The sequence below is a fragment of the Phragmites australis genome, chromosome 22, assembly GCF_958298935.1.
Source record: "Phragmites australis chromosome 22, lpPhrAust1.1, whole genome shotgun sequence".
Classification (NCBI taxonomy): Eukaryota; Viridiplantae; Streptophyta; class Magnoliopsida; order Poales; family Poaceae; genus Phragmites; species Phragmites australis.
This window is the reverse complement of record NC_084942.1, coordinates 22,260,238-22,329,973: the sequence shown is the minus strand read 5'-3', so window position 1 is coordinate 22,329,973 and position 69,736 is coordinate 22,260,238. Positions and strand designations below refer to the sequence as shown.

General features: G+C 43.6%; 5 protein-coding genes and 1 long non-coding RNA gene across 13 annotated transcripts in view; 2 read left to right on the top strand and 4 right to left on the bottom strand.

The window, feature by feature from the left end:
* Positions 1–14,434: 14,434 nt before the first annotated feature.
* LOC133904273 (uncharacterized) lies at positions 14,435–14,874 on the bottom strand. The gene is made up of 2 exons (XR_009907445.1): positions 14,820–14,874; positions 14,435–14,712 (listed from the first exon to the last, which is right to left on the bottom strand). It is a non-coding gene; the product is annotated as an uncharacterized LOC133904273 (long non-coding RNA).
* A 3,687-nt stretch (positions 14,875–18,561) lies between these two features.
* LOC133905312 (26S proteasome non-ATPase regulatory subunit 11 homolog) lies at positions 18,562–21,860 on the top strand. Of its 2 annotated transcripts, none has more exons than XM_062347071.1 (2): positions 18,562–18,770; positions 20,357–21,860. In XM_062347071.1, exon 2 carries the CDS (start codon positions 20,366–20,368, stop codon positions 21,644–21,646), a length of 1,281 nt encoding a protein of 426 aa, XP_062203055.1. In that variant the 5' UTR covers positions 18,562–18,770; positions 20,357–20,365; the 3' UTR covers positions 21,647–21,860. The 2 variants fall into 2 exon arrangements, with proteins under 2 accessions (XP_062203055.1, XP_062203054.1); XM_062347070.1 differs by having other exon boundaries at positions 18,563–18,770; positions 20,354–21,860.
* A 434-nt stretch (positions 21,861–22,294) lies between these two features.
* Positions 22,295–26,381, bottom strand: LOC133905313 (homocysteine S-methyltransferase 3-like). Of its 3 annotated transcripts, none has more exons than XM_062347073.1 (8): positions 26,044–26,381; positions 24,452–24,508; positions 24,153–24,358; positions 23,948–24,077; positions 23,652–23,855; positions 23,385–23,456; positions 22,664–22,877; positions 22,295–22,530 (listed from the first exon to the last, which is right to left on the bottom strand). In XM_062347073.1, exons 1-7 carry the CDS (start codon positions 26,218–26,220, stop codon positions 22,710–22,712), a joined length of 1,014 nt encoding a protein of 337 aa, XP_062203057.1. In that variant the 5' UTR covers positions 26,221–26,381; the 3' UTR covers positions 22,295–22,530; positions 22,664–22,709. The 3 variants fall into 3 exon arrangements, with proteins under 3 accessions (XP_062203057.1, XP_062203058.1, XP_062203056.1); XM_062347074.1 differs by having other exon boundaries at positions 22,295–22,520; XM_062347072.1 differs by having other exon boundaries at positions 22,295–22,877.
* A 10,667-nt stretch (positions 26,382–37,048) lies between these two features.
* Positions 37,049–45,087, bottom strand: LOC133904923 (ubiquitin-like-specific protease 1C). 3 transcript variants are annotated; one of them, XM_062346571.1, is made up of 14 exons: positions 44,692–45,087; positions 44,423–44,480; positions 43,985–44,073; positions 43,695–43,903; positions 42,859–42,901; positions 41,035–41,111; positions 40,909–40,938; positions 40,723–40,836; positions 40,187–40,289; positions 39,515–39,597; positions 38,887–39,009; positions 38,559–38,670; positions 38,293–38,400; positions 37,049–38,181 (listed from the first exon to the last, which is right to left on the bottom strand). In XM_062346571.1, the coding sequence occupies exons 1-14, from the start codon at positions 44,944–44,946 to the stop codon at positions 37,531–37,533; spliced, it is 2,055 nt and encodes a 684-aa protein (XP_062202555.1). In that variant the 5' UTR covers positions 44,947–45,087; the 3' UTR covers positions 37,049–37,530. The 3 variants fall into 3 exon arrangements, with proteins under 3 accessions (XP_062202555.1, XP_062202556.1, XP_062202557.1); XM_062346572.1 differs by having other exon boundaries at positions 40,723–40,818; XM_062346573.1 differs by lacking the exons at positions 44,423–44,480; positions 44,692–45,087 and having other exon boundaries at positions 43,695–43,899.
* A 927-nt stretch (positions 45,088–46,014) lies between these two features.
* Positions 46,015–60,603, bottom strand: LOC133904690 (methylcrotonoyl-CoA carboxylase subunit alpha, mitochondrial). 2 transcript variants are annotated; one of them, XM_062346174.1, is made up of 17 exons: positions 60,117–60,603; positions 59,548–59,669; positions 59,317–59,464; positions 58,879–59,016; positions 58,684–58,779; positions 58,542–58,601; positions 58,048–58,140; positions 55,415–55,526; positions 55,230–55,334; positions 55,013–55,149; positions 54,310–54,535; positions 54,056–54,222; positions 53,237–53,350; positions 52,903–53,145; positions 52,723–52,818; positions 46,570–51,567; positions 46,015–46,423 (listed from the first exon to the last, which is right to left on the bottom strand). In XM_062346174.1, the coding sequence occupies exons 1-16, from the start codon at positions 60,504–60,506 to the stop codon at positions 51,550–51,552; spliced, it is 2,265 nt and encodes a 754-aa protein (XP_062202158.1). In that variant the 5' UTR covers positions 60,507–60,603; the 3' UTR covers positions 46,015–46,423; positions 46,570–51,549. The 2 variants fall into 2 exon arrangements, with proteins under 2 accessions (XP_062202158.1, XP_062202159.1); XM_062346175.1 differs by having other exon boundaries at positions 46,684–51,567.
* Positions 60,604–64,499: 3,896 nt separating this feature from the next.
* The window catches only part of LOC133904689 (protein tesmin/TSO1-like CXC 2), a 7,176-nt gene continuing 1,939 nt past the window's right edge, over positions 64,500–69,736 (top strand). The window contains exons 1-7 of one of the 2 annotated variants that reach the window (XM_062346173.1): positions 64,500–64,845; positions 66,029–66,198; positions 66,290–66,989; positions 67,404–67,801; positions 67,880–67,951; positions 69,413–69,593; positions 69,666–69,736. The exon at positions 69,666–69,736 is cut by the window's right edge and continues 25 nt beyond it. In XM_062346173.1, coding sequence (XP_062202157.1) covers positions 64,798–64,845; positions 66,029–66,198; positions 66,290–66,989; positions 67,404–67,801; positions 67,880–67,951; positions 69,413–69,593; positions 69,666–69,736 — 1,640 coding nt within the window. In that variant the 5' untranslated portion in view covers positions 64,500–64,797. The remainder of the gene's footprint in view (positions 64,846–66,028; positions 66,199–66,289; positions 66,990–67,403; positions 67,802–67,879; positions 67,952–69,412; positions 69,594–69,665) is intronic. The other variant, XM_062346172.1, reaches the window with a different exon arrangement.

The following is a 69,736-nucleotide window of genomic DNA, read 5'->3' as shown; positions in this document are numbered from 1 at the left end:
GAAAGTGGCTCAACTACAGATGCATGAGAAGCATCTGAAGAAGGACGAGGATAGAAAGGACGAGACTCATCGAAGGTAACATCCCGAGAGATCCTCATCCGATGTCCAACAGGATCCCAACAACGATACCCCTTATGTTCGGCACTATATCCCAGAAAGACACACTCAACAGACTGAGCGGTCAGCTTGGTGCGCTCTCGGGGTGTAAGGAGCACATAGCACACACAACCAAAAAGACGAAGGCTGGAGTAGTCAGGCGTCTTCCCACAAAGACGCTCATATGGAATCCCACCATGCAGAGCTGATGAAGGCTGGATGTTAATCAAATAAGTGGCAGTAGAGACAGCATCAGCCCAAAAATGAGGTGGAACAGAAGAGGCAATCATAAGAGCACGAGCAGTCTCAAGAAGATGACGATGCTTACGCTCAGCAACACCGTTCTGAGCATGGGCACCAGGACAAGAGAATTGGGTAAGAGTGCCCTGCTCCGAAAGAAACTGGTGAAGGGCTCCAGAAAGGTACTCCCCGGCCGAATCAGCACAAAAAATTCTAATAGCAGTGTCAAACTGAGTACGAATCATGGTGGCAAAAGCCTTATAGATAGATAAAGCCTCATTACGATGTGTCATGAAATAAACCCATATGTGGCGAGAAAAATCATCTATAAAAAGAATATAATATCGATGGCCCCCTTTCGAAATGAAGGGAGCCGGACCCCATAAATCAGAATGAACAAGATCAAAAGGACGCTTGGACACTGACTCACTAGAAGGATAGGGAAGCTGAATCTGCTTACCTAGCCTACATCCCTGACACTGATCCAACGATACATCACCAGAGACGGATCCCAAAAGACCACGACAAACTAATGTGGACAGACGCAAACGACAAAGATGGCCCAAACGATGATGCCACTGAGCAAAGGACGATGAAGATGAAACAGCAGAAGCAGAGCCAACGAGACTGGCAGAGGCAGCGGAAGGAAGACGAAGCCAGTCAAGCTCCCAAAGGCGCTGAGAATCACGTCGACGAGGGCCAGTACCAACCAGGAGACCCGTGCTGCGTTCCTGAACACAACAAGAGTCAGAGTCGAGAATGATACGACAACCATGATCAGTGAGTTGGCCAGCTGAGATAAGCTGCATGGTTAGTTTGGGAACATAAGAAACAGTAGGAACATGAAAAGAGTCAGACAAAATAGTGCCTCGCCCTACAACAGAAAGGGGTGATCCATCTACGGTATGAACAGTGATAGGAATAGATGGAGTACTAATGGAAGAAAGATTGGTACGATCATGAGTCATATGAAAAGATGCACCAGAATCAAGAATCCATGGAAAAGTACATGGGGCAGAAGTGGAAAGTGGTCCCTCAGTGGAAGGCGGGGAAGCAGCAGTAGCAGGATGTGACGGTGCAGAGGCCGGAGTAACAGAACCAACAGCTCCAGGAGGTGCAGAGGTAGCAAGGTGACGAAGCAACTTGAGAATCTCCTGTGTCTCAGAACTAGCAAAACCCCTCTAAGAACCTCCAGTACCAGGACTACGAGCACTACTTCCACCCTGTGAAGTACGACCACCACGACGACCCTGAGCCTTCTTCTTCCTGTAACAATAATCCTCCACATGTCCATCCTTATCACAATACTTGCAATGAAGACCGCCACTCCCTCCAACCCTAGAAGAGGGCGCCACTGAAGAAGGCGTCGCGGGCGAAGGAGGAGGCGAATGAACAGCCAAGGCAGAAGGAGACTGTAGCAGGCCTGCATTACGAAGACGTGTCTCTTCATTACGAATAGCAGCAAGAGCATCCATCAGAGACACACAAGGCTGACGAGCAAGTAGCTGAGCACGAAGCGGCTCAAACTCAGCACGAAGACGGGTCAAGAAGTCATATGTACGCCGTACCAACAAAGCATTCTTCTGACCCCTGTAGGACTCACAAGTGGCAACTGACAACTGAGGACTAAGAGAATCAAGCTGACGCCATACAACAGACATCTGTGCATAGAACTCCTCAACTGTGGCATCGCCCTGCTGTAACAGCTGCTCCTGGCGTAAGGCATCAATATACAATGACTGACCAGATGGCTCATAAAGATCACGAAGAGAAGTCCACATCTGATGTGAAAAGTCAAAGTAAACAATGTCCGCAGCAAGACGCTCTTCCATACTGGCAACAAGAATAGAGGCAACACGAGCATCCTCATCCAACCAAGTCCGGTATGCAACAAAATCTGTGTCATAAGCTGACAGATTATCATCATAAGAGGCAAGCAGCTTCGCCTTGTCATCCTCTGAAGCATTCTCAGGAATCACTGGCGGAATAGGGCATACAGGCTTGGCTGGACATAGCAGATCACCAGTAAGAAAATCCCAAAGACGAAGACCCTTCATGTGCCACGTCATCCGTGGCACCTAGTCACGATAATTAGTGCCATTAAAAATCACCGGACATCGCGGAACCTGGAGACCACCTGACGAAGGAGTTGAGGACGACATCCTGAAGCAAAACACTTGGTGACAGCAAGTGGGCAGAACAGAAGCGGCGGCGGCAGCACCCCTGTTTTTTTTTTGCTCTCTCTTTTTTTTTTACTTCTTCCTCCTTCTGGTGCGCTCGGCTCTGTTGAACAGCGCTAAACACCGGCAGCGCAAGAGAGAGAGGAGCAGAGGCACGGCGCCAGCAGGGGAGGGCGATGGAGTCCGGTGGCGGCAGAGTCCGGTGAGTGGCGGCGAAGGACGAGTTCCCGACGGTGGAAACCAAGGCACGACGGACCTCGACGCAGTGGCGAGAGACTGGCGGCGGAGGGCGAGGAGAGGACGGCGGTGCGGTACTGGAGAGGTCGGGCGGCGGCGGTGCTGGAGAGGTCGGCGGCGCGCGTTCGGTGGCGGCGGGATGGAGCGAAGCGAGGTCGGCGGCGCGCGTTCGGTGGCGGCAACGGAGCGAAGCTACGCAAACGGGCGTCCAGCAGCGACGACATCCAGCGGCGGCGATGTCCAGCAACGACGCAAACGGGCGGCGGCGGGACTGTGGAGTCTAGCGGCGGCGCAATTGCAGCAACGGCGAGACGGATGCCGACGGCAACGACGAGATCCGAGCCGGCGGAATAGTAGCACGCAAGTGCAACATGCGAGAGAAAAAAAACCGGCTAGGGAGAGAGAGAACAAACCCTAACCCTAATTTTTGGCTCTAATACCATGTTATGAATAGCACTTGTATTCATCATAGGGGCTCTGGGCCCAAATATATACATGTACAGGTTTATGCAAATATGCAGGAAACCCCTTATACAATGGGGAAAAATACAAATATACATATATATCTAACAGGAACAACATACGGAAACAAGCCACAACTTTAACTACATGACCGAACCATGCGTGCGCAACCTCTCCATAAGGACGGCCAGGTTCTTGACCCGCAACGCACCAGCTTGCCGCCTCATCCTCAATCAAAGCCACCAACCAATCCGAGGAGGCGCGTTTGCCGTTAAAGTCGATGTCATTACGCGACAACCAAATCCACCTAGAGGTGAGCATAGTAGAGAGTCTAAGCTTTTCCGAAAAACACCGGCCGCCCTATACCTAATAAACAGCCACCAACCAAGAAAGTGTAGCTCTCCTGCCTGGACTTAGGTACCAAAACCCGCCATCAAATCTCCCTAGCTAGGACATAATGAATGAGTAAATGATCAATTGTATTCGGATGTTGAGAGCAGTGCGAGCACATATCGTCCGATTGCAAACCATGTTTTTCCTTCGTACCGCCGTCCACAAGCAGTCATGCACAAGCAGTCATGAAAGACTAACCAGATGAAGAACTTATCTTTGTATGGCGCCCTTGTTTTCCGCAGAAATTTCTCCCTCTATTGTCTCTCTGAAAAGTATGTCCAGGAGCCACATGTCAGTGAGACATTGCGTGTCAAGTTCTGGACTGCCATACGAATTGAGTGTCCGATTCTCATTAGCCCCAGTCCGCACAGAGCTCATGGATGCAGGTAATAAAGCATCAGGGCAGGAAAATTGTATGTTTGCAAGTTATGTTCGTCTATCTCTATTATATAAAACATAAATCACATCTTCTCTTAATCTCCTCTCATCTAATAAAATTCTTTAAAATTTAAATAATTTATCTACTTTTGCAATCCACACTCATCGTTAGCGTCCCATCTCATTACCGGTTATAAATGTAGAACTTTTTTTTACTAATAAACATAAATAAAAAAAATTACAGGAAAATTAGCGGACGGTGTGACCTGCTGCCTTGCGTTGCTCAGTTCTTGCAAGACAGAGGGACTTGTCACCTCTGTCAGTCTGTGGTGGTGTGTGCAGGTGCAGAATTCTCTTCGGAGCGTCTTCAGATCAAGAAACATCTAAAAATTGTTAACATAGATGACTTCTTCAGAGTCAGCAGTCAGCACAGTGGAGGGAAGGACAAGCTCGTTCAGAGTTCTGGTGGATTCGTTTAGAGGTAATTTTTCAGAAGAGTGCTTCGACTTCTGCGCCAACAAGCATGGCTCACCGGTAAGGCATAAGGACGTGTCTTCATCGGTCCGGGGTTCAAACCTCAGGTTTACACCTCGGTTAAAAGGTCTTCAAAGAAGACCCAGGGTAAGGAGATACAGTGCTAAAAAAACTTTTCTGCTTAAGATTATGTCTCAATTAAGTAGCAGTCTCAGCAGATGTATGTTGTGGGGTTTGGACCATGTCAAATGTAATTTGGATTTATAATCCATATTTGCTGGCCTGCTTTGGCTTAGATCAAGTCTATTATTACCTGCTCCTGCCACCGTCGCTTTATTAATCCCATTTTCATCCAGAATTTTCCCGGGATGACATAACGGATGATGACAGTGTAGGCTCCTGTCAAGTTCAGGCAGATGCAGGATGGGTCAGGACTGGAGAAATGGCAGTGCAGATACCGGAGCACGCACGCTGTCACAAACCTCGTCGCTCCTCCGATCAAGGTACCGAGAAGCAATCGGGAGGAATCGGCGAGATATGCAGTCAGCAGAGGGAGAGATTCAGAGTTTCAGAGAAGAGAGGGACAGAGTTTCAGGCCGAGTGGACTCCGTCTCATTTGGATTTCATCATCATTGTTCGACTTCTGCAGTATTCAAAGGTTCTATTTATACATCAACTGGACCATCTGGCCCCACAGGAACACACACGCGACTCCCACTTAGCGCTGCAGCTTCATCGTGCTGTTGCAAGCCTGTTGTAAGCAATTGAGCCAACTTTAGCTTCCACGGGAAATAGTCCATAGTAACGAAAAGACAACTTCTGATTTGCCATGGGAGCAACAGATGACTGAATATATGGTTGCAATTTCAGATAAACACGATCACCAACCTAAAATGAGCGATTTGTGCGGCGTTTATCAGCATGTTGCTTCATGTAGTTCTGAGCCCGATTCAGGTGCAAACAAAGATGCTGGTGCATCATGTCCCTCTCTTTGATCCATGTTGCTAGATCATGTACTTTGCAATCATCCAATTGAAGTACTCCAAAATCCCGAGGTGGGTGACCATATAAAACTTTAAATAGAGTAATAACCAAGGATGTATGATATGATATAGTATTATACCAATATTCAGCTAAAGAAATCCAGTGAAACCAATTATGAGGGCAAGAATGTACCGCACATCAAAGATATGTCTCCAAACATTGGTTGATCCATTCGGTTTGGTTGCCCGTTTGAGAGTGATACGAAGAACTGAGACGAAGTTCAGTGTGAGTAACCGTCTAATTTATATTCGAATTAATTAATTGAACGATTATTTAATAAGATGAGAGGTAGCACACGTTTGTCTCTCGACATGCCACGTGCTAACCCGCATCTCATGACAACAATCGCAGCCACCAATGATTAAGACGAATCCAATCATGATAGTTCGGAGCAACTAACAGAATCCGGAGTTTCCGGACTAACCCGGAGACTCTAGGCTCAGACAACTCTGCCATTTTTCCCGATGTCCGTGAGTGATTGTGTCTCTCAAAGATTAGTTTTAACAAGATACTTTGAACACTGAGACACTAGCAAGACTACCAAAAAGCATCCCTCGTACGACATTTCTAAACTCAAATTCAAAATTAAAATAAATTGAACCCTATGAGTTTCTTCATACCGCTTCTCTTTTCTTTTTGAAAGACGTCGACTTCTTTTAACCTTTTTTAATGGGACTAAAACCTGTTCATAAACTCGATAAACTCATTAGTCCTTTAATTATTTGTCATCAATTAGCCAAAACCCACATAGGGTCTAGATGCACTTTCACACCTCTGAATCGATATCGGCCTCAACCGCTTCAACCGTCGATGTGTCACTCTCTATTCAATGGAAGAACGCATCAAATGAATAAAGAACAAATAAAAATGTATGTTTATGATGCATAATCATGAACGAGATGCAATGTGACATGTTGTAAAAATATTTACAAAAGAACACTTAAACGATTGGATTAGAAGAGATTTAAACCTCGCATGAGACAACATAAGGTTACTATTTTCTGAGTGGTTGGTGGTCAGATCGGCCCAGGTAGCAATCAAGCCGTGGGTGTCAAATAGAGAAAGATCAGTATTGAGTAGCTATAGCGGTCAGACCGGTCCAAGTGACGGTCAGACTCTTGACTGTGGAGTCTAAACTCGATTCTAACTGGCCAAGTTCCAACCCGACGTCTAGACAGCCCAAGTGGTGATCAGACCGGCACAAGTGGTGGTCAGACTCCTGACTATGGAGTTTGATCGTGAGTCTAACTGGCCAAGTTACCTCCTGGCTGTCAACCGCTAGGCTTGACTGGTAGCACCTCGGTGAGGTCACCGACGAAGGCTCTGGTGATGCCTTCAATCAAGAGTGGTACTAAAATACTCTACAAGACTAGGGAAGTATATTTTGGTCGGTTTGGGTGACATGTATCGGGCCAAACTCGAGGACCCCATGGATGGCGTCTATGGCTAAGGGTGGAGCTCGGATCTAAACTAATGGGGATCGATTTGAGCTCGAGGATGACGGGGAAGTGGTTGGGGAAGTCTCACCTTGGTGTGAAGAAGCTTTCTAGGGCGTTGGTCAACTCCAGGGAAGTCTTGATTTGGAGATCGAGCTTTGGAGTGGTGTTTGTCCTTGAGGTGGAAGAAAACTTGGGGAAGCTTCTCTGACGAGGAAGATTGGGAATGTGGGGAATGTGCTGAAATGGGTAATCAGGAGAGGGATGTGATAGGTGACAATCTTATGTCCATTTCCAAAGTAGTTGTTAATGGGACAAATGGGGCTAGAACAGTTCGGCTCTTGGGCATGATCGATGATCAAGAGATACTGATATTGGTAGATTCTAGAAGCTCTTATAGCTTTATCTACTCCTCTACTGCAGCTAAAATCCGACAGGAGCAGCTAGTTATTCCAGAAATGAAAGTGAAGATTGCGAATGGGGACTATATGCAGTGCACAAGGATGTTACCTCAGTGTGCTTGGTGGACACAAGGGCATTCATTCATAACAGATTTGAGAGTATTGCCACTTAGCTATTATGTTGTGATTATCAGGATGGACAGGTTAGAAGCAAACAGTCCCATGGTGAATCAATGGGACCGAAAGAGTATGACATTCCATCATCAAGGAAAATTGATTTCATTGCAAGGTATTGTACCCAAATTAGACACTTGTACATCCTTGTTAGCTATACAACTGTAGCAGCTTCTGAAAAGTAATGCGTGGAACACTTGGTGTACTTGTTTGAAAATGAACCAAAAGTTCACTCTTTTGCCATTCTAGATGCAGTAAAGCAACTACTTCACTGTTTTGCCAATCTATTCGAGGAACCAAAGGCCTTACCCCCTCACAGGCATTGGGATCACCACATTCCACTGTTGTCAGTAACCAAGTCTGTGAGCATTTGTCCATATCTCTATACACCTGAACAGAAAGAGGAGATTGAACAACAAGTATCTGAAATGCTGCAAAGTGCGATTATTAGACCGAGCATTAGTCCTTTCTCTTCGCCCGTCTTCTTAGTGAAGAAGAAGGAAGTTATGTGGCGATTTTGCATAGATTTTCATCATTTAAATGCCATTACTATGAAAAATAAATACCCTCTTCCAATCATCGATGAATTACTGGATGAACTTGTTGATGCATTGTGGTTTTCCAAATTGGATTTGCGCACGGGTTACCACCAATTCTGATTATGTGAAGATGATGAAGCAAAGATGACATTTCAAACACACCACGAGCATTTTGAATTTCAGGTCATGCCCTATGGCATGTGCAATTCCCCCAACAAAAGAGCGCGATGAACAACATAGTGGCATCAATATTGCGCAAAGGAGCTCTAGTTTTTATAGATGACATTTTTATCTACAGTGCTACCTTTGAAGATCATCTGACTCTATTGGAGAAGGTGTTCAGTATTCTCAGAACCCATGGTCTTAAGGTCAAGCCGCCTAAATGCACATTTGCTCAACAATTCATCTCATACTTGGGATAAAGCTGCGAGGGCTACTTTGGAAATGGACATAAGACTGTCACTATCATATCTCTCGTCCTGATTACCCATTTCAGCACCTTCCCGATCTTGTAACAGCTCCTACAATTCCCCCACCACATGAAGCTGTATTTTAGAGGCACAACAATGGTTTTGGTTCCATTTCTCACCACATTTGAAACATAAGCCATGTGCTCTCTGGTATGGCCGTAAGGCTAGCAGTTTATCCTTTGGCTACCGCTTGTCAGCAGCCCTTGCACTCTCGACAGCGCTGCGATCAGATGCACCATCTCATGAGTTGCCAATGTGTGCAATGGGATTAGGAATACCAGGTAGCCATGAGAGTCCCTGATTGGCCATTGATCCATCCATTGAGCGATCCACCACATTGCGAACACGCTGTGGAGCACACACACATTGTTGTAGAGAAGCCAGTGCATAGGCGGTGTCCAAGTCCTTGGGATGATGTAAAATAATCATGGATCATATATCATCCCACAAACCATCGATGAAACATGTGGTGAAGAAAACTGGATCAAAGGCAAGGTTATGAGCAATGATTGAATGCATTATTGGTTCAAACCTCATCATGTACTCCTCTGCTGAATTGCCTTGCTTCATGTCGAACAGTTGTCGGATGAGGTCTTGGTACTACTTGCGCCCAAAGCGATCACACAACTTTGAACAAAACTCTCCCCAATTTTCCATGAACTCTTGCGCCTGCAATCATATGGCTGTGTTGCCAGTGAAGTGATAGGTCACCACCTGCACCCCCATCTCCGGTGGAATAGCGTACACCACGGAGTAGTCCTCGCACCTCTGTGTCTAGAATTGTGGGTTCTTTCCCTCAAAACATGGGAAATCCAATTTGAAATGATTACTAAACTGTGATATCATGCTGAGGTGTGATGGTGATCGAATGAAGCATTCGGAGTTAGAGTAGGGAGTCGGGAACACAACAGTATTTGCGTGCGATGTACCTATGGCCGGGGTGGGTGTGAGAGTGGTAACGCTCCCCGACGTCGCTCCCCGGCAATCATAGACCTCGCCAGGACCAACTGGCCCAAGACGCAATTCCGGTGGAATCGCTCCCAACAAAGACTCCTGATCGCATGGTTGGCTTCCAGACTGTGGATATATGAAAATGATGTTTTGCACCATGTAAGAGCTAATACATACAAGTTCAAACATAAGGATAGAAAATTTAAATTGACATGTATGAATCTTGCTGAAATTTTGTAAGATGAACTAAAAAGGATAAAGATTAAATATAATGAGATATCTAGTAATAAGGAGAATATCCCCGATGTTGCAATTAAATCCAAGTTGTTGTAAAAAGAGCTGAAAATAAATGCATGTGATGATTTTCTTTGCAAAGAACAAAATGAAGTACAACCATCTATTGCTTTGCCTCTTGTTGGAAATAATATTTTGCAGAATGAAAACAAGAACAAGAGGAGGCCACCTTGCTGAAATTTTCATCTCCATGCGCTGAAAAAGAGTTTGTGAAATGTACACAAAAAGAAGAAAAACTTATTCAAATTTCTATAGGAAAAGATACATTGAAGGAGTCAAAAAGACATAACAGAGAGAATTTATATGGTGCAAACAATGAGCAACAAATTGAAAAGATATTACTTTTGAATCGCAATGAGATGGGTAATGTTTCTTTTCAGAATATTGTCTATTCAAATTCTTTTGGCACACCCGTATTGCTTAGTGATGTGCAATATCAGATCACGCACAATAAGTTGTTTCATGCTATCATCGATAAGAAACCGTGTGTTCACATACATATATATCTTTTGGTGAAAAGAGAGGTACGGGCCGAGGTCTATGTGGCAAATGTGTTGATGTGTTGTTTTGCAGATGGACTTCAAGAACAATCGATGTCGAGGAAAGCTTTTTGTCAAAAAAGGGGGATGATGTGACCATGTACATTATGCATACAACCACAACACATAAAAATATTCATGTGAGCTCATTCCTAAGTTTAAATAATAAATTTAGTGAGAATTTATTGCTACCTAATGCTATTAATTTACTTGTGCGTAGGAAACATGGTGAGGACGATGCATACATGAAGAGGGTGTATTCTACAACCTCAATGTCATCCTCTAAAACATATTGGATGTGGATGCACCAGGCCCAACAACAAACTCGGAGTACAAGGCAGCACATATCAAAAAATCAATTCGGAGACAACCTAATAGCGCGTTCGAAAGGCCATAATTCCTTCGTTCGGGGTCCGATGGAGGCATATGAGTACTTGATGGAAAACTTATTTAAAGACCATTACAATGGATCAAGTCTCACATCCAAATTAATCAAGAAAGGCCTCCAAATCGGTGCTCTAAGTCGATGCTGTTTCTGTGAGCAATGTGATGTTCATCTTCAACAACCTGATGACCGCACTACCGAGAGTAGAAGGGAGAGAGGGGGGAGATGGATGGGTTCATACCTGAGACTCCAGTGGTTGGAGTAGGGTTGCTAGAACCCGCCATCTCTGCTTCGTCGGTGGAGCTCTGCGCTAGGGCAGCGACGGTCGGGGCAGAAGGGCTCGCCGGCGTCCGACGATGGTGACGTAGGCGCACGTAGTCCAGGGCGTGACGCAGAGGGCCAGGTGGAGCTTCCCGTCGGCACAGCGCCCTCTCCTCTAGATCGGTTAGGGTTTAGGTGTCGGTGGGGTGACTAGCGGCGCGGTGAACCTCGTGCCGAGCGCCCCGGCCCCCACCTCTTTTTATAGCGCTGGCGACAGGGGCCCACCAGCCAAAATGGGCTGGACGCCCCCGATCAGGGCGCGGGTCAAGGTTCTAATTAAGTCGTTGGGCTTAATTAGTGAGAGATCAGTCTAACATTCTCCCCCTTGATCTCACTCTACACTTTTACTTTTAAACTTTTACTTTTATCCCATTCCATCACAGATAGTTGCATAGAGCATACTTCATCGTCACGGTCAATCGCCGATAGATTTGGTAGCTACAAGCACGTCTCTGTTTTGAAACAGATTCTTTGACTTTTGGGCCCTAGTAGTCCAGGAATCACAGGCTATCCCTTAACCCCATGCCGGCTACATGTTCCTTGAACACGTTGGGTGGTAAGCCTTTCGTTAGCGGATCCGCGAGCATCCTTGCTGTACTTATATGCTCGAGACTTATGATTTGATCCCAGACTTTATCCTTCACAATGTAATACTTTATGTCAATGTGTTTGGCAGCACCACTTGACTTATTGTTGTGAGCGTACTGTACTGCCGGATAATTATCGCAGTATAACTTTAGTGGTCTATAGATGTCGTCAACCACCTTTAAACCGGGTACGAACTTCTTTAGCCAGTTCACCTGCCCCGTTGCCTCGTAACATGCTACAAACTCGGCATACATTGTGGACGATGTAGTGACGGTTTGTTTGGAGCTTTTCCATGATATTGCTCCTCCTGCGAGAGTAAACACGTACCCTGACGTGGACTTTCTATCATCTCCCGCATAATCAGAATCCGAGTACCCTACTATGTGCAAGGAATCTGATTTTCTGTACGTTAGCATGAGGCCTTTTGTGCCTTGCAAATAACGCAAGACCTTCTTTACCAATTTCCAGTGTTCTGGTCCTGGATTACTTTGAAATCTGCCAAGTAACCCGGTGACAAAAGCTATGTCAGGGCGTGTACAAACTTGCGCATACTGTAAGCTCCCGACAGCTGAAGCATATGGTACCACTTTCATTTGATCGATCTCGTATTGATTCTTTGGGCATTGAAAATCCCCATATCTATCGCCCTTGACTATGGGTGCAGGTGAGGCACTACACTTATGCATACTGAACTTTTTCAAGACCTTTTCTATGTATGCCTTTTGTGACAGTCCTAATACCCCTTTGCTTCTATCTCGGTGTATCTCAATTCCCAGAACATATGTAGCTTCACCGAGATCTTTCATATCAAAGTTCGAGGACAAGAACTTCTTTGTTTCTTTCATTAGGCTGACATCACTACTCGCAAGCAAGATGTCATCCACATATAAGATCAGAAAGATATACTTTCCACTTTTAAACTTTGAATATATACAATTGTCCTCTACATTTTCTTTGAACCCAAACTGTCTTATTGTCTTATCAAACTTCAAGTACCACTGCCTTGAAGCCTGTTTCAACCCATAAATGGATTTCTTTAAGCGGCATCCCAGACGTTCTTTTCCTTTTACGACAAAGCCTTTCGGTTGTGCCATATAGACACTCTAGTCTAAATCCCCGTTAAGGAATGCTGTCTTTACATCCATTTGATGCAAGTCTAAATCATAGTGGGCTACCAGCGCCATTATGATTCTGAAGGAATCTTTACATGAGACTGGAGAAAAGGTCTCATTGTAATCAATCCCTTCTCTTTGCGTAAAGCCTTTTGCCACAAGTCGCGCTTTATACTTTTCTATATTCCCTTGGGAGTCATATTTTATTTTGTAGACCCATTTGCAGCCCACTGTTTTGGCTCCTTTAGGAATTACCTCTAAGTCCCAAACCTTGTTGGCACTCATTGATCTTATCTCATCTTCCATGGCCTCAAGCCACTTGGATGAGTGTTCGCTTCTCATGGCTTCTTCAAACGAGGTAGGATCACCTTCCATTTGAAACTCTTCGATGTTATACACTTTATAATCGTCAGGGATAGCTGATCTTCTCACTCTTTGAGACCTTCTAGGAGCCTCCACATTTGGAACATTTTCAAGTTGAGGCTGTTGTTGCTCCCCTTGATCTGTGGCAATAGCTTCCATGGGTTCCTGAAGCACAGGTTCCACATCTTCATTCGTTGTTGCCACAGGAGGGACAACCACAGGTGCTTGCATCACAGTGTCTTCCACTGTCGGTGCAGCTACAACGGGTAGTGAGAAGAATGGCTCATGAGTCAACGGAGTGGGCACATATTCCCGCTTCTCCTTAAGGTCAAACTCTCGAGCTACCACGCTCCCCCTCATCATCTCATCTTCTAGGAAGATTGCGTGTCTCGTTTCCACAAACTTTGTATGTCTATCAGGGCAGTAGAAACGATAACCTTTCGATCTTTCAGGATAGCCAATGAAATGGCAACTAACTGTTTTGGGATCTAGCTTCCCAATGTTTGGGTTAAACACCTTGGCCTCAGCTGGGCTCCCCCACACACGTAAATGCTTTAGTGAGGGTACTCTCCCTGTCCACAACTCATACGGTGTCTTGGGCACCGATTTACTTGGTACTCTATTGAGAATATGGATTGCTGTCTTTAATGCTTCTATCCATAGACCCAATGGTAGGGATGAGTAACTCATCATACTACGCACCATATCCATCAGGGTACGGTTACGCCTTTCAGCTACTCCATTTTGCTGAGGCTCGCCCGGTGTCGAATACTGGGCTACTATTCCATTTTCTTGTAAGAACCTTGCAAAAGGTCCAGGAATCTGTCCATACGGGGTATGACGACCGTAGTACTCCCCTCCACGGTCAGATCTGACTATCTTAATCTTTAAACTGTGTTGGTTCTCAACTTCTGCTTTGAATATCTTAAATTTATCCAATGCTTCTGTTCTTTCTTTAATTGGATAAATATAGCCAAAACGGGAGTAATCATCTGTGAATGTTATGAACGAGTCAAAACCATCCACACTTTTCACAGGAAATGGACCACATATGTCTGTGTGGATTATTTCTAATATTCCTGTGCTTCGTTTGGTATTTTTCTTAATTTTCTTTACATATTTTCCTTTTATGCAATCTCTGCATTGCTCTAAGTCTGCGAACTCTAATGGAGGAAGAATATCATTCTTTACTAGTCTCTCTATTCTCCCCCTCGAAATATGGCCTAAACGACAGTGCCATAATTTCGACGACGCATCTTGAGTTCGCTTTCGTTTTCTGTTTACATCCGCAGACGAGGATACGTTTTCACTATCACATATAACATTTACTTCATCACGTAGTGATAACAAATATAACTCATTTTGTAAGATAGCAATCCCAACACATGCATTATTGAATGTTATCTTACATTTGCCATTTCCAAAATGGCAATCATATCCATCATTGTCCAAACATGAAACACTAATCAAATTCCTCTGTAAAGAGGGAACATAAAGCACATCTCTAAGAATTAATGTGAATCCATCAGCAAGCTCCAGAGGAAGGTCGCCAACGGCTTCAACATCTGCTTGGACTCCATTTGCGACTTTAACGTGTCTTTCGCTTCTTTGCGTAGTCCTCGTCGAACGGAATCCCTGTAATGAGTTTGCAACATGAACAGTTGCTCCTGAGTCAATCCACCATGTAGATTTCGAATAACTCACATACAGGATTTCATTTATGAACGTAATAATGTTCTCACCTTTCTTTGCCATTATCATTTTCAAGAATTCGGGACAGTCTTTCTTGTAATGCCCCGTTTTCTTGCAATGAAGACACTGATCTTTCTCCACTGTGAATTTCTTTTGTTGATGCTGCATGGGGCCTTTGCCCTTGCCCTTTGGAGAGTTGGCATCGAAATTCTTTTCCTTGTTATTCTCTTTCACATAGTTGATGGAACCACCATGTGAAGCTTTTATCCTTTCCTCTTCTTGCACACACATAGCAATGAGCTTCTCTAAATCCCACTTCTCGGGCTGTATGTTGTAGTTCACAACAAATGTATCAAACTCTTTTGGCAAAGAAGCAAAAATCAAATGGATAAGGAACTCATCCTTTAGAGCCAGATCCATTGGTTTGAGCTTGGATGCCAAGTTGCTCATCCTCAGTATGTGCTCTCTTATGCCACTGCCTCCACCTGAGTATCTTTCTGTTACCAGCTGCTTTATCAGCTGGGTAGCATAAATCTTTGAAGAGCCAGTAAACTGACTCTTTATTCTGTTCAGGTACTCAGTGACAGTGTCACACTCTGGGATCGAACCCACAATAGCAGGCTCAATCGTGTTCTTTATCACTGCCAAACATTTCTTGTTGGCAGTGACCCACTTCCTATGCTCAAGGTCATAGGCCATCTTTTGGGATTGATAATCCCTATCTCTGGTTGCCCAAGCGGCATCAGCCTCGTTTGTCTCCCTCACCGGTGCCACAGGATCTGTAGGACACGGTGTGGTGACTACCCAATCAACCTCAGCCAAGATGAAGGCTAGGTCGATCTTCTTTTTCCATTCTGAATAGTCGTCACCTTTCAGAGTTGGAATCTCATTGATACAACCCATCAAGTTGTACCCTCCTGAAAATACAATTCAAATAATGTGAGAACATGAAATGACACCACAATTGCATGCCTTGATTGCAACGTTGGTTAAAATCAAAACATACAACTGTTCCCTGCACTAATTCTATATCACCGTTGGGCAGAAATAGAATTAATACATGAGATTATACATTAATATTATTATAATATTGCTATTAATCAACGTTGGTCAGAATAATAACAAAATTATAATAATAATCATCATTTTCATTTCCAGAATTAAATTCTCCCGTTGGTTTGAATTTAATAATGAAAATACGCAGCGGAAAACAATTTTAAATACTTTATACTATTTTTCCAGAATTATTTCTAGACTTTATAATTTTCTGGGCAAAATTATCGTTGGATAAATTTTTTTGCATAAAAATCACACCAATATTTCAATTTAAATACTTTCTGGAAAATGCTAAACAGTATAGATACTTTTATACTGTTGAAAACGCCATTTCGGCCTTTACAGCCCATCCATTTCACTTTCGGCCCGGCCGGAGATTTGGCCCGCTAGCGGCCCGCGGCGGACGCGCCCGCGACGGCCGACGCGCGCCCAGGCCGCAACCTGGGCCTGGGTCGCCAATTCGGCCCGTCAGCGCGCCCCCGCGCCCGCCCGCGTCGATCTCAGCCATTCATTTGGATCGGACGGCGCAGCGGCGATCTCGGCCGAACAAAACCCGACGTCGCCGCGCCCCTCGCCCTAACCCTAACCCATTCGATCTCCTCTCTCTCTCGCGAGACCGAGCGGCGACACGGTGGCGACCGAGGCGATCCGCGGCGACCGGCGCCGGAGAGGAGAGACGGTGCCGCCGCGAGGCTCCTCGCCGGCGTGCGCGCTCCCCTAGGGGTGAGCGCGCCGCCGTCGAGTGGCTTCACGGTGGTGCCTGACCCCTTGAGCCCGCGGAGGAGGCGCGAGGGGCTCGGCTCTGTGCCGCACGCCGTCGAGCGGCGGTGCGAGTACTCTGCCGCCCACGGCGGTGATCTACGGCCAGAAGAGGTGAGACATCCCCCCCCTTCTAGTCGAAGATGAACTGTTAGGGTTAGGGTTTGGTTGTGGGCTCTGATACCATTGTGAGCAATGTGATGTTCATCTTCAACAACCTGATGACCGCACTACCGAGAGTAGAAGGGAGAGAGGGGGGAGATGGATGGGTTCATACCTGAGACTCCAGTGGTTGGAGTAGGGTTGCTAGAACCCGCCATCTCTGCTTCGTCGGTGGAGCTCTGCGCTAGGGCAGCGACGGTCGGGGCAGAAGGGCTCGCCGGCGTCCGACGATGGTGACGTAGGCGCACGTAGTCCAGGGCGTGACGCAGAGGGCCAGGTGGAGCTTCCCGTCGGCACAGCGCCCTCTCCTCTAGATCGGTTAGGGTTTAGGTGTCGGTGGGGTGACTAGCGGCGCGGTGCCGAGCGCTGGCGACGGGGGCCCACCAGCCAAAATGGGCTGGACGCCCCCGATCAGGGCGTGGGTCAAGGTTCTAATTAAGCCATTGGGCTTAATTAGTGAGAGATCAGTCTAACAGTTTCTGCTAGGTGTTACATCACCTTTTATCAGGCAATGGACATTGTAATTTTGCTTGTGATCTAGGCCCAAGTTGCTGTGCGCTCCCACCATCAGGAGGATGCCCAAGGGGTGCCCTAGTACGTCCACCCCCTTGGCCGCCTCCTCCTCCACGGTCACCGCCACCCGTTCTCTTATATAATTTGTGCCACCGCCATTAGAAACGCGGTTTTGCTTAGATTGCATCTACATACATTGCTTGCGAGATATTCTCTTCTGTACCAGACTGACTAGGCTGCTATTTTGGTTTGTGGAACCCTGCTTTATTGTGTGCTTAATATTATTCGTAATTTTAGATTGCAATCTTCTAGGTTCTTGCTTATGTTCTCGATTCGCATGCAGGGATCAATCTTATTGGCGAGGTCAGCCGTGTTTGTGCGTGGTTGATAACCAACGGAGCCATGGTGTAACGATTGCGAGGGTTGCGTTCAGTTCTGATCGGAAGCCTTGGATCGTCAACGTTGAGTCTTCACAAATCAACTTATCATTACATGTCGAAAGATCAGACCAAATTCTCTCATCATTGTGGTAGATCTGATCGATCTGCACTATCCAGCTGAGGTGACCAAACGATCACCGTGTAAAATTGGACTCGTGCCTACTTCCAAAAATACATTTAATCTCCTTTTTTTTCCATATTTAAACATTCAATATTTGTCTTTCATACATTCCAAAAATACATTCAATATCTTATTATTTACTTTTCATACCTAGATGTACAATATTTTCCTTCCATAAATTAACCGTCGGGTTTCTCTAGAGGGTGTGTCACCTCCCGCATTTCGCCTACAATACTAGCTTTCTATAGATGGTGTGTCGTCGCCCACGTGTCATCTCCACCGCCGTCTACCTTAGAAGTCGTCTCTGTCACGCTATCTTTGCACCCAGTTACTATGCAAGAATTATTTTTATATCCTCACAAATCGATCACCATCTTGATCCTCATTACAACATTACTACGAATGACCAATATTGGATAACATGTCCTCTCTATCCTTCTACTCAGGTATTTGTTATTCTCATTCTAAAATTACATGATCATATTTTGAATTTTGTGTATATAAATATCTCTTTTGTTATGCTATATTTTTTTTGAATTGCTACATCCTAGATTGATTTTATGTGTGTAAAATACGTGTGTAGTTGCTAGTCCCAGACAAAGTGGCAAGCCGAAAATTACCTGAACCGGACATAATTCCAATTGAAATGTTCATTCTCAACCTATGAAAAATTGAAAATCCTTTCCTTTCTTTCTTTTGAAACAAGAAAGCCTTTCCTTTTCCTTCTAGAACACCAAATAATATCCCAAACCGAACCAGGCTACGGGATACCCGCCCGCATCTAGAAGCCGAACCCTCACGCTTGCTGTTGCTGGGCCGGCCGCCTTCCGCCGAAGCGACGCACGCCGGCCGCCTTCTTCTCATCGTCCTCCTCCTCTCCACTTGTGAAACTCAACTGACCTTGCGCGGCGCGGCGCGGCGTGGAGATCCATCTTGCTCTTCTTCCGTTGGTATGGACAAACGGAACCCTAGCTTGCTTTCGTGGATTGTTGTTTGTTCTACGGGATCTGTTATTTTCTTCGCCGCGAGCAGTGGAATCAGATCCCAATCCCCCCTCCGGTTAATTGCAGATTTGTTTGTTGCGCTTGGCCTACCAATCGATCCGTCAGTCCGCTTTAGTTGAGTACGCTACCTCTCCACAATCGGTAGGCAGAACGCCCTTTTGGCCCACCCTTTGCAGGATTCGTGCCCTTGCCCTGAGCACAGGATCCTCCCTTCGCGTTTGGTTTGTTCGTTAGCTCGTTAGTTGAAGGAAACACCTTTAGGTGAGGAGATCATTGAGGATGCATTGGGCTTCCCCAAATTGGTGAAGAACTGTTCCTCTGGTACCTAGCTTTACAGAGCGATTTAAATGTTTAGTTTTATGGGGCGTAGCACTTTACTGCTTTCCATAGTGGAACTTCTTGTTTGTAAGCAACTTCTTTAACATACCGTTGCAAACTTTAACATATAGAGTTTTTTACGCAATATGTCCTCTGGGTGTTACCTTGTGGCCTGAATGGGGTATTCCTGTCACTATCACCCATGTCGGTGGTCAAGTTTTCCGAGGGGGCAAAGTATATGAGTCTTGTAATGATTTTGTGGATGAAACTCTCTATTTTTGGTTCTGAGGCAAAATATATGCTTGCTATTTTGTGCCATGTGCCTATGACCATCAATATTTTATGCAAAAACAAGATGTCTCTCTTGATTATGCGGTGTGCCGTAGCTATTTTAGAATCCGTAGGCACGTTAGCAAAAACAGGTTCTTTTTGGCCCAACCTGTGCAGGATTCGTCCTCTTGCCCTGAGTACAGGATCCTCCCTTCACGCTTAGTTTGTTCGTAGGCTCGTTAGTTTAAGGAGCCACCTTCACCAGAGGAGATTGTAGAGGACAGCTGGGATTTCGCCAAATTGGTGAAGTACTGTTCCTCATGTGTGTAGCTTTACAGAGGGATGTAACTGTTTAGTTTTATGTGCGTAGCACTCTACTGCTTTCCACAGCAGAACTTATTGTTTGTGAGAAACTTATTTAACATACTGTTGCAAACTTTAACATATAAGTGTCTTGTAATGATTTTGGATGAAGTTCCCTATTTTTTGTTCTAAGGCGAAATAATGTGCTTGTGATTTGTGCTATGAGCCCATGACCATCAATGTTTTGTGCAGAAACAAGTAGTCTCTCTTGATTATGCTCGAATATGCAGTGTGGTGCAGCTGTTTAAGAATGCACAGGATCTGACTTAGCTAATGGTCGTAAGCCCCTTTTTTTGTTGGTTAAAGGAACCATATTCCGTGGATGCTTGTCTGTTCCATATGCTCTATATTTTTATTAGCTTTTGGCGCAATGAGAGATCCAGATGTTGAAACTGGTTACTAGTGTTCTGTTGAAGTTGTATATTTCGTGGGTAGACTTGTTTTTTAGTTTCGTACATGTGCCGATGCACATATCATATCCCTCAGCACCCTGTACTATGTATTAATTTTTATCTTCCCTCGCATTTTGGCCATGCCCTGTTTTATTTTCTGATAACTTGTTATCAACTCTCTTGCAGTAGGGGGTGAGCATGTCTTCTTCAATGCAATCGTCATACCTTCCTGCTACCACTGAGTCAATAGCCAAGGCTCAGGAGGCTAAGGATGCTTCCGAGTCCATCTCAATCCTCTACTCTGTTCTTGAAGACCCGTCTTCTTGTGCAGATGCACTGAGAACAAAAGAGCTTGCAATTACGAATCTCACAAACTACCTCACAAAAGAAAACAGAGCTGAGGAGCTCCGAAATCTTTTGACCCAGCTCAGGCCTTTTTTCGTGTTGATTCCCAAGGCAAAGACCGCGAAGATTGTGCGTGGCATCATTGATGCTGTTGCCAAGATACCTGGAACATCTGAGCTTCAGATCTCACTGTGCAAGGAGATGGTGGAATGGACCCGTGCAGAGAAGCGTACCTTCCTCAGGCAGCGTGTGGAAGCGAGGCTAGCGGCTCTTCTTTTAGAGAATCAGGAGTATACTGAAGCTCTGACCCTCCTTTCTGGTCTCATCAAGGAAGTCAGGAGGTTGGACGACAAGTTGCTTCTTGTGGACATTGACCTTCTGGAGAGCAAACTCCATTTCTCTCTGAGAAACTTGCCGAAGGCAAAAGCTTCTCTTACTGCTGCAAGAACTGCAGCCAATGCCATCTATGTTCCACCATCTCAGCAGGGCACTATCGATCTGCAGAGCGGAATCCTTCATGCTGAAGAAAAGGATTACAAGACTGCTTACAGCTACTTCTTTGAAGCGTTTGAAGCTTTTAATTCACTGGAGGATCCTAAGGCCATCTTCAGCTTGAAGTACATGCTTCTGTGCAAGATAATGGTCAACCAAGCTGATGATGTTGCTGGAATAATCTCGTCAAAGGCTGGCCTGAAGTATCTGGGCCCTGATGTTGATGCTATGAAAGCTGTGGCAGATGCCTACTCCAAGAGATCTCTGAAGTACTTTGAAACTGCTCTTCGCGATTACAGAGCCCAGCTGGAGGAAGATCCTATTGTCCACAGGCATCTCTCGTCGCTTTATGATACCCTCCTGGAGCAGAATCTCTGCAGGTTGATTGAGCCCTACTCGAGGGTGGAGATCGCACACATAGCAGAGATGATTGAGCTGCCAATTGACCATGTTGAGAAGAAGCTATCTCAGATGATCCTTGACAAGAAGTTTGCAGGGACCCTGGATCAGGGTGCTGGTTGCCTCATCATCTTCGAGGATCCCAAGACGGAGGATATATTCCCTGCCACACTTGAAACCATTGGGAACGTCGGAAAGGTCGTGGACAGCCTTTACATGAGATCGGCCAAGATCATGGCTTGAATGATGGGCCTACAGTCAGTTTAGCTGATTTCACTGTAGCTATGCTAGTGTCTTGAAGGCATTTATTCCTGAGTGCTTCCCCTCCCTTTTCGGGCTGCAAACTGTTTGCCATTAGCTACAATCATGCCATGTTTCTCATGGACAAGACACTGTTGTTTCTGGGTTATGGAGACACAATCGACGCTTTCGATGGTTCCTTTTTAAAACCAAGTTATTTGTAGGTGTTACTGCAATATCTTCTGTTATGAATGTCAGGTTCACTCCCTCGTGGGATTCTCGAGCTATTCATGCTACGAGCTCTCAATGAGATTCTCGCGCCGGCATAGTATGCTCTCAATGAGCTATTCATGCTACAAGCTGTCAGACTCAAGCATGGAGTCGAGCTCATCATTAATAGGTGCAAGGATTAGATGTCATGTAGTTTGATCCTTTCGAGTTTGAGTTCGTGCTCTTTATTTACTCTTGCAGGAGAAAGCAACCGATGTCATAATGCAGTCTAAGGATAGGACGAGCATCCTGCTGTTCTAGAGCATCATAATATGCATCCCTCTGTGTGTAAAACGTACAATTTAATCAGTGGTAACCCTGTGAAGACTTAAAAGAGTAATGGTGGATTGGAAATTACTAGTACCGTCAGAAGTCCAGTGCTGACACAGAATATGTAATAAGCTTATATCGGTGTAGCAAACGCAGTTCGTAGACGACATAAGCGCTTATTGCAAGAAAACATCTCCAGAGCAACTCTCAATCAATAAAACATACAGATTCTTAAACTCTTCATATTAATAGCTACTAAGCTTCATGAACTCTGCCGCAGGTTGTTTCGCTCACTCAGTAGAGGAACCGGTCATTGTTGCTGCTTGCTTATCCTTCACTAGCTGTACCTCCAAGTAGGATAAATTCAGAACTCAGAAATACACCGTTATTTAGAAACATAGGCGCAGAACCATCTCATTTGCAGGAGAACATTGTGCAACAGTATATCAGGCCACGGGTTAAGGGATCTCCAGGATATACCTCAAGGTACCACCAGGAGAAGCGCATCTGAAAGGAGAGCACAGCTCTACGCCACAGAAAACTGTCGCGCCTTGTCGCCTTGGTTAAGAGTCCTACTTATGGCCCTGATGGTGTTTGGAGTTGTCCTGCAGCAGCCCCCGATAAGGGCAGCCCCATCTTTGCACCATTCACTTACATACGAAACAAAATCACCATCTGACACACCAGTGGATTCCTGCACAGAAAATAAAACCTGGAGAGCTTAGACCAACCTCAGGTTTACTGTGACAAACTATATTAGTCAGAAATACTAGAGGACAGCTTTTACGTAACAAGAAATGCTTACAGCACAAGATAAGAAAATGACCCTTGAACTATGCATATAAATTCAAAAGGAAAGGAATATAGTAATATATTTCCCCTGTATCATATGCCGTCCACAATAAATATAGTGCTATACTGAACAACCATGTTATCAACGGAAAAGGATGAAATTGTTCTTTGGTAGATCATGCTAAGCTGCAATAGTACAGTTTTTCTAGCAATGGAAAGTATATATTTTTATGTTGTGTTGGTTCATCTATCCTACATGCATTTACCTTTTTACCTTGGGTCGAATGAAACCCTAAACAGCATGTGGAAAAATTTATGAAAAGAAATAGAATCAAGTATTTGGTTAACATTTTGCTTGTTCAAAAGAAGTTTTTATAAGAACCAGTTTAAGTGCCTTGGATGAACTTACCACCCACTCCTTTTTCTCACCATCATATCTTTCTCCACTGTTGGGATATATCAGAATAGGCTTGTCAGTGACCTGCAGTAATGCAGCACAGCTAATAAAAAAAATTGAACTGCAGCCTGTACAGCACAGCAAATATTGTTGAATGATTTGAGCAATGCAAGGGAAAATAAGTACGCAAATCATGAATTCATAATATGCACTATTACACTTCCATTCCTATGAGAAACAATACATTTATAACTAAGAGAAGTTTAAAGTGATGGGTACCTTTCGAATGGAGAGTATCAGTCCATGAATAAACCTTGGAGGCGTGCAATTTATTCCAACCGCACCAACCTTTCCACATTTGTCAGCAATAGTAGCACATTCAATTAATGAGTCTCCACTCACAATATTAACTCCGTCTTTTGAGTTGAAAGAAAACCATGCAGGGACATTTATGTTACATTCCTCGAGAAGTTCAGCATATGCCTAAATGACACAATAGCCAATCATCAGAGGCTATTTCACAAGAATGTGGTACAAAAAGCAAGGCAAAAGATCCACATTGCAAAATAGTAGACCTGAGCTTCCAATTTGTTGGGGATTGTTTCAAAAGCAATCAAATCAGGACCTGCTTCTGCTACAACCCGAAGCCTTTGTCGATGAAAATCTTTCAGGAACTCTAGTGTGCCAGCTTCACCATATTCCCCACTAGTTACAGCAAAACATAAGTAATTGCCCAGAGGCAGTATGTGAAAACGTGTGCTGTCTTAAGTAGCTAAATACCTGTACTCAGAGCCATCAGCAAGATAAGCCCCATAACTTCCTATAGAAGCTGCAACCAGAATAGGATGTTGTATGGGAGTGGATTGATTCGAATGTCCGTTCAGGAAAATCTCACACGCTTCACGTGCAATCTCAACACTCTTCGTTAATAAGTTTTCACTTTGTTCTTTTGAAAAACCCTTCGACTCAAACCCTTGAATAGTGGCCTGCAATAACAAAGATGACAGTCAGCACCATCCAGGCATCCACAGATGAATCTCACACAGAAATTAGAAAATTCAGTGTCTACAGCTTCAAACCTGATAGGACGCTGAGATTATAATGTTTGCACCAGCTTCTAGGTAGTCCAAATGGACCTGTTTCATCAAATAAATGTGGAGATTAATATGCTGTGACAATTTGAAAATGGCTGTTTACATATGAAAGAAGAATTATTCAAATTAAAATTTCAAAGTAAATGAGCTACAATTCTTTTAGGTAAGAATATAAAAGGGATGTGAACAACTGATTACCACAAGAAATCAAGAACAAAGGAAACTGCAATTTTAGGTCCATTTTTTTTAGATTGCACGTTTGCACCTAACAGTAACTTATCCTTCACCAAGCAATTTACACAACACTATTAGGCGGATTGATAGAACCTGTCCTTCTCAGATAATACCTGTGCTTCACAGCCGATATCGGCTTGAGTGACCTGCTGGTAGGCGCCGTGATTACCCCTTGGTAATCACGGTAGAGGGGGAGGGGTAATCACGGTAGAGGGGGAGAGCAGAGAGAGAGGGTGCAGAGGGAGGGCGCCAGGAGAACAGATCAGAAAGAGAGAGGCAGAGAGGAGCAGCCGAGAGGGGGGTAGAGATGAGAGAGGAGGAAGATGAATTCTTTATGAGGAGGAAGATGAATTCTTTATTGATCTGTTTGGCCAGGGAGTGCTCTCCTATATGTAGCCAGCTAGACATGATCCAAGCCGGCCCACAATATCTCTCTAGTATCTATCTCTATCTCTAATTCATACTAAATCTATCTCTAACCCTTAATCTCTAATTTAAATGATTCTATTCTGTCTATTATTCTAATTTAAATGATTCTATTCTGTCTATTATTCTAATTTAAATGAATCTATTCCCCTAGCCGACTGGATATGCTCTAGTGCAGGTGCTGGACTCTCCCCTGGGCGCTGCTAGCCACCTTTGTTGCGCCGGCTATACACCTTGCCGGTCATAACATGCATGCTCATGACCAGCCTCCACAATTCGAGCACAAACATGGGTCCTGATTTCTGAATGCCAAAGTCAAGGATTCAGTTAAAGATCAATCTAGATCAGACCTGGGCATTTGCCAAGTTGGACCGGCCAGCAAACACATTATTGCGTTCCAGCCAAACAGTCGGTGCTCGGGCTGGTCACAGACAGGCTCAAAATCGGCAACTGGCATAAACTTGTTCCTGAATGCTCACCAAATTCGGTACTAAGCACTAACCTATTGTAGTGGAACTGTGGGGACGATTCCAATCCTTTTTTTAGAAGGACATTTCCAATATTCCCGGACCAAGAAAAGAACGCTTCCCTACTTCCTTGTAAGCTAGTGAGTACTGATCAGAAGTGACTCCCAACTCCACCATAATCTTAAATTATCGAGCTGAGTGCGTTGCTAATTGTTCCCAATCTAGGAGAAAGGAAAAAAGATTTTTTATTTCGAAACACGGCCGCATCAAGAGTCAAGAACTCAAGATGAACACCACCGAGTGCTTTAGTTTTCCTCGACGAACAGGAAATAGAGATTGAACGAATCACCAAAAAGTAGAACGAGCCGAATAATCCTAAGAAACGGCAGCCGAACTGGCTTCTTAGGAAGATTGGTGGGTTTCGAGTTGGTGAATGGCGGTGCTGCTTGCCTTGCGGATGAGGTGCGGGGAGTCGAGGAGGCACTTGGCGCTCCAGAGCGGGTCGTTGAGGTCGGCGCCGTTGGCCTCCAGCTCCGTCGCCAGCCCGCCGTCCAGCACCAGCCGCCCACCGCCGGCCTCCACCCACCGCCACACCGCCTCCTCCGCGCCGCCGCCCGTCCCAACCATCTCGACCCGCCCTACTCCTGCTACCGCTGCCGCTGCCTGCGATTTGGAACTGGGCTTTTGTGCTGATTTCGCGAGTGGCGTTGGGTTGGGGGCGATTTGTAGGAGAGCGGCGCCGAAAGGTTGGAGGAGGGATACAAAAATGTGAGAGGAAGGGTTTATGGTTATCTCCCGGTCCGGTTATCGTCACCATCCGAATCCTACTGTCACACTCGTGTTTTCTCTTAAAAAAAAATCTCAGAAATCCCTCCCTCCCATCCCGTGATCTGGCACCGCTCGCCACCGTGTGCACCAGGGTTTTGTACCACGCCGCGCCGCCCATCCCATCGCCTTGTGTCGCACGCAATCCTCGCATCTCGTGTCGCTCCCTCAAACTCCGAGCCTCTTCTCGTGCCCTCGCTCCGCCGTCGTGCCCATACCGTCGATCCCTATAAAAAGGAACAGTACCCTCTTCCTCGCTCTCCTCCACACTGCACAACACCACCTCTCCTCTCCATCGCCTCCCCTCCCACTGCGCCACCACCGAAGCCGACTGCCACCTCCGCCTCTGAAGCCTGTCACCGGTGAGCTCCACCGCTCTTCCCCTCTCTCTCCCTTCGCACCCGAGAGCCATACCTAAGGCCAGGCCGGGCCGGATTTGGTCACTGCCACCATGTTTTACCGCTCGCCAGAGCCTGTCACTGCCATCTGTCACCGGCTTGCCACCGTCATCCGTCTCCCCCATTGCCTCCCTCCTCCCCGTTCTCTCTCTTTGCTCGATCCGCCCGAGCCGTCCGCCTCTCCCTCTCCCTTATCATCTCTCTCCCCTCGCTGACAGGTGGACCCGCCCTTTAGCCGAGCCGAACCACCTCCAAAGCCAATCCGAGCCGAGCCGCGAAGCCAATCCTGAGCTGAGCCAAACCTAAATCGGAATATTCTAAGAATATTCTGTTCTTTTTTCTTTTTCTGGTTTTCTCTCCCGACAAAACTTCTAAAGCCCATTTCTCCTCCGTCCTAACTCCGTTTTCGACGATTCTTCCATCGATATTCATCTAAATTTGAGATCTACCCAATCATGTCAATTTCATATTTTTGTAATTTAATTAGTTTCTAATATAATCATTTGATTGATTGTTTATGTGTGCACTTTTGACATTTATTGCGTCTGTTAGAGGAAGACGTGTTCAAGGAAAACCTAGAGGATCCAGAGTTTGAAGAAGGAGCGGACGAGGATTTCAACGAAGACAAGTTCTACACCATTGATCATGTTGATCATATGTTTTCAAACACAACCCGTAGAGCCACTGTTTTAAATTATAGGGATATACATGTTGAAAGGATCTAATGGCCCTAGCGGAGGGGGGTGAATAGGGTACTAATTAAAAACTAAACCAACTACCGATTTCTAGAACAAGAAGTAAACTTAGCCTAGAATGTATAAAAGCAACTAGACGACCTAGCAAGTTAAAAAGATAAGCACAAACATGCAAGCATATAGAACATAAGTAAAGTGCGAAATTAAAACTTAGCATGAAAGAAATGCTATAAGCAAAATACTAAATGTAACAAGAGTAGGGAAAGAGGACACTGATTTTTTTTCAAGGTATCGAAGAGTTGACACTCTCCACTAATCCTCATTAGAGCATACACACAAGGATGTCGCTCCCCCTTGACTCACCGAGACTCAAGTGCTCACTAGTGATTGCCTCTTCTCCATCTCCGGATTAGCGGGCATCAAACCAAGTATACAAACTTCCCGGTGCTCCTACAAGACCTACAAGAGCTCACTGAGAACACCTCCAATCTCCACAACTGGCTAGATGTTGCCAACCACCAAGAGTAAAAAGCTAATTGGTTCACTTGATCCCAATCAAACCTAAAACAACAGCTAGATGCACAATCACTACTATTGAAGCACTAATGGAGTCCTTAATCTTCAATTAAGAAGTTGCAAATCACTCCAAGTGCTCTCCCTGGCCTCTAGATGATACACAATGTGTATGAATGCTTCTGGGTTGCAAGAGAGACGAATGAAACCAAGTGATAGAAGTCCAAATCTAGCCGTTGTCCAACCACTTATTTTTTTCTGTGAACACCGGATGATCCGGTGCACACACCTCTGTTAACACCGGCAATCCGGTGAGTTAACTTTTTCCACATGCTGATTTGACAGTTGTTAGTAGCCGTTGCAAAATACTCTGGTGTTCTTCCATATAGCATTACCAGATAGTCCGATGAGTTATACTCTATTTCCTTCGAAAATACCAAGCTTCTGTTAAATAGTCCGGTGATGACTCCTTTAAGTCATCGGATAATCCGGTCAGTTCAACTCTGATTTTCTCTAGAAAAATGATACTTCGGTTAAATAGTCCGGTATGTGAGTCCTTCAGATCACCGGACAATCCGGTGAGTTCAGTTGAAGTCTTCATAGAAAGGACAAATAGTCCAGTGAGTAAAATCCTTCTCACACCGGACAATCCGGTGAGAATAATCTTCTTGAAACTCGTTCAATTCAATCGACTTTGAGTTCTAACTTCTAACTTCTCACCCATGGATTTCTTTGAGCTACCTAGTGCTAGATTTCCGCAAGTGTGCATCCAACTATGTTTAGACTCAACTAGTTCAAGCTACAACACTTAGCCCCCCTTTATAGTATGGTCAAAAGATAAAAAAGAGACCTATAGCTACTCTAAGTGTCCTTCATCACCTTATGACACTTAGAACTAGAAGATCTTTAATCTTGATAAAAAAGTCCTTTGATCGACCAATAGAATTTCACGAGGGATCAAGAAAAGTCATTCAATCATTGTGAATTAAAAAATTTAAATTCCTTCAAAACATATGCATTAGTGAAAGTGCATCTAGGCCTCATAAGTGGGTTTTGGATTATTGATGACAAAACGATTAAGGATCTAATATGTTTATCCAAGTCATAAACAGGTCCAAGTCTAATTTGAGAAGACATATGACGTTTGACGCCCGTCGAAAAGAAAGGAGAAGAAACTAGGAGTACTCAATAGAATTTAAATTCTTTTATTTTTGAAATTAAGTCTAGGATACCCGCTCTATTAAGAGGGTTGTATTTGATTGCTGGATTAGTGTCTCAATGCTCAAGATATCCTTTAGAACCAATAAGTTGAGAGACACACTCACCTACGGACACCAGGTTAGTTTTGCAAAGTCTACTGAGTCCGGAGTCTCCGGTGTTCACCGGATACTCCGGTACTCAGTATTTTGTCCGGAGTCTCCGAGGTAGACTCCGGCAGAGAGTGCTCGGTTTTGATTTATTTTTTATTGAAAAAGACCGGAGTCTCCGGTGTTCACCGGATACTCTGGTAGTTGGTGAGTTTTAAGGCCGGAGTCTCCGAGGGAGACTCCACCAGAGGTCAATCGGTTAAGTCTTTATTTTTATTGAAAAAGACCGGAGTCTCCGGTGTTCACCGGATACTCTGGTAGGAGAAAATATTTTAACCAGAATCTCCGAGGGAGACTCCGGTAGGGGTGTCTCAGTTAGCATTTATTCTTTTTGATAAAAAGACTAGAGTCTCCGGTGTTCACCGGATACTCCGGTACCTGGAGAGGCCGGAGGGTCCGGCAAGTCTCTGAACTTAGTTTTTTTGATAGCCCTGTCAGGACTGGAGACTCCGGTAACTTAACAGAATTGTAACGGCTAGTTCTGACACGTTCTGTGACCGTTCTGACGCCGTTTTTGAATTTGGGGCAGGATACTCCGGTGTTCACCGGATACTCCGGTCAGGTCTGACAAAACAGTAACGGCTAGTTTTTTAGAGAGGGCTATAAATACTCCCACACCCTATGGCATTAAATGTTTTTGCTGTTGCTGGTGAACTCTAGACTCTTTGAGCATTCTAAGAGCATTCAAAGTCCTTCCAACCACCTCTAGTGCAAAGTTTGCAAAATTTAGTGAGTTTGGGTTTGGAGTGAGATTAAGCTACTTGAGCATTGAGTTCTTCCTCGAGCATTCGCTGTGATTGTTACTCTTGAAGCTTTGTACTTCTAGACAGTAAGACTGAAAGTGCATCTGGACCCCCTAAGTGGGTTTTGGCTTATTGATGACAAAACGATTAAGGAACTAATATGTTTATCTAAGTTATAAACAGGTTTAAGTCTTAGTTGAGAAGACATATGACGTTTGACGCCCGTCGAAACGAAAGGAGAAGCAACTAAGAGTACTCAATAAATTTAAATTCTTTTATTTTTGAAATTGAGTCTAGGATAGCCGCTCTATGAAGATGGTTGCATTTGATTGCTTAATTAGTGTCTCAATGATCAAGATATCCTTTAGAACCAACAAGTTGAGAGACATACTCACCCACGAACACCGGGTTAGTTCTGCAAAAGTTCACTGAGTCCGGATACTCCGGTGTTCACTGGATACTTCGGTACTCAGTGTTTAGTTCGGAGTCTCCGAGGTAGACTCCAGTAGAGGGTGCTCGGTTCTGATTTATTTTTGGTTGAAAAAAACCGGAGTCTCCGGTGTTCACCGGATACTCCGGTAGTTGGTGGGTTTTGAGGCCGGAGTCTCCGAGGGAGACTCCGCCAAAGAGTCTCGATTAAGTCTTTATTTTTATTGAAAAAGACCGGAGTCTCCGGTGTTCACCGGATACTCCGGTAGGAGAAAAAGTTTTAACCGGAGTTTTCGAGGGAGACACTGGCAGGGGTGTCTCAGTTAGCATTTAATCTTTTTGATAAAAAGACCGGAGTCTCCGGTGTTCACCGGATACTCCGGTACCTGGAGAGGTCAGAAGGTCCGGCAAGTCTCCGGACTTAGTCTTTTTTGAAAGCCCTGTCAGGACCGGAGACTCCGGTAACTTAACAGAATTGTAACGGCTATTTCTGACACGTTCTGTGACCATTCTGACGCCGTTTTTGAATTTGGGGCCGGATACTCCGGTGTTCATCGGATACTCCGGTCAGGTCTGGTAGAATAGTAACGGGTAGTTTTTTAGAGAGGGCTATAAATACTCCCACACCCCATGGCATTTATAGCTTGCTGTTGCTGGTGAACTCTAGACTCTTTGAGCACGTTAAGAGCATTCAAAGTCCCTCCAACCATCTCTAGTGCAAAGTTTGCAAAATTTAGTGAGTTTGGGTTTGGAGAGGGTTTAAGCCACTTGAGCATTGAGTTCTTCCTCGAGCATTCGCTGTGATCATTACTCTTGAAGCTTCGTGCTTTTAGATGGCAAGGCATCACCCGTACAGTACCCAAACTTTGTGGAGTGACACGAGAAGTTTGTAATCAACTTTGAATTGAGTAAGGAAATTCTAGCTTGATCTTTGTGGTCGCTAGAAGAGGATAGGGTTGGAAAAGACTCGGCTCTTTGTGAGCTCCTCAACGGAGACGTAGGCACTTCTTTGTGAGGTGGCCGAACTCTGGGATAATCTCTCGCATTCTTATTTGTGCAATTTGCTTAATCGTGTGAATTTGTGATTCTTCATATAAATTGCCCCAGTGATCATCTTACTAGTATTAATTGTTATTTTAGCTCTGTGATAACTAGTAGACCTAGCTTCAACTATAGATTCTAGCTACTTGCTTTAATTCGTAGTTGTTCTTGATTTCCTGTATACACCGGAAACTCCGAACTAGACCGGATACTCTGGACCAGACCGGAGTATCTGACCTTCACCGGAGTATCCGGCAGATTTAATCCGTTGTTTTAGTTTTAATTTTCAGAAAAGCCTATTCACCCCCCTCCCCTCTAGGCACTTTCAAAGGCGTCGCCTGTAGAGCACCCAATCTTTGATCTTTGTGGAGTGCCACGGAAAGTTTGTAATCGACTTCAAATTGAGTAAGAAAATTCTAGCTTGATCTTTGTGGTCGATAGAAGAGGATAGGGTTGGAAAAGACCCGGCTCTTTGTGAGCTCCTCAACGGAGACGTTGGCACTTCTTTGTGAGGTGGCCGAACTCCGGGATAAATCTCTCGCATTCTTACTTGTGCAATTTACTTAATCGTGTGAATTTGTGAATTTACTTATAAGTTGCCTTAGTGATCATCTTGCTAGTATTAATTGTTGTTTTAGCTCTGTGATAACTCGTAGACGTAGCTACACCTTTAGATTCTAGATGCTCGCTTTAATTCATAGTTGTTCTTGATTTCCTGTATAGACCGGAGACTCCGGACTAGACTGGATACTCTGGACCAGACCGGAGTATCCGACAGTTTTAATCCGCAGTTTTAGTTTTAATTTTCAGAAAAGCCTATCCACCCCCCCTCTAGGCACTTTCAATTAGTCACAATGATATGGTTGTCATTAATCACCAAAACACTTACTACTTACCTAGGGGTCTAGATGCTACACATGTTTAAGTTAATAATTGTAATTTTAAAGAATATGCTAATGTAGTTATGACCCAGCTTGTTTATGTCATGCCTTGGTATTGTCACCTTTATTCCGTTAAAACCCTAGAAAGTTGCCAACATCAACTATAATAATTGTTTGGATGAATATTTGTTTCTTAACATGCTTAGGATTGCTTTGCTCAAATGAAAGAATCAGGATAATACATATGTTAATCATGCCTTTTTAAAAAGTGTGGAGTGTTATGTGTTGTGCTTGGTGTCTGTAAGATGTGTTCATGGAAACTCTAGTGTGTTTTTGATGGGGGTGAGTAAGATACTCCATAAAGGTGGGAATTACCTTAGAGCAAGGTTTGCCTTTGTGGTGTTCATGCTGGAAGACACTTGCCTCAGTTGTATAAAGATCGGTTCGTTGCGACATTCTACATAGTATTCAATCGTACAACCATATGACCTGAATGGTCAGGACTTCACCCAACCCCTTCAGCTTAGTTCAGTACCGGTCGGTAGTGGCAACGGGGGACATGAGAAGACTTGGGTAGTGCGTAACCCAAGGTCTAGCTGGTGATGTTGTTAAGACTATGTTAGAGCATTGGGATTGCTAAGTGGTCTTTCCCGTGAATATTCTAAGGCCCCTGGTATCTTAATGCCCCTGTGGGTGGATATTTTGGCTATGTTATGAGGACGTTGCGTCTTGTTATGACAGTTCCACCAGTTGCTAATGTTGGAGCATGTACATATCTTGTAGCTAAAGTGTACAATATCTGCAGAGTGTTAAACCTATCCGGATAGCCGTGTCCTCGGTTAAGGACACGCTATGGTTCGGTCACAATGATTAGCTTTTCGGTGTGTATATCTCCTTAGCGTGTGAGTGGGTAGTGTGCCCGTATTTTCAAAAAGTGTTGACTATGTGCCTGAGTATACCAAACTGTGTCTCCACGAGTAAAAGAAGTATGAGAACTGATGGGATGGATGTATCTCTCACAGAGCCAACAACCCCATAAACTTAACTTACGTGTTCCCTCAAAAATATTTTAAGATAGCATTTACAAATTAAACCTGGCATCGAAAACTAGCTTTTTGCAAAACCCAAAGACCCTACAACCTTATCTTTGATCTACCTTTATGCATCTAATGTCTCTTTTTGAGGTAGGACTTGCTGAGTACCTTATGTACTCACTCTTTCCATATGTGAATTCAGATGATCCGGAGGCCGACTTCGTCAAAGGTGAAGATGAAGAATAAAAAAACTGAGTTTCGTCCGCACTCAAGCTGCCTGTAGGGCTTAGGTCACTTTTGCGTCTGGACTCCGTTTATTTATGCCTACGAGCTTTTATTGTGATGAATTATGTATTGTATCTTAATATCATACTTTAATCGATGTATGATTGTGGTGTCTAATTCTGTTGAAAACATATGCGTACCCGCTGCTAATTTAGGGACTAGTATGAGTTGTACAAGGTGATTCGAATGAGGGGTCCGACATCTATGGAGAAACTCATTTTCATCTAATTATAGGTATTAAGATTTTGTAGTACAATTTAACTCGTGGACGTGATAATCAACTTTTAAAATATGATCGTTTATTTTTCGAACTAAAATCCATAATTAAAATAAAAAAACAAATAGAACCTTATTACCAATTTGATTTCGGATGAATTTAATATCAAATGTTCGATATTCGGAAAGCAATAATTTCGCCTATACGAACTTCATTGGAAATACTTAAACTCTCCAAAAAAAATCTCACTTTTCAAATACCGTATCCACACATCTGTCAGCTATCAATCTCTAACGCGCATCACGTTATGACCTTATTTGGTACAACTTCTGCTGCACTTAAAAAGCTAAAGTGGTGTCAAAGAAAAACCGAAGTGATGTCAGAGGGCAAGATTTATATGTGTAATACCTTATGAGTATACAGAAGCCAAGATTGAATTGAGAAGTGGAAGTTGCCTCACAATCGGCTGAATTCTTGGTAAATAGAAGTTGCGGCCATGATGCGGCGTGTTTCCTCCATAACCACCGTAGTTGCATGCATAATGCAGCCCGGATGAGTTTTATTAGAACAGGAGTATACTATCCCAAATGGATCTACAAACTAGTACAGTAAGCACTTCAATAAAACCTCACCGATAGTGATGCTTCTTAGCTCATAGCAGTTGGGACCACTACAAATTGCAATGTCACTCTCAGCAAGCGTCACCTCATACCAGGATTCGAATTCGCTGCCTTCTTGACGCTAGAAGAACCTCGATCACGAAAATTCTATTAAGAACATGTGGGCAAATGGTTTATCAGGACTTTTATTTATATTAGAATTCATACTAAAGAGATAGATAAAAAAATCATAAGTTATATAAGAGAATTAATAGATAGATAAGTATTAAATAAGAGAGAGTGACAGTCAAGATTAAATAAGAAGTTGCATTTGCCGAAGAGCCTCCATCATCATCGTCAGCGGCAACGGCAACAGCAGCAGCGAACGAAAACGACACTGAGCATGATATGATAGCTTGATAACCGCACAGACGTGTATACTGCAAGAAGGATTCGGTAGCTTATAAGTGCAGTGGCAATGTGGCATAGGTTCGTTGTACCTAGCCACAAAACTGTCAGCTAGCCTTCGGTTCTCAGAGCATGGATGCTCTCACGGGAAAGCAAAGCAATTGGAGCTCGCAGCCGAGTATGTGTGTTGACAATTGTGTTGCCACGTGGAGCCATATGTCAAGGTTACTTTCTTACTGATGGTTGTTTCCACTTATCATGTAGGCTCCTTGTTAAAAGTATTAGCATTTTGTTTTCGGTTTAGGTTTGTTTGACAGAGCTTTCAAAGTAATTTTTCAGCTGTAATTAGAGAAGCTCTACCAAATAGCAGCTTCCAGCTTTTAGCTCTCTGAGTGAAATTCGTAGGAGTGATTATCTGAAATGAACTAGAAGTTGGGAAGCTAAAAAAAACAGCTTCCACTAATTCACTTTCCGCAGAGAATCAATTTATCTATATATTTTATTTTAGAGAATCACTAGAGAATTATTTTCAGCTATAGAATCACTTCCTCCATAGAATCACTCATTGCAGAGAATTTAAATCATGAAGAACTCTACCAAACATACTCTTAGATTCTTAGATGAATTAATCGGACGAGGGATGAATTTAATGAGGTCTGGAGAGCCCTCCTACCGCTTCCCAGCCAAAGGAGCCTCCTCCAATTCTCCCCCCAACAATTTTGTGCTATGGATGAGATGAGGGAGTTGAAGATGAAAAGGAGAGGGAGGATAGGAGGAATAGGAAGAAGAGAGAGAGGTGGAGAAATTTATATTTGACTCTTCTATATCTGTCACTGTCCACGCGTGCAATTTAATATGGTGTTTTAAGGCCAATCAATCTTAAATCCGTGTCCAAGTTGATACAATTAGGCTATCCCGACATCTACCTCGTGTGCAGCTTGCATCGGTTACTGAGAGACCTACACCTTGATCATGACAAATGACAAAGCAGAGAGAGAGAGACGTGCACGTTGCACTTGCGTTAACTAACATTGCGTACGTATCTGTTAAGGAAAACGTTCTACGTAGCTGTGTTGCAGACATCTTCTCTTGTAACATCGTTTGGATAGCCACTATTTGTCTCCAATATGAATCAAATCGACGCTAATCATATATATCAAATAATGAACACGTGAGATAATTTTTTATTTGAATGAGATCTATCACTTCAAGATTCATATTGAAGAAAGGTAACGGACATACAGACAGCGCTGAAGGCAGAGACGTCTGCAGCACCGCTACATAAAATTTCTTCTATCAGTTAAAGTGCATGGTTCATAAAACTTGGATGGATGAACAGCTACTTCTCAACAACTTTATCTTGTCTTTTTTGCTTTCTTCCAAAGATGCTTAATTTGCTAAAATAAAACGGAAGTCTTTGTTAACTAGTTCATGTGCGTAAGAAAACTGAAGTGCAGAGCTCTGTGCTTGCTTTGCTTCAAAGCAAAGTGATGAGGCTTATCCGTCTGTCGTTCCTTGCAATCTGAAATCTCTCTTATCATCATCGTCGCTCCATGATTCGCGGTCCGAATGATGCTGGTCTTGTTTAGATGATCATCGCATGATCGCCCACTAATTGCTGCCTGCCGTACGTCTATGATGGCTCAGCAGGAACAATCCATTCATATGGCATCACGGAATAGTTCATGCGTACACGACTGATGCTGGCGTGAAGCATTCGAAGTGTTAGATATATATAAAACATTCTGGGTAATATCCCCATCTTATAAGGGTTCTTCGTATATTTGGCATATATGGCAAATGTCATTGGACCAAAGCAGCAAGACTTTCACGACAAAGTGGCAGCAAGAAATTGGCCGTCTCCATCCGGAATGCAAGGATGGCAGGAGTATTCCACGCCTTCCTCGGCTGGCATCATTGTTCAACACGCAATCTTTCTTGAAACTCATACGTGATGCACGGTGAAATCGTCATAGATGGAGTAGCGAATACAACTGTGTAACATCACAGAGCAGAAGAGGGCTGAAAATGTTGCAAGGCCATGTTGATATGGTAGGGTAGCAAGCAACGATGCTACTCTGTTGACTATACAATTTCAGGAACCTTCCATGAGCATCTAGACATCTACGATGCTACTGTATTCTACAGTAGCCGCTTCACAAGAAAGCTACTCTGAAGTCAAAATAAATGGCACCAAACTGGAGGAGAATAAAGATGCATTTTGCCCAAAAGAAGAAAAGAAAAATGCACCACTTCCAGGGGTCCAAAGGTCTCCACAACTTGCGTTTTGGATGTTGTCTATATGGTTAACCTGTACACTGTACATTTCTCACGCCCATGCCCATGGACTTGCTACCAAGAAACTGCTACCACACCTGCCATTACCTTCTGGCCATCCGCTTGGCATATGGTAACAGGCACCTCAAAGTAGTGTATGAACATCTGTCATTACTTCCCATCTTCCCGAGAACGCAACAGATGTACTGGGCATGGCCCCTCATGTCAACTAATGCAGCAATTTCGCCAGTTACCTCTTCGGTTGGGAACTTCTATGATCATCACGTCGTCCGTGTCACTGTCGCAGCTGTCACAAACTACATCTGGAATTGGTGTGCTATTTATGATCCCCTCATTGTTCTTCGATCTTTCTGGTGATAAAATTACAAATTCTTCTTCTCCTTCTTCAGTTTTTGAGATGTCAGAATCTGCTTTTACGGTTTCTTCTTCACCTTCTACGCTATCACAAAATGTAGCTGCTTCTGATAGAACACAGTCTACCGTCTTTTCTTCACGTCTAGAGCTGCTGGTAGGTGCTTTGTCTAATGCTGCAACCTCTGTGATGTCTTCATTACTCTTACCAGTGTATCCAGACTCTCCACTTGCTTCTTCTGATGCTGTAACCTTGAAGCCTTCATTATTCTTGCCAGTGTCTCCAAACTCCACACCCTCTACTATCATTTCTGAACTGTCAGAAGGTGTAATTGCTTCTAATTCTCCACCTTTCATGCTATCTTCTATACCAGAGGCATCAGATGTGGTTGTGTCTAACATAGCATCGTCCAGCCTAGCACTTTCAAATTCTTCCAGCAGTAGTGCTCGTATTCTCAGTCTTAGCTCAGAAGCATCTTCAGAATTGAACCAACTGCAACTAAACTGTGTAAACAGTACAAATTCAGTATTGAAATATCCCAAACACTCTAAAAAGTAAACACATAAAGCATTATAAGAACTGAACAAGTACAGAAAAGAGATGGCACCACTAACCATGTCAAGTTTATCTCTTGTTAACCTTTCTGGTGCCTCTCTTATAAACCGTTCGATATAATAAAGCATGAAGATACCACAGTCGTACGCGTTATTCTGCTGCGGAACCTGGCAGTTATAACAATTATGTGATATCAATTTACGAGTAAAATGTACTAAGCAACTGCAGTCTGAACGATTATTTAATACAAAGCATACAAAACAGCACAACTGCATCGTAACATTTTATAGACTGTTACTTGGCAAAAATCTTAAATTATATGTACCTGAACTTTTTCCGTATGAATATTCCTTGGAAGATCCTCCCATATTGACTGTGAAATTGAAGTGTCAGGAGGAGGATTCTTCTTTAAATGGCACCATTCTGCTTCAAGGTATCTGCCACATGTATAGTTGAGGCCATCAGAGTTTTAACAGAGGTCAGTAGGTCGCACTAAAATTCAGCAACAAGTGAGTCTGCCACATAATAATGAAAATATATAGGTGCATAACAGTTAACGGTATTTTCCCAATCACATTCTAGAATATCTCAGTTCTGAATAGCAAGAAAAACATAATATAGCTAGATAATTGTAGTCGAGATTGGTTATTCACCTCTCAACTGTGTTAAAGATCTTAGTACTGGGATGCATCCCTAGGGAGTCCAGATGAAGTATGATTGGTCCTGAATTACTCTCTTTTGCAGGAATGCAAACAATTATCAAGCTCCAGTGTGCCCTGATTTAAAAATGCAAAGAGGCAAAGATTCATTAAAATTAATGTAGATAAGGTACAGCACGAAATAGAAGATGACAGGTTTCAACTGTGTTCAGCATATGCTAATAGGTGATTCTTAAGGTAATAAAAAAGGTTAGCAATAATGCAAAGAGAAGTAGAATAGTATAAATCTCACGGGCCACATTCCAAAGCTTGTAAATTTGAATTGATGCATCCTATGCATTTTGAGTCACACATCTAGATGAAGCATGAAGCTATGCTAACAAACTAATAGTATCATACAGGGACATACTTACCCAAGCATGTCGAGAATAAATAATCAACAAGAGAAGTTTCTAAAGTCACATTACATGAACCGTCAAATAGATTATATTGCATGGATATGAACAATAATTATTTGGCTTCATGATGTAAATACCAATACAACAACAACAAAGCCTTTTTTATATAAATACCGATATTTAAAGAAAATATGTTAAGAGTTTTTATTTCAGCAACAACTTACATCCCATGGATTGGCAAGATGATGTATGCTCTATGATATATATTGACACCTTTCCACCATCTTCTCAACTTCAAGAAATCACCCTAGAACAAAACACCAACAAAAATGTAAATGTTCCAATCCAACATTATCATGTAATGATAATACAAAACATAAGGAACAAACAACAACAAAGTCTTTTGTCGCAAGAAAGTTTGGGCAAGGTAGAGATGAAACCCAACTAGTGCCACAGAAAGATGATATATAATAAAAATAAATAAAGTAAAATATAAGGAACAAATAAGTATCGCAAAAGGTCTATATTACATATATAACAAACAGTAAATCTTAAGACAATGCATCTGCAAAATAGTAATAGTAGCCTTACTGCCTTACGCCACTAGCACATGATAGAAGTTAGCACCAGGGATTAAAATTTCTGCGGAAAAATAACCTGGTGTTTTTTCATTCAGGATTGGATTTTGTTCACAAAATTTAAATTTAATGAAATAAATGTAACAAAAAGAAAAAGGAGATAGTTTCTCATAGCAAGAAAGAACAAAAAGCTTTTATTACAAAGCACTCATGTATGATGAACCCACAACAGTAGAATTACCCCTTTTTGCATAATGATATACAAGGGATTGGGTAGGAAAGGTATGACTAACGACTTCATGACACAGAAGATCGTACCTTCCTGCACAAAGCTTCTTCAAGCTTGCTATAAAAATATGTGTTAAATATGTAGAATTTGTCTCTGCAATCTTCTTTAGGCAATTTGGTCCTTTTGATGTACCTAGAAAAGTCATAGAACAAATTAACCAGCCAGATTAATACAAAGTGCAGCATAATCAGAATCCAGAAGTGCCAGATTTAAGCAGCTTTATTTAATACTGCTCTATGCTAATAGATTGTTTAACAATTCACATAATGTTACTGTTGACAATGTATTCAGCTCAGTAACTCACAGTAAATAGCCTTTTTTTTTGCTGAGAATACAGCTCAAAGTAAATAGCTTGCCGATGTTCAAGACATTTCAATGTCAAGCAGCAGTAAAACAGTGAATATTAACACCTAAATATTCCCATAACAAATCCAGCATTGATTACTTCCTATTTGTTTTGAAGATAAGTGATATGCACAAGCAGGTTCAGAAAAAAGGTGGATATCTCATATCATAAAGTAGAAAAACAAAAAGTTACAGCTTAAAAATAGAGAGAGATTCTTACTGGATGTAGTAGTTTATCACAGGTGATGACAAATATACTCCGGGATCAAGACATGAAATATCTGAGCTAGTGAGCTCCACAGCTTCAGGATCATCTCTGTTCACATACACAGAGCTAACAACGGAAGTAAAATATAAACTCAGTACCATGAATTCATGATCTTTGGAAAGAATGCACAATATGCACCTTGATGGGTAGTAGATCTTTGACTCGTTCCTGAAAACAGAATAGGTTCACTTGAAACATAAATAAATAAATAAACCTAGCTCACAGTATACCACGATGAACTTATATAATTAGAGAGAAGCTTACTGTTTGCCAGGAATCCCACACTCCACCTGTTTCTCAGGTTGAATATCTTCATCATCCAAGAGAACCACATCTTCAACCTTATAGGCAGCACATTTTAATACATGTAAGGTCAAATTTCCAAGTAGACATGGTATTAGGATGAAACTAATATCAGAATGTATAATATAGTGTCCAATAAGTAGCTTCTTTGTCATTAATGAGACTTGAGACGTATGATGGGCTAACTTCTGAGCAAATAAATTATTACAGGAAAGTATAGCACAGTGCCTATGTTATGGTCGGCAAGACTTATAGTAGGAGACGGCCGGAGAAAGCAGAAAATCAAGGTGGTGGCTAGAGTTGTCAAGTGTGGAATCGGTAGATTAGGAAAGTTTAGAGTTTTGCAGAATTGAGAGAGAAGGCCGAGTTCTGTTCGACTGTAGTTGGTAGGTTTAGATTAGGAGATCAATTCGGTTAGGAGATTGGAGTCAGTTTAGGATTCACACGAGTTGTAATCGGTTAGGAGATCAAGTCGGTTGCAACTCTAGATATAAAGAGCAGTAGGCCTCCTTGGATAAGCAAGCAATAGAACTCTGTTTCTCATCCCAAATTCTCTACTCTCTCATCTCTTGCTACGCCGACATCCCATCAACCCGGCACCTTCCGGCGTCGTCCACCCAATCACAGGCAAGCCGCCGGCCACTTCCCATAGCTACTCCCTATGGTCATTGACTCAGGGTCGTGACAACTTGGTATCAGAGACCATGGAATCCAGCAATGATCAGGAGCAATTCAAGATGCTCCTCGCTGCTCAGGAACACATGCTGCGCAAGGAGTTCCAAGACGGGTTGGCCGGCATCCACCAGCAACTCGTCCTCCTCGACGACATCCAGATCTTTGACGGCCCTCACGCGTGCCATGACCAGCCTCACGGCTCAGGTAGCGGTAGTGGAGAAGGCTACAGGCTTAGAGCAGGCTTCGATCACGGGTGATTCCGTTTCATCGGTTGCCGATCCTTCTCAACAGGGCCACCAGCAACCCCCTCAACAATTGACGTTCCCTCCTTTAGGTGGCGCCGGCATCCTGCAACCTCATGGCAACGCTCCCGCCCAATCACCCGCCCCTCCGCCACATTTGTCCAACACGGGCGGTCCACACAGAACCGAGGTCCGGCTGGACGCGGGTGGCAACTGCTCAGGCGCGGTGCTATGGTTCTTCAAATTGGAGTTCCCGCGCTACGATGGCAAGGATGACCCACTGCATTGGCTAAACCATTGCGAACAATTCTTTCACGGACAGAAGACGAAAGAGCAGCACAAGGTCTGGTTGGCTTCGTACCATATGGATGGCAATGCGCACCATTGGTACTTTCACCTCGATTACAATGGAGCCAAGGTTTCTTTGGTCAACCTTTGTAGTGGGCAAGGTTGGGTAAGAAAAACCTTGCTAGTAGAATAAGCCAATTTGACTCCCCCCAAAGCAAGGAAATCCTGGCTCACCTTGTCCAAAAGCAAGGTTAGTCAAGGTAACCAAACATGCATGCTGCTCCCTCTGCTTACTTGTTAGGAAAAGGATCCAAACACCCATTGTCTACACTGCAATCAAGCCATCAACAATGCAAAGAGATGTCCTTGAAGGTGAACAGCTTCACTCACTGTAATCTCTACTTCTTTTACAACTATTAAGTCTAATAAACATAATAGCCTCAATTGCACAATGCATATTTTTCTTTGCACATTTAGCTCTTGATCCAAAATGAATATCATGTAGTTTTAAAATTTAAGCTACAGGAAAACATGGATAGCTAGTATTTTTCTTGTTATAGATGATTATCAGCATACCCACCTTCTGAAAATGAGGAGATGAATCCTGATGCTGCTCCTTCCTCCTGCATAGAAGAATTGCAAAGGAACTGCAGATCAACACTTCGAAATTGAACAAAGTAATACACTATGAGATGTAGTACATGTCAAGAGATATGACCATATGTGCATATGAAATGATTCTTACAAAACAATTGAGATAGAACTTTCTAATAATACAAATTTCCATATAATGGCACATTTCCATTAACCCATGCCAAACAGGTGTAACAAATTAGGGAATACCGGTTCAAATACTGCACCTGTATACAAAATGTAAAGACGAGGAAAAAAAAGTAAACACACTATACTGGTGTTAAACAAACATAGGAACAGGAATTTGCATTCCTGAAAGGCTCACCAGCATGACCTTGTGAAACACATAACAGGGATGTATGAACTCTACATCAACTTTAGTGATTGACTTTTACCGTCACAATTTTGATTGAAGAGGAATGAAGGATTTTAAGATTCCTCCTTTTAGAACTCCACTTGCATTACCAAGGATTGCAAGCAATATTTTGAAACAAAATGTAACCAAGATTGCAAAAACATAATGCTGTCAAAATCATTGCTTTACTAACAGTGGTTTCTAAAAATTTGCAGAGAAGAAAATTCACTAATATTTGGCATTGTGATCGTGGAATTGTAGAGCATTATGATTGTGAAACACAAGAAGATAAGCAAGTCTACTAATGGTTAGTTGTACATAATGCACAGAACATTATTGCAATTTAGTAACAAGGGGAACCTATCTCAAGTTAGAAAGGGAACACAAAGAACAGGGTTGTAAACAGTTTAGCAAAAATGGATGCATACCTCTTAGTAAAATAGCTGAAATTGTGGTTTTCACTCTGCCAGCACCTTTCATGATCAGCCTCCTCTGGATCAATGGCATGGACTCTCTGTTGGTGCCCAGATAAAGTTGTAGAACACGGTTTGCTTGAGTACATCTTATCCACAGATATAGGTTTCCTTTGTCCAACTCCAGCATGCCTTAGGCTTCTTTCCTTCTTCTTCATATCTAGCTGCATTAAAAAATTCTCTCATCTTAATTTCCAAGAGATAGCTAGCGATTAGGGGGGGGGGGGGGGGGCACTACATGATACCTGGCCATAATTCTTCTTTCTACATCGAATGGGGGATGACTTTACACAATATTTAAGAGACGCAGATTCCCCCCGCTCATCCTCAATACCTACAAACACAGTGGCACATAGCACATTGGTGACAGTGAATCAGAGAATTCACCCTCTTGCATTCATTATCCATTTTATATCCTAAAAATAGCGCAGTGCGTCTCCTACTCTCCTTGTATTTGCATGCACCCTTCACATTTTGTTTGTCTCGGGTAGTGCTTAAAATCCAAAAGAAGTAAGGTCTGGTAACACAAAAAAATGCGGCAGAATCAAAGGTCATTTTGTACTGATTGGTACCCCACATGAATAGCATGCATTTCCCGTGATAATTTCACTAATCAATCTCATGAGCGCAAAGAATTCGATCCGTCTCTTGCCACCAGTGGAGTACAAGTGTGAAAGTCTTACCCCACGTGTAAGCCTTGTCTGCAGCGGAACGAGCATCCCATCCGAAACCATCGGCAGCCTACAAACAAAACGGGCACCGGTTCTCTGAATAACCCACACAATGTAAGCCCAAAAAAAGGGGAACAAACCACACTTGAGAATCACAGAATGCTGAATTCCACACTAACATTCCACAGAATCAATTATCCCTAAATCAACCCGATCCCAAGCGCAAACAAACAGTCCAGTTCAAACGTTCAATCACACACGGCCACACGGGCGAAGCGAACCTTGGCGGCCGCGTCGATCCCAGGCCGGGGCTCGAGCAGCGCGCGGCGGCCGCTGCGCAGCCCCTCGAACACCGGGTGCGGGCGGCGGGTCCCCGCGGTGTCCCCCTCCCGCTTCCCCTTCGCTGCCGCCGCCCGAGCAGCGGGCGCCGACGACGAGGCGGCGAAGCAGACGTCGACGCGGTCTGGGGACGAGCAGCGGTCGCCGCCGAGCACCTCCTCCCAGTCGATTTCGAGCCGGCGGTGGCCCGAAGCCATCACCGCTGCCGATCGGCCGCCTCCGCGCTGGCGATCGGGGTGGAGAGAGAGAGAGAGAGAGATTTGGGGGTGAAAAAAAAATGTGGGAAGTTTGCCGCTAATTGTTCAGCACAGCTGCTTGCGCAGGAAGGAAGACTCGCACCGGGGCTTTGCCCCCGTTAATACAATTTCTTTCGAACAGTCTTGAACATACGTGAATTATAATGAAAATGTGATATATATATATATATATATATATATATATATATATATTGCTCGTAAATCTGAAGGTTTCGTAAATCTCTTCAATAGATCTAACATGTCTTAAAATATATAGGGACGTACATGTGTAGAGTGCGGTGTGCGTTTAGATGTGTGTTAAAAGAAGATTGAATGTACAGTAATAGATCTTTTAGGCCATAGATACCGACCAATATTAGTATTGACCTAAAGAGCTCTTACTGACTTACAGGTCAAATACAGGCTACTGCATGACAACGAATGCAACTAATAATCCATGATAAGAATGTCACAGGTTTGGCTAAATAATTCAGAAAGTAACGCTGATGCAACACAATCTGTAGAAAATAAGCCTAATAAGAAACAATTAGAGCCCTTTTTGATATTTGCAGTGTCGATGACATGCATCATAAAACTTAGCTAAATCTTAAATCTAAAACCGTACCAAACAAAACCAATATATATATATATATATATATATATATATATATATATATAATTTTAAAAAGAGATATGTTTAATTAGTTATATCCACAGTTGCAACATAGCCAGACATGTACAATTATACTGTTTCATCCTAACCCAAGATATACAAAGCTTACACCCGCTCATGAGACGGACTCACTTGTTAGTATTACAAAATTATCTCATACGAGCCAACAATCACAATATCTACTCTTATGTCCACTCATATAGCCTCAGATTCGATTAATAAAATAAAAACTCAGCTTAACTAATCCAAACAGATACAATCAACCTAACACTATTCTTTTCAACAAATATAACTCCACTCCAACAGTTTCTCCTCAGGCCGCATGTACAGTGCGCATGGATGAAGTAAACCAAACACACAAGAAACTCTGTATCATATAGACTCTCACTGTTATATTATAATCACACATCACATTGCTTACAGTCTCAACAGCTGCGATAGCACAGCACTAGCGGCACTCGGCATCCAGAGAAGGAAAGACCTGATCTGTGGCTAACAGGTATGAACAGCAGCCCCCAATCATAGTATACAGGCAAGGAGATCAAAGCTGGAAAGAATCTAGGGGCCACGGGCTCTGAAGAAGCACAAGCACCCGCCTGCCTGGCCTTCCGGTATCATGCCGCCGCCCTTGCTCGTGTCGAGAGCTTCCAAGAACCGCACCACCTCGTCCATGTCGTGCCGCTTATCCGGGTTCGCGTCCCAGCATTTACGCATGATGTTCGCCATCGCGCTTGGGCAGCGGCGAGGGATGTCCGATCGCAGATTCTGGGCACACAAACATTAGGAAATCGTAAGTTTGTTGTACATATTTCAATGCATGTGTGCGCACACATCATTATTCTGTTGGATGTATTCGATGCGTGAATGAAAATAACAGTTACCAATACTGGACCCAGCAGCTGAAAACAAACCTGATGAACAACAGCAGAAGAGACATCTGCAAAACTGAGGTCTGGATATGGCATGTCACAGCAGTATATTTCCCACAAGCTTAGGAGAGGATAGAGAGCAGGGCGTGTCCTTACCGGCGAAAGGAGAAATCGGTCAGCAGGTCCGAGTGGATATGCACTTCCAGCATAGCAGAAGGCAGCAGACGGAGGGCGACAGCTTAGGAGAGGATAGAGGAAGTCGAGGCGACGGCCAAGTGAAGAGGGTTGGCCTGTTTTGTAGCGGCCGGGAGCGACGGCGAGGCGGTGGACGCCGGCAACAGCAAGACGGAGGAGGCAGGAGCAGGTGGAAGAACGAGGAGTTCAGAAGTTGGGCCCGTGGGATACCGATCATCAGGAGGGGGGAATTCCCGGGGAAGAAACAAAAGCGTGTGAATGGTTGCCGGGGTTTTGCTAGTAAGTCCAGTAGATTTCGAATGAAGTTATATTTATTGAAAAAAATATTTATTTTATTAAATTTGTGATAGGATGAGTGGATGTAAGTGTTAAGATTATGATTAGTTACTTATATAAAAATGATTTTATGACACCGATAAATAAACTCATCTAAATAAGTGCGTAAAAATCTACATCAGCTTCTCTCGAGGTAAACTGAAAATGTACATTTATATCTATCAAACTAAATTAAAATAGTAAATATAAATAACCAAATATTCTTAGTACCCGCCACGCTGTCCCAAAATGTGACAACGATTAAACTCCGTTTTAGGACACTTAAATGTCATCGTCTTATAGCAAGGGATTTCACAGAAATTTATGACTGCTCGAATTCTCGTAGAAATGGAGAAATTTCGTAGGAAATTTGCGATGGCTCATGTTCTCGCAGAAACGGAGAAGAATTCTTGTGACCAGTCCAAGTCCCGATTCTCGTACTGAAATTAAGCTACTTTATTGTGAAATATTCGTAAAGCTCCTACGAACGACAGAGATACCGGGTTTATTTTATCACCACAAAGAGTTTTTGTTCTCTGTCTATAGCTCCGCTATTATTAACCTATACCAAGAACGCAAAATGTCCCTTTAACAATTCAACGCAAAATTAGAAGAGGGACTTCTCCACGGAGAGATTAGCCACAACGGGGATTTTTTTTTTGGCACAACGAAACCCCGGAATTTTATCTGCTAATCCCTCGAATCATTTGGAGAGATAACTTAGCCAAGAACTAAAAGCAAACCCAAAACAATTATGAAGCTCCAAAAATTAAAAAAAAATAGAAAACAAAGGGAAAGGGAGGCAGCGGGCATGCAGCGACCGTGTGCCTGGATCGATGACGCCGCACGAGCATCGACCAGGCGGATCGCCGGAAGAGCGTCGTCGAGCCGCTCGCGCGCTGTATGCTGTGAAGCCAAACCGAACCGGTGAGTCCGCGGCACCGGCGGGAGCGTGCGACGGCGCTGGCGGCCGAGGCCTTCCTCTTGCGCGTGCCCCGCTGCCTCTGGGCTCGACGCCAGACTCGATCCGAAGGATGCGCTCCTCAATGTCGTCGTCGGTGGCGGCCGTCTTGGTGTCCGCGCAGGGCAGCCAAGCACAGGAGGAGGGAGGAGGAGGGGGGTTCTCCTGCCTGGTGGCGGCTTCCTCGCCGAAGGCCGCACCTAGAGGGTGGAGGCGGCGCGTGGAGCGGAAGAAATCGTCGAAGATGACGCCGATGACTCGAGGAGGCCGACGCGTTCGATGTGGACGGAGAAAAATTCTCGTGTCGGGAGACGTGGCTGTTTTCTCCGTGGAAATGGCGTGGATAGGACCCGAAATCCCCTCCTAAGTTGGATAGGACCCGAAATCTTCTAGTGAGTTTTAGTGTTTAAATGATAAAATAATTAAAGGATTAATAAATTTATTAAATTTAAATAGATTTTTACTTGTAAATGATAAAGTCAAATTTATATTATATGAAATATACAAAAGTAAAAAAAATAACTAGCAAAGATTAAAACTGTTTTTTTTCAGCTTTTAATATTTAATTTATTTTAAAAAATTATCTTAAAAATTAAAAATTATAAACTATTATTTAGTAGAACTCTTATAATTTGAAGCACGTAAGTTACTGGTTTGCAAACGATTGCCAACAAAATAGTTCACAGGCGAGCGAATCAGTGAAAACTAAATTTTTTCAGCGCCTAACATTTAATTTATTTTTAAAAAAATCACTCTAAAACTTAAAAATTATTATTTAGCCGAACTTCTACGGTCTGAAACCGTAAGCTACTGGTTTGCAAACTATTGCCAACAAAATAGTTCGCGGGCGAATCAACTTTATTTACCAACCACATCCTTTTTGGCTTGTGGGGCAACGTGCGCAAAGGAGCTCGCAGGCGGTCGAGTCGATCTCTGTCTCGCTTCCTCCTCCGTGCTATTTGAGAGATTAAGTGGCTGTTTGTTTTTTATTATTTTAATAAATTCTAGTTTTTAAAATCAAAATAAAAAATAAATAGTTTGATTCTACACTACAGAATCTATGATCTAAAACTAGATTATACCATAATACATAATATAGAAAAATATTTTTTCACATCATGAATTATGAATTATGACACATATTTACCTATCATTAACATTACAAACATAATTTTCCTTTGTTTCTCCTCTCTCCCAAACTCTGTTTGCTCTCTCTTTTCCCGTCTTCACCCCGCTCCACCTCCACAAATTCCTCTACACCGCTATGGACGACCTCAAGCAGACCATCTTGCTCGCATCCGACTCTCTTGCGGCGGCGGCCGCCTCCCCATCCGTTCGTGTGAAGGCGCTCTCCTTCTGCGCCCGTGACAAGTCCTGCCGTCGTCGCTCCTCTGCCTCCACCTCTCCGGCCTCACCTCCTCCCCGCATGCGCAAGTCCACTTATGGTGCCTTTAATCCCTCCACGATGCACTTCGAGCTCGGCCACACAGCAGTCAGCTCTTGCGTCAGTGGAGAAGTCACAACACTTGTCGAGCTTGAGCTCCTACAACATGCGACCGCGCGCATGGACGAGCACCACGATGTCGTCGTCCGTGACGGTCATGTGGCGCAGGTGGACCGCTTTGACGATCATACGGTGCCAACAACGGCACACCAGTGAGGCCACCTCTCGATCGCGTGGGTCGTCGACGCAGCCGAACACGAGTTGCAGCACCTCCTCACGGACGCGGCTGTAGTTGGAGTTGAGCGCCCGACTGAGCCGCCGTGGCTCTGACACCTCACCGCTCATCGGATCATAGGCAAATCGACTACCCCGTTCGACTGGCTCGCCGGAGATCTAGACCAGCTACAAGCATGGAGGTTTTTCTCCCATTTTGCTCTAATTTTTGCGTGTGTGGGCTTCTGAGAAATGAGATATTCTAATAAAATGATACCATTTATTTTAGATTTAGATTGTATAATCTAGATTCTAGATCGTGAGAATCAAAATCTAAATTGTTAGAATCAAAATAAAAAACAAACAAACCCTAAATGTTTCTATTTAAGAGATTTTCAATTAAAAAGTTTCAAATTAAGAAAAGTTTTAAGTTGAGAAAATTTTATGTCTCGAGAAAGTTTTAAGTCAAAATTAAGAAAAGTTTCAAATCATTCGATAGAAGTTCCGATTTCACCGAGAAAAAATAACCAGAAAAAAATAAAAAGAAAAAACTAATGTTTACCCTAACTTCTGCGCCAGCACCAGCGGTGGCTCCGGCAACATGGTAGCCTCCTGTTCTCTATTGACTGCAGCGAGGAGGTGCAGGCGTGCAGCGGTGGTGAAGCATGCGATGGCGCAAGATCTAGCGTTGGGCGGAGATCTGGTTTGTGTCGGAGAGGGGATCTGGCGACGGGGTGGAGGGGATTCTGTCACTGGCGTCTCATGGTTCTTAGCTGCCTTAGAGTATCTTCAACCGATTCTCTAAATCTCACTCCCTATATTTTCATATAGAGAATCTATTCAAAAGATTCCTTTTATATTTCTCTACACGCTCCAACCGACTCCTTAAATCCCACTCTTTAAATTTCACTCACATATATTTTATTAGTATCCTATAAATAAAATATATTTACAATGACTATATTTTCAACAGCTAAATTTTGTATATATTTGAATTTTATTTGAACTCAAATTAAATTAAAAGAATAATATCACATGAAATAATAAAAATGCATATAAATAGGAAATTATAAGGGAACTCACTTTTTCATCATATAATCTAGGGCTGAAAATAATTTTAAAAATTAATCCATCACATAAGAAGAATATTAATGAATTTTTCCAGATTTTTGAGAATTTATTTGAGGCCCAAACAATTGTTACAATTTATAAAAGTAGTCTTTTTTGAAGAATTTTAGTTTAAATTATACACAGATTTTTGGGGTGAATCTAGTTAAAATAGGTTGCATATAGATTATGAAACAAGTACACAAAATTTTAGGATTTTTGGAGCAACAGAAAAGCATCGTTGGAATAGAGAAGATGAGGAAAATTCGAGTATTGTTCAAAGGGTCCACAAGTCATAGTCTCTAGCGAATGGAGATGGTGAGCGTCCACAAGTCATCGTCTCTAGCGAATGGAGATGGCGAGCGAGACCGCTCGCTGGAAGTGGTGAGCCACACCGATCGGATAGCGAGCGCACAAACATAGCGAGCCAATTGGAGAGCCGGTTGGAGGATTTTTTTTTTTTTACCGATCGCTATATTTGACGATAGGAAGTCGGATAAAGAGCCGGTTGGAGTTTCTTAATGGGTAACGGCAGGCCAATTGGATTCCATTTGTTTATTTCATTGTACAATGCGATGCAGAATACACACTATACAGGGCAAATGGACAAATGGGCAAATGATGGGGTTGGAGCTGGGAGTTCATGAGCTGTTTACCCAACAGATGAACTCCTTTTATTTGTTCGTCTGCGTTTCCTTCTGGAGGACGGCCGCTGTGCAAGTCAATTCCCGGAGCATGTATGAATTGATCGATACGGGTTCTGGTCCCGTTTCTAGGTATCTTTGTCTCAATTTGCACTGCCATCCTGCAAAAGGGAAACTTCACGTTCAGACCAGTGCTAAATCTAGAAGCAACAATATTTGTACTAATCGTATCTGTTGGTGTTGATCTTGGCTACCTACCTAACGACCCTAACCGTGACCGAATCTTAAGGGGATACTCACACACAGCTTGATCGGAGGCGCAACCAACAAATTGGTTGCAATCCCCATCCGTGCAGCGCCACAATAAAAAGGGGAGGAGCCGGCGCCCACGATGACGAGTTCTCGCGCGGTACTTGCCTAAACCCTAACACACCTTAAGCCCTAACGTATTTGTCAAAGCACTGGCAGACCGCCGCCACCTCTTCAACCTCGTCGATGTCTTTAACACCGACAACTACGCCTCTGCACCAACTCATCTTCATCGCCGGACTGCAACGGCACTTCGTCAAGCGAAGCATACCCTGTCGTGGCTCTACATCAACTGATCGACAAGGCACTATGGCCTCATCTGCATCAGGTAAGTCCTCACGCTTCCGCATAACGTAAGTGTTTACAATCTAAGGCCAATTATCATGTGTTAAGACCCAATTAGACCTAACAGTATCGTATGGAATTGTGGAAGTCATCTTTGAGAAGCTGACAAAAAGAAAGTGAGAAACATTATTTAGTTTTAAAAAGTTCGTATGTTGTAGTAAAGGGGGATACCTGGTTCCTACATAAAACATTGTAACCTTTCTGGTGGGGTTTGATCCCGCAACTTCCACTATAAACAAGGATTCGCTTTCGCAGTTACTATTTATTGCTGCTGCTTTCTTTCACCATAGAGTAGCACATCATTGAGCACTGTTGTTGGTTAAAGTCATTATAGTTGGCTAAAATAAAATGGTCAAGAATTTATGCAACAGGTGCTTGCTGCTGCTAATGCTTGCCATAGACTGAGGGGAGCGCACTGGGTCACAGATGTGTGTGGTTCCTTATGCTGCGCAACACACAATTCTAAATGTGATCACTTATTAGCTTTCGCATTTCCCTTTTATTTTAGTTTATCTTCTAAGTTTGAATGCCTTTCAAGAAATTTAATGCTATTGGTCTAAATCTAACGATGATCGATGGCGGAGCTTAGCACTAACTTTGTAGTGACAAAAAGGAAAGCAAGCTGCAAACTTTCATGGATATTATAAAAACCTACCACATACCTTGATAGTGAAAAGGACACTAGAGTCAAAAACTTGTTGCCCAGCAGTAACCTTCAGGCCCTCGATATATCCGGCACGAGGCGCCTTCACAACATGCTGAAAAGGAGTAAGATAACAATTTTAGTGCTCATTAAGTTGGTCAAAACATAAAAAGTAACCAGCAAAAGGGTATATCTAGACCTCCATCTTCATTGCTTCCATAACCATGACAGGCTTGCCTGCATCCACCTGTGCCCCATCTTCAAGCAAAACCTTCACAATCAAACCAGCCATCGGTGCCAGAACACTCCCTTTTGGATGTGACTTTCCCTCAGAAGAATGGCTAGGTTGAGAACTATCATCAACTACATGCTCGGCTCTCACAGTTTGTCTGTAGTGGTGGTGATGCTTCCCATGCCAGATGTGTATATGTTTGCTATTACCCTGTAAGAAGCGAAGGAAATTTAGGGAGGGTATTACAGTCAGAACAAACTATATATGCATCAGTTCACTGTGACAAAAGTATCAGGTTTACCTTTAAATAAGATGCTAGAGTCACATCAGTTTGCAGACCAGCAACATCAACACGAAAATCATTGTCACCTTTATGATCAACTTTGACATCCAAACCAGAAGCGCCATCTTCAGTCTGACCACGATAGAAATATAATTAGTGAAAATATCGATCGACTGATAAGGTGTATCGCTAAATGTCAAGTAACTGCTTATCACCTGCCCATTTATTTGCTATCTCGTGACAAGCAATTCTGCTCAAAGTGCAGTGTGAATGAAATTCACCCCTGTGATCAGTTGCGTGATCTTTTAAATCCTACTTGCTTAATCTTCTCAGTTGAAGTTGGTTGTATAAGGTAATATGGGGAATAACATACAGCAGACATAATAGGAGTGTCCATGGTGGCAACCAATTTCCAATAGGTTCTGCTTGAAATACTCTCTCTATCACTAAATGTAGGCCATCTGAATGTGTTCTGTCAAATGTTCTATTTTTTTATCATCAGTTATGTAAAAGCGTATCAGATTGGCCAAGTGAATCTGGTATTCTAGATTTACCATGAAATATATGCTGTGTTTTTAAGATACCTTTTTTTTTGCAATTCATAACAACACAATGCAACAAACATACTAGTACTAATGGAGACCATGTCAATGGATTTAGTGACAGAGGGTTCATTACATTGGTTATGGAGAATATTATATCAAGTGCATCATTACTTTTTTGTTTGTCTCTATTAGCATAGTACTAATCATCTTTCTGACTTGGCTTCCATCAGCTCGTGTTCAAATATGCAAAAAAGTATTTGAAAAGTACTCTGTGCATATGCGTAGTAATAACCTCAATGAAGTAGCTTCCATCAGATCGATATGCAATGAACAATTTAAGAAGTTCCTCACTGAATCCATCATGTTCCTTATCCAACTCGAGTTCCAGTGGACGCCTAGCAAAGTGATGCATCCTGAAAGGTGGATTAGTGTACCATGCTGACAGTGTCTTGTCACCTCCTGAAAAGTAAAGTATATGTCATTACCAGATCATATTGGCAATGATATTGTTGAATGAATAAACAAAACGGTGGGCCTATAACATACGTAGCGATTCTTCAGATGTAATGTGATCCTTCTTGCAAATGCAAGCAGCAGCCAAAATTCCACCAAGCTCAGTTACATCATGTGATTCACCTGAGGACTTAGCAGAAGTACTCACAAAATCATCTTTATAATGATCAATGAAGTGTGTGTCCACTAGGCCTTTTTCAAAGGCACTATGGCTTGCAAGTTCTTGGAGGAAACCAACATTGGTTGGCAAACCTGCAATCTGTTTATGCGTTAACAAAGGTATGACAGGGAGATTATTATCAAAATGACTGCATCAGGACTCTACACTTCTGAAGGTCCATGGACTATCTATTCATTAAAGATTAATAGTAGTCTACTGCCAATGGAATGTCACCAGTTAAGAACTCATGGAAATGTTTAGCAAGTAACCACCATAAACAAAGGGTGTCTCAGTTTAACATATGCTGCTGACTTTTGTATGGTATGAGCAAAAGAATAGAGGCAGCAACTGAACTTCTTGAAATGAACTAGCCCAGACCAATTCACAAAATTACACCTAGTGCCTCGAATATCTTCAGCATCAGATGCACACATTTGTAAAAGTCTTTTATGATGACTGAAATTACATCAATATGCAGGAAGGTCACCGAAGACAAAGGGGATATTTGGAAAGAAAAAAGATCCACAAGGATAATACATCAAAAGAAATGTGTCAATTCAGTTGAAGGATATACACCTGAAAGTTTGACAAGCAGTTCTTTAGCTTGACTAGTGCAGCACTGCGACTTTCACCCCACACTACAAGTTTGGCGATCATGGGATCATAATGCATGCTGACAGTATCTCCTTCTTCAACTCCAGTTTCAACTCTTACTGATCAAGAATATGTTACTTATGCCACACTGAAATATAACTGGTAATAGAATCGGTCATAGGTTATCTCCAAAACATACCTGTTGGGGCAGAAGGGACTGGTCGGTAGTGATGTAAGGTTCCTGTTGCAGGAAGAAATCCTCTTGGAACATTTTCAGCATATATTCGAGCTTCAAATGCATGTCCTAGATCAAGGTACACCATAGTTAATTAGTATTTCTGACTTCAAGTTTTGATGACAGCATGAATGTTTGATAAGGTTTACCATTTAACTGGATCTGTTCCTGAGATAAGGGCAGACGTTCTCCATTTGCAACACGTATTTGCCACTCCACAAGATCTTGACCAACAACCATCTCTGTTACTGGGTGTTCAACCTTCAAAGATTAATTCACAAGATGAGTTTTTTTAGTAAGTAAATCCACTAAACATAGTTCTAATGAAGCCATATTCGCATCAGACAATCCATATACAGATGCAAAAATCTACCAAGGATGTATGTTTGACATAATTGCACATGCTCAACTGCTAGCTTTTAAAATAGATTTCTTTATGTCATTTGTGACATAATTGCACATGCTCAATTGCTAGTTTTAAATATAGATTCTTTATGTCTCCTTGCAGCTTTGATTGTTTTTTTGTTTTCCTCATAATCCTAAGTTTTAACTGCTTCCTATTTGAGAATGGGTGGTTGAAAATATTCAGTCCACCATCTCAAGTGGACCTCGCAAATCTAAGTTTAGGTAATATTGTCAAAGAAGGTTATGTGATAAGAGTACCAGGAAGTTGAGAAAGGTGGAATTTCAACCTCTCATAGATAAAGTCGACGCTAGACTGTTGGGGTGGAAAGGCAAGCATCTCACAAGGGTAGGAAGAACAACATTGGCACAAACGGTTCTGTCCTCAACAATCACTTACCATGCAACAGTACATAATCTACCAAAATGGGTCATAAAAAAAGGTGGACAGGATTAGAAGGAACTTTATTTGGAAAGGAGAGGATAGAGACTGCATGACCGGAGGCCACTGCCTAGTTAATTGGATGATAGTTTGTAGGCCAAAAGAATTTGGCGGCCTGGGAGTTCTAGATCTCACAAAATCCGGCAGGGTGCTGAGAATACACTGGCTCTGGTACCATTGGATGGAAGATGAGCGACCATGGGCAGGCATGCCGATACCGTGCGATGAGGCCAACAGAGATCTTTTCGCTGTATCTACAGAAGTAATCCTAGGAGATGGAAATAAAGCACTGTTCTGGAAGGACTGGTGGCTAAATGGAATAGTGCCAAGGGACAAGGCACCAAACCTGTACAATCTGGCCAGATCAAAAACAGGACCGTGGCTATGGAGCTTAGAAACAACAATTGGATAAGGTTGGTCTGGATGCTAAGCACGGCGGTAGAGGTGACTGAGTTCATTCAGTTATGGTCTTTAATTCAGAATGTCAACCGGCAGCCAGATCGCAAGGACCCACTGCGATGGAGATGGACTGCTACCGCCCAATACACAGGGCATACAGGACACAGTTCATCGGACCACTATGGCCTTTCAAATCTACCAGTTTATGGAAAGCAAAAGCTGAGCCAAAGGTGATTCAATTCGCATGGATTGCCATGCATCAAAAAATTCTCACGGTGGACAACTTAGCGAGGAGGGGATGGGAACATGAGCCTATGTGTCGACTGTGTAATTTGGAGATTGAAACGCCCGAACACCTGCTGATACAATGCAGTTTTGCACAGCAAGTATGAACTGATGGCCTGCGGATCAAAACCCAAGAACAGCGAGCACACACACATGAGCACTTAGCGAGCACACAGACGAGCACTCGAGCACACACAAGCACTGCTCAGAACTCACGAGTAGTGCTCGACCATTGCTGGAAGAGCTCACACGACCACTCGTAATCACACAAGAGCACTCAAATGCGAGAGTTTGTGGCACCGCACACCAATGCCCTTTTCACACTTCTATTCCTCTTCTCTTATTCACCACACTCTGATCACAATGGTTTATATAAGCACGCACGCACTAGGTAGCCATGCCATGTTTGGCCGCACGACCCGGCCAAGCACTCCCGTGGCTTGCCCACTAAACCACCTCCCTACATACAATCCACATTCTCCTGCATGCCAAGCGCCATGTAACTAACTTGCATGCCACTAACCGAAGCCCACACATAGCTCCAGGACGCTATGCACTTACTGTGTCCACACAACACTAGCTCGGCTATTTGGCCCTGCTCATCCGCCCACCATGCACACACACTTTTGTGCATCACTAATGGCTAATCAACTCCCTAAGTCGTGCAACACGCACACTACTTTGGACTTAGTACCACTCCTATTCTACGCGATGCAACACGCACACTTAAACAACATGATTAAGTCCAACATAGGCACATGGATGGACCTCGGGGACATGACTACACACCAATTGAGCGCAGCTGCAGTAGAGGAATGGTTTCAAGAAGCCATGGAGCGAACGCCAAAGGAGCAGCGCAAACGTAAAGCAGGGGCAATCCTTTACGTTTGGTGGAATGTCTGGAAGGAGCGGAATTGACAGATTTTTCAAGGAGAAAACCTTGATCAGCTACAGGTAGCCTGGCGCACAAAGGAAGAGATTGGCATGCATCGGCTAGCACATCAGGAGAGTGGTGCGCCACAGCTAATTCAGAGTGTTTAGATGACGCTACATGTTGCTTAGTTTGTTTTGTTTCCTAGTAGTTTAAACCAATCCCAGCATATAGTTTTTTTTAGTGCAACTTTGTAACAGGCTACTCTAGTAGCCTGTGTATCTTTGTAATTTATTCCCCTAAGTTTAATGAAGGGTAGTGCTCCTGCCATTTTTCGTCAAAAAAAAATGCCCAGGCATCTTAGATGATCGTAAATATAGTACCTGGAGTCGAGTATTCATCTCCATGAAATAGAATTCTCCAGAAAGAGTATCCACAATAAACTCCACTGTTCCAGCATTGTAGTAACCAACTGCCTTCAACACAAATAATCCAATAAGTGACCCTGTATATAAAATACAAACATTAAACAGAAATAACTAGTGAAGAACATATCAAAGAGGGAACAAAGGAAGAACTACTTGTTTTATAACAAACAGCTTGGAAAAAGGTTTGGTAGCTTGCAACTATTAAGTTGAATATTATTCTACAAAAAAGTGGACGAATAAAAGTTTGTAAACAGTGCATAAGTTTGGATTGAACTTCATGTGAAGTTGCTTTTACATTTGTCATCCCATAAATTGAGGTGAAAATAATAATATATAACTTGGCAACTGGACAGTTGGTGTGTAGGGAACAAAGCTCAACCAACAATAATGAACTGAATGCATCAAATATGTCTTTAAATCAAAGCTTTTAATATTCAGAATAATGTCACCTTTGCTGCAGACACAGCAGCTTCACCAATATGAGACCGAAACTCAGCTGCCACATTTGGCTGCACCATAAATAAACAGAAAACTGAACTTGTTATTTATTTAAAGAAAATTTGGGGGTATTGACAACTAATAAAGCCTTACAGCTGGAGCCTCCTCGATAATCTTTTGATGCCTTCGTTGTAGGCTGCAGTCCCTCTCATAAAGGTGAACTACATTTCCATGTTGGTCGCCAAATACCTTCAAATATCAAAATAGCACCGTGGAAGAAAATAGAGACTGGCTACAAAGATACGATTATAAAAGGACTGTGGCATGAATAACATCATTGAATCTTACCTGGACCTCTACATGTCTGGGTTGAGTAATATACTTCTCAATCAATAGTGTGTTGACGCCAAATGATGCTGCAGCTTCCCTCTGAGCGCTCAGTACAGAATCCACAAAATCAGCAGGCCTTTGAACTATTCTCATACCCTTAAGAAAAGAAATAAGATGAAAAAAAAGGTTAATGAAGAAATAGTGGCCGGAACGATCAAAGTAATAGATGCACTTGTAAAATTGGACATGTACTCTCTCTCTCTCTCTCAAAAACACATACAAAGAAATGCAACTGGCAAAGAAGAGAAGAGCCTACAATTTTTAAAAAAGATGTGTAACCTCAAGCAACTAGAGAGCAGGATTCTCTCAGTAAACGGAAAACAAAAACAAACAATGAAGAACTCAAATATCATATGCCACACAACAACTTTCCTCATCTGAGACACTTTGGCATACCTTGCCCCCTCCACCATGGGTGGGCTTGATCAAAACTGGATATCCAATTTTATCAGCTTCAAGTTTTAATAGCTCAATGTCTTGTTCAGCCCCATGGTAACCTGGAACCAGCGGCACGCCAGCAGCACCCATGATCCTCTTAGACGCACTGTTTTTTACATACTTTAGAACGCATAGTTCCAAACAAAAGGAAAAGTAATCTCTATGCAAAATGGACAGTGATATATTTACCTCTTATCACCCATATCTCGGATTGCAGATGCTGGTGGTCCAATGAATTTAAGCCCCTCAGCTTCACAGAGCTGTGCAAAATCAGCACTCTCTGAAAGAAAACCATATCCTGGGTGGATAGCCTGCACGAATCATACACAAACAAATGCCTCAGAAAGATACATACCCCCCATCACGCCACACTTCAACCTTCATACTATGAGTCCTCAAAAAGAAAAACTTCATATTGTTTTCTGATGACTGTTTTTATGTCCTTACGAAAATGTGATCCTAGCATCCACTACTATTTCAGGGTGTCTCGAGGACAATCAAGTGGCACAATTACAGAGCCCCACATACTAGCTACTGTCACCTAGAGTGGAGGTGTGTGACGGGGGATGCTCATTTGAAGCAACGTACTGTCTACATTCAACCATCGATCGGTGCTCAGTAAGCTAAGTGACGTATTCGCCTTCTTTGCAGAGTAATACGCATGCAACTCCAAACCCGCACTGGGCTAACACTGACAGCGCGGGAGTTACAGAATCAATCAACGACAAGCACCGAGGAGGACGGGGGCGACCGACTACCTGGGCGCCGGTGCGGCGCGCGGCGTCGACGATGGCGGCGGCGTTGAGGTAGCTCTCCCGCGCGGGCGGCGGGCCGAGCCTGACGGCCTCGTCGGCGGCGCGCACGTGCAGCGCGCCGCGGTCGGCGTCGCTGTACACGGCCACCGTGGCGACGCCGAGCCGCCGCGCGGTGCGCATCACCCGGCACGCGATCTCGCCCCGGTTCGCCACCAGCACCTTCCCGATCCCCCCGCCGCCGCCCGCCGCCGCAGGGGAGGGGGAGGAGGAGGAGGAGGAGAGGAGCCGAGTGGCGAGGAGGAGTGGAAGGGGCACGGGGCTGGGGCTGGGGCTGGGGCTGGGGCTCCGGCCGCGGCGGCGGAGGTGGAGGTGGAGGAGGCGGGAGGCCATCATGCGGTGGGGTAGTGCGGTGAGCGAGGCGGGCGATGGGTCCGGGAAATGATTCGCGGGGATGGGGTTGGTCCGGCTGGATAAGGGTGGTGACGGTTTGGCTGGTCAGACGAGGGAGACTTGTACTCCAGCTGTATCGGGATCGGATGAGCACCACCGCTCTGGGGTGATTCGGACTGACTTGTGCTCCTAATCTACACATACTCCTTTCTTTTTTAGACTTTCTAAAGTTCACACGTCTGATTTTGCGATGTTTTTCAGTGACTGTGAATATAGTGATGACGAAGGATTAAGGTTCTGATGTTGACGAAAACAATTTTTATAGAGATTTATCTATTATCGGACTTAGAGGAAGATTGGTGGATGGCAGACTAGCTAATAGAGAAGGCGAGCATGGGGGTATGGCAGTGAGGTGATAGAGGACGACGGTGGGGGAGCAAAGATGTGGCTTGACGGAGCCAGTTTAGCACAGTAGAAGCGGTGGGAGAGCTGCGGGAGACGTTGGAGGCCGACGGGGCAGGGGAGTCTCGCGCCTTTTTCACGTGGAAGACGAAACATGATGCATCCGTTTTAGAGAAAGAAGAAAGAAGATGGAAATTGGATGAGCTATGCTCACCGACTAAGATTTGATCTATTTTTATACAACCAAAGTATAGCATCATCTTTTTTTTAAGGCTGCGCTTAAAAGTTAGAATTGTATTCAAGACGTCCAATAAGTAAACATGGTAGTCCCCAAGTTACAATCATATATTCAAATCAGATATAGAAGTTTGTCGGATAGCTTTGTGGTGCTCCGCACCATTTTCTTTCTTCCCATTATTCACCTCCTTCACCGAATGGTTGTTTTTTTTTTTTCTTTCCAATGATTATCCACCACTTTTTTTAAGTGTTTATGTCGGTGTATTAGGAACCGGGGGTCCCCGAATCCCGAGGCTAGGCCTACCATCCGCCACATGGCGCCATCCCGCGGAGTCTCTCCCGCGAGGTGAGAAAGATCGAGTCCCGGGAGAGGGCGCTCGGGGCCACAGTCGGTGGCCCCCGAGTACCCCAGTTCCCCGATGATCCACGAAATCTAAGTACCGGGAAGAAAGTGCTCGGGAAGGTGTACGGTGACCCCCGAGCACCCTAGTCCCCCGACGACCAGGAGAGCTAAGTACCGGGAGAAACGTGCCCGGGGCCGCTAGTGGTGGCCCCTGGGCACCCAAGTATCCCGAGGACCCACCGAAGGAAGTCCCGAGAGAGAGTGATTGGGGCTGCGTGCAGCAGCCCCCGAGCACTCGGTTCCCCGAGGATCCGTACAAGTGTGCCCGGGAGAGAGTGCTCGGGAGGTGAACAGTACCCCCGAGCACTCGGTTCCCCGAGGACAAGAAAGGGCATTCTCGGGAGAGAGTGCTCGGGGAGGTGAACAGTACCCCCCGAGCACTCGGTACCCCAACGACCCAGAAAGCCCCCTGGCAGAGGTCCCCGAGGGGCCCACCGATGAGGTGTCAGCCAGTCAAAGGCCCGAGGCCGCATTTAAAGAGCGTGCGTGGCCTATCACCTCCAACTGCTCCCGCCGCGCTCAGCGTCAGTTCTTGCCATGTTCTGGCAGAGAGCCGTGGGGTTATTAATTACATGGGTCCCGTCCCGTGCCATCCGGCCCGTCTCGGGATAACGTTGTAAGGGCCGAGGCGTTCCGTCCGCCGCGCTGCTGTGGCAGGGGAACAAGACAGGGCGGGCACGCTGGGCCGCTCTGCGGCTGCTCGGTGGGCCCTCTCCACGGCGCCCGTTACCAGGACATTTATTGTGACGGATGACCAGGCGTGCGACGCATTTTCCACCCCCAGTCACTTCGCCCAGAGGAAATGATGACGCCCTTTTCATTTATGGTGTCTCGGTACTCGTGCCCTCCTCCTGTTCGGGGCATGTTGCTGCCGGCGGGTATTTAAAGTAGCCGGTGACATAGAAGAAAGTATCCTTGAAAAGTATGAAAAAAAGAGAGGACACGCAAACACAGACAAGAACATAACACAAGAGAAACACGACCGAGAAGTGAGCAGCACGAGACAAGCCGAAGAACAAAGAGCCCTAGGCTCTAAGATAGACCAACATTCTTGTAACCAGCAACATCCTTGAGGGACTTCCTCAGGGCATTTATAGTATCCATATAGGAATAGGGTGTTACGCCCCCGTATGGCCCGAACCTATCTAAATTCTGGTGCATTTACTTCTTTTTCACTAGGTCATTCTACCACCGCCGGCCATTGCATTCATTCCTATTTATTTCTCAGACGAACATATTCAGGATCATCCCCCGACCGAATCTCTAAAAAAGGTCTCTCGGGATCTCTGCGACTGGAGTTAATCCTCCTACAGTTTCCTCGAGTACTCGTGGCCCATATGCTAGAATGCAAATTGGAAGTCCCTGATCTTTTAATCGATGACTTTTTTAAGGTACTCTTAAATAATGTGAGCCAACCGTGTTATTTATCTAAGCCAATACTAAACTAGGTGACCTCCTACCTCGAGGAGGCAATAGGTAACCCATGATTATTAATTATTGTTATGCTTTAATGACTTGTTGTTTGGAAATTTGGCATAGAAAGAAATAATATATATAATGCATCATTTGTTGGTATAAAAATATTTAAATAGATTTATCTCCTTTATTCATTCCACCAATTGGTAATTTGATGTGTTGTTGGTCATGTACATGTGGTTCATCCAACGTGACACAAACATGTGAGAACGCAAGGTGATGTACTGAGAATTTTGCTCTCTATGTCAGAGAAAGAAAATTTGTATTTTTACTTACATTTATTGGACTCATTATAATATGAGAAACTTTGGTGTCACGAGAGAAGGAAGATGGTTCCTTTCATATGGCGTGGCATGAGAGAAGGAAAGATTAGGTGCAAGGAAGGGAGCTGCTGAGGTGGGCACTATCATTTGCTCTGGAACGTGAGAAAAAGAAGGAAACTCCTCACACTTGTAGTTGCCCGAAGGAGTAAGGAGTAAGAGTAAGCTAACCTTTGGATCCTTCATGAAGAAAGTAAAATTTATATAGCTTATCATATAAAAGATTTTCTTTCTTGTAATCACGGAGGTACGACGGTTGGGCGCCTTATCTAGCTAGGATATGCTCCTTTTCCTTTCTAGGGTAGAGCCTTCCGATCAGCTACCGTTTCTTTATTTTTTGTATTGTCTCATTTTAGGATTTTTCTTCTTCTATTTAATATAACAGGCGGTATGAGAGGTTTGTTTAAAAAAAGATAAAAGAGAGGAAATGTGAGAAAAGGGCTGAAGGTTGGACTTCCAGGCAAAAAAAGGTTATGATGTTTGTATTATATAAGTTTCCCGTATCTTTCTTATGAAGCGTCAAAGCATATTTTTTATGAAGATCCAATATTTTTCTATATCCTATGTTTTTTTGGAATTTTGCAATCGCCTATCAAAATTAAGAGTAATGATATACTTTAGACGTCTGAAAATGGATCAAATCTCAATCGACAAATATAGTTTGTTCGATTTCCATCGTATGGTCCATCTCCATTCTTCTTCCTCTGGACTGGATACACTGTGCTTCATCTTTCACACGATAGAGTGCGGGACTCACTCACCCCGCCAGCATCCACCGTCTTCGGTGATGCTCCCGCCGCCCCCACAACGCTAATCTAGCTTTATCGGGTCGCATCCTTGCCTCTCTTACCGCCTGCATCGTCCATCAGCCATCCTTTGCCACCCACGATCAACGACATCCTTATCGCCTTGTCCCCACGATCGCTTCCTCCAACAGAATGATCTACCTCATGCCGACATCTCTTTAAGTTCGGCAACAGATAAATCTCTACCGAAAAACCGCCACCGCCAACCTGGTAGCCCTAACCCCACTGTTGTTATTGTGCTCACATCATCGCCCGAAGAACATCGCAAAATCGGGCGCTCAACCTCTGTGAAGCGTGCAAAATTAATAGTCCTACAATGCCAGCCGAACTCCTGTGCCTGATTTTGTTGCGATCCCAGCTGCAAAAGACGTGTTGCGGCCGGCGGCCACTGACAAGTGGCCCTCTGCCCCACCGGCGAAAACACGGGGTTCCCGCCCCCCCTGAAACGCACCCGACCACAGCGCCGGAAACGGTGGTGGTGGTGGTCGTAGTAGCAGTATAACTAGAACGAGCCGAAGCCATCGGCGGCCCAGTAAAAGTTTTAGTACCAGCGAGGGTGGTGCTCATCGTCACTCGTCAGTAGCGAGGAGACCAGGCGGAGGCGGCGGGGCGGCAAATGCTGGACGTCCCCCGCGGGGTCGCGGGACGAGATGGACACGCCGGATAGGCCCCGCGCCGGCGACGCCGCCGGGTTCGAGGTCGGGGTCTCGCCTGCAGGCTGCTCGCGCTGACATTTCCACTGATTTTCCTCGGGTTTTATGGGGGCTTAGGAATTTTTGGGGGTTTTTAGGGGGGTTGGGATGGGGGCGGTTCGTGGATTGGTCGGGTCGGCGGCTGCGGCGCGGCCGGTGCGGATTTGGTACTCCGCTTTTGCTCGACTTTTTTCGCGATTGGTTTTTGGGGACGGTGCTTTGGATGGGTGATTGGGCGATTAGGGTTTTGACGCGCCCTTTTGCAGATTTCTCCATGTTGGGTTTGACGGGTCCAATGGTTTTTCTCTAGAGGAGAGGTTGGGGTTCCATTTCGTCTCTAATATCATCATCCCCTATATGTTTTCGGCATCCTTCGTTGGGGATTTGAGATGCTAGGGCTTTTGATAGAACCATTTGTGTTAGATGGACCAATTTGCTTGTTGATTTGGTAGGTTCTTCGGGGGGGGGGGGGGGGGGCATCACCTCGTTTTCGCATGATGCGAGAAGCTTTGATGCGTGCATTGTTGAGAAATGGAGGTTCTAACAAGCAAAACTAGTGTTTAGATCCGTGCCTCGTTGCAATGCCCGCTGATCCGGTCATTTTGATACATTTGTTGGTCTTTTTCCCATGGGAAATGTAAGTTCTTTGGATTTTGAGGTTGTTCGTACCCTTGACTGCGAAACTCCTGCATTTAGCTTGGACAGGAAAGTTTGATATGCATATCGCTTGGTCATGCCGAGACTTACTTGCCAATTAGGATCTCTGCTTATCAAATCTCTCGCTTCATTAGCTTCTGCGACTATTATGTCTCTTTGATTGATCAGCTCTTCGATCTAGGCCTTCCAAATTTCCTTGGTATTCCTTGCAAGTTGGCGTCTTAGTAGAATACCTAACTGACTTACTTGCCATCACAATTCATAAGAGATAAAATTGTTTCCTGCTCAATGCAAGCGACTCCGTTCATTGATTTGAATCTGTAGACCAGATTTTTCCTGCGTGGGTGTTTAGCAGATTTTCTTCATAGTGATGATTGTGACAGTGTGTATTTGCTACTAGAAGTCACAGCTTGGATTTGGCCAATCCACACTTGATTGACATTTGGGCAGCTAAGCTCCTTACGTACTTGCGAAGTTGTGATGAAATGAAGATGCACGACTTACTTTTCTGATCAGATTTTACTGCATGCAGGACTCTCCTGTCTTTAATTTCATCAACAATCTCTCACCTATACCAGTACCTAAACCTTTAGACTCAGCACATAATGTGCAGCTATTCAAGTCATCGGACTTGGCACATGTTTCTTCAATCTTTGCCTCACCACATGTCAATCCAGCAAAGGAACCTAAATTTCTCATCAGGTAAAATTACATTATTTTCTAGCAAGTGTCTAATTTTACCAATGTATCTTGCTGCCTTACTACCTTACTATATGTCTTTCATGTTAACCAGGGATGATTCTGTTCAAGTTGCCCAAGAATCAAACTCACCTAACAGTGTTAGAACTCGGATAGGAAGCTCAAGCACTTTTAGATTGATCAGATGCAGCAACATTGTTTCAGAGAATTGCAATATCACTTGTCATCTAAACGAGGCTTCTAATGTTTCTTCAGATAATACACAGAATGGTGTTGGCAGTGTGGAAAGTGACAAGAATCAATGTGCTGATGGTGAAACAGACCTTACTGTATCCCAGGAGTGTACAGACCTAGAAGGTATTATCCTTGATCAGAGTGGCCCAAACAAAATGGATCCATCACATTCTGGTAAAGGTGTGCATGAAAACCAGCTATCTGAACAAAATAAGGATGGGCTCACTGCATTTAATGGGGATTACATGATTACGCACCAACCAAGTGTTATGCTGACATTAGCTGTGCCATTTGAGGCAGAAACACTGTCATTGAATGATACACTAAAAACTGATAATGCCTACTCTTGTAAGTCCTTGCTGAATGACAAGTCGAGTGGTTATTACATCCAAAATTCTGTGCATGAGCCTCATCTTTACTGGGTTGGGGCAGTTGATGGGGCGACAGTAGATTATACTCCCCAAATGCTCCCTGATGCTTTGCAAAGTCAGTTGATGCCAAATGATCAAATCTGTAACAAGCTCAATCAGCCCAGTGATTACATGCCAACCGAACAAAATGTATGTGTGCTTCTTGTTACCAAAAGTTTTGGACATATTCGCATATTTGCTTTACTAATGTGTAGTACCTAAATGGTTATTGACCTAATTCAATTTGATGATCGTTGCAATATACTTGTACATATAAGTTATAACGAGCTTGGAAATTGCATGTACCAGAATGTATTTAGCAAACCTATGTTGATTAGTGGTCCTCCTTTCGTGTGTTGTATTGTTCTCACTTAAAAAAAATCTTGCATTAACATTTGAACAATCTTGTCATCAGGATTCAACTCTCTTTAGTCTACTGTGTTTTTTTCTCAATGAATCTAATCTTGCATAATGGTGCCTTATTTAATTATGCAGTGCTAATTTGACTGAAGTGTCATTGTTTTTTCTTATGGTAGTAAAAGAACATGTTTTCTGCTCTGGCAGGCCTTGTCACAGCATTTACGGGGCATGCGTAGGCGCAGCCTTTTCAACGAGAAGGCAGGGGCTACTAATGTAAATAAAGCTTCAGATCATCATTTTGCAAGTTCATCTACCCCCAAATGCAAAATTATTTCTGGCGACAACAACTCAAAGCCTCTGAGAACCCCTCCATGCGCATTGCCTGGTATTGGCTTGCATTTAAATGCCCTTGCCACATTATCAAAAGGAAAAATAGCCCCTCAAGACACCCAATCTACTCTAAATCAATCCAGCATCTTACCATGCCCTGCTGGATCTTCTCCACCACCATCTGAACAAAATATTATAAATGACGATTTTTCTCAAACAACCAATGTTGCAAGTGCTGAAGATCCTAGTCAGGGCAGTCCCAAGAAGAAAAGGTACTGTCTATGCCCATTATTTTAGGTCAACAGTATTATTTCATTGGAAAATTCATGAAATGCAATACTACTATGCAGGCACAAGTTTGATAATGGTGATGACACTTCATGCAAGCGTTGTAGCTGTAAGAAGTCAAAATGCTTGAAACTGTAAGGTCTTTCGCACTATTTTTTTTTAACAAATTCCCCCCATCTACTGCATGTAACAAGATTAATGGAAAGTGAAAAGAAGTTTGAACAATTAGTTGCTTTGAGGTATCATTGTATGACAAAATGTTGCTGGTTATTAGTACTTCTGGTTAGGATTATTACAGTCATGTTATTAACCTGATTAAGATGTTGGTGTAATCAGTCTTGGTGCTTTGAGTTTTGAGTAGAATGTTAAAGCTAAAACAAATTGGCAAAATTGTTGCTCTAAATATTTCTTATTCAAGTCAAGTTGTTGTTTGGAGTTCAAGTTTCATTTTGGGGTCATCTCTCTACTTAGCCACCTTGTTTATCCCTGTATTCATGAACTGGTTAATTTTCAACTTTTGGATTTGGGAACAGTTTGCATGGACTGCATTGGGCAGTTTTGTCAATGGGAACAGCTTGATGCCATCCGCATTTTGTTTGTGCTAAGAGCAAACGTGGCAACTGAATAGTTTGGATTACATCCGTCCATTAACTAGCAAAACTTGATCATCTGGGCCATCCTGTCATGGAAAAGCATACTTAGTTACAGACTGTATCCTGTTGAGATGATCCAGTTTGTGCAACATAAGCAAGTTTCATTTTGTTATCGAACATGTGATACCTTAGCATATTGGCATCAAAATATAAGATAAAACCCAATATATTCCTTTAGGATTAGGTACCTTCTTATTGCTCCTTTTGAGGAGTATGTGGTAACTCTGGCACCCAATACGATATTTGTACTGACTGTTATGCGCACAGGTACTGTTCATGTATGGTTAGTTTCCTTTGTTAGGCATAAGATCGATATAATAAAGTCTCCTAGTCAGTAAAATCCCTGTGATGCTCCTCTTCTTTGGTTGGCTGTTCTAGATGTAACCCCCACCCCCAGGTGGTGCACTCCTTCACCTTTTTTTTTGACCGGGGAAACAGTAGGGGAGGCCCCTACTGTGGTAAATATATTATAATAAAATAAAGGCAACTGTACAGAAAAAGAAGAGGAAACCAAACTATACAAGGGCAAGGATGCCCAAACCAGAGAGGCAAAAAGAAGAAAACAGGAAAGCAAGCAAGGATCCTCTAAGGAAAAGACAAAATCCAATCAAGAATCACATGTCTAATGTCGTCCTTGATTCTGTGAGCTTGAAGCAAGATATCTTCCTTGAAATTCTTCTTCCAAAGTGTAAAGCTCGGCTCTTTGTGCTCAAAGATGAAGGCATTTCGCTGTTTCCAATTATTCCAAGCTCCAACCATTTTGTTGGTGTCTGACCTCTCTAACGGATGTTTACCCTGGCCTGGACTAGGTTCAACGCAACAACCATTTTGACGAGTTACCCATGTTCTTTCCAAGCTATTTCTAACAAATTATGTCATCACACTGCGAGAACTTGTCTGCTGTCTGTTACAATGATAATTTTTTGGTTAACTCTCCTGCAGTTATTGTGAGTGCTTTGCGGCTGGAGTATACTGTTCAGAGCCCTGTTCATGTCAAGGCTGTCTGAATACCCATAGCCATATGGAAACAGTTCTATCTACTCGACAGCAGATTGAATCTCGGAATCCATTAGCATTTGCCCCTAAAGTAACTCACACATCTGATCCTGACCAGGAATTAGGGGTAAGAGCCACTACCCTTATCGTACTTCCTTTTCCCTTCACTGTTGCTAATGTAGTTATCATCATATTGTAGGACTACACCAACAAAACTCCTGCTTCAGCTCGTCACAAAAGAGGCTGCAACTGCAAGAAGTCATCTTGTAC

What these genes read in the sequence shown, in the direction of transcription:
- LOC133905312 (XM_062347071.1), top strand. Translation starts at nt 20,366, where the DNA reads ATGTCTTCTTCAATGCAATCGTCATACCTTCCTGCTACCACTGAGTCA.
- LOC133904690 (XM_062346174.1), bottom strand. Translation starts at nt 60,506, where the DNA reads ATGATGGCCTCCCGCCTCCTCCACCTCCACCTCCGCCGCCGCGGCCGG. An exon ending in AGTCCCTTCTGCCCCAACAG is followed by an intron (nt 55,150 to 55,229) that starts GTATGTTTTGGA and finishes ATTCTTGATCAG; the next exon opens with TAAGAGTTGAAACTGGAGTT. An exon ending in TACATCTGAAGAATCGCTAC is followed by an intron (nt 54,223 to 54,309) that starts GTATGTTATAGG and finishes TTTACTTTTCAG; the next exon opens with GAGGTGACAAGACACTGTCA.
- LOC133904923 (XM_062346571.1), bottom strand. Translation starts at nt 44,946, where the DNA reads ATGGCTTCGGGCCACCGCCGGCTCGAAATCGACTGGGAGGAGGTGCTC. An exon ending in ATCTTGCCAATCCATGGGAT is followed by an intron (nt 39,010 to 39,514) that starts GTAAGTTGTTGC and finishes TTTTTAAATCAG; the next exon opens with GGCACACTGGAGCTTGATAA. An exon ending in ATCTTTAACACAGTTGAGAG is followed by an intron (nt 38,671 to 38,886) that starts GTGAATAACCAA and finishes TACATGTGGCAG; the next exon opens with ATACCTTGAAGCAGAATGGT.
- LOC133905313 (XM_062347072.1), bottom strand. Translation starts at nt 26,220, where the DNA reads ATGGTTGGGACGGGCGGCGGCGCGGAGGAGGCGGTGTGGCGGTGGGTG. An exon ending in CCAACAAATTGGAAGCTCAG is followed by an intron (nt 23,856 to 23,947) that starts GTCTACTATTTT and finishes TGTGTCATTTAG; the next exon opens with GCATATGCTGAACTTCTCGA. An exon ending in GTGAGAAAAAGGAGTGGGTG is followed by an intron (nt 22,878 to 23,384) that starts GTAAGTTCATCC and finishes TTTTCTGTGCAG; the next exon opens with GAATCCACTGGTGTGTCAGA.